Raw genomic sequence first — 72,089 nt, 5'->3', positions numbered from 1 at the left:
AGATAGGTATTCTACAAAACCTTGTGTTTCAATGGAGTTGATTTTCAGTTCTGGAAGGCGAAGATGGAGGCCTACATCCAAGCACAGAGCTTTGTAATTTGGGAGAAAGTCTACAAGCCTCATGTGGTTCTGAAGAACAATGAAGTGACGACGCAGAATATGCCTGTCGTCGAGGCAAATAGCAAGGCAAGGAATTTGATCATCCAAGGCTTGGGAAGGAGCTACTTCAATCGTGTGATACATCTTAAATCAGCGTACGAGGTATGGAAAGCACTCTGTGATTACCATGAAGGTTTATCTACCATTAAACAGGTACATAAAGATTTATATTAAAAAGAATACATGAAATTTGAGATGAAACCTGGTGAGTCTCTTGATGATTTCTTTGCTCTCTTTAATAAGATTCTTAGCAATCTACGTGTTGTTAGTATCGTATATACTGATGCTAAAAATGCACGATAATTGTAGGAGCTTTAGACATGTTGGTATGGGAGATGAAGGTGACATCTATTAGAGAATCTACTGTCATGAGTACACTTACATTAGATGTTCTTTATTCTAAATTGAAAAATCATGAGCTAGATGTCTTTGCTAGGAAAAACGCTAAGAAATCAATTACTTTGGTCTCTCAACCTAGCATATCTCATATTGAATCTTTGTCACACCCGGTTTTAACGGACAAACCAGATGCGGCTTATGTGTGCCTAGGATGTTCAACACACATAAGGACGTCACAGGTGAAGTAACAAACGCAATACTTTTATTAAATAAATGTTAAGCTCTTACAACAATTGACATATATTGTCTTCTATGAAGATATCTGCAGCGGAACAGAAGCACTGGTGCCCAATAATACCGCAGGCAACCGACCAGGAGACACGTGCCTAGAACATCACAACCTCGTCTTGATAGTCTTCAATATCTTCACTCACTGAGCAGCAGCACACATGTCGCATGGTATAGGGAAAATAGCAAGTGTGAGCACATGACGCGCTCAGCAAGTGTGTGAAAGATAATGATATGCAGGCTTATATCAAGAATAGGCTAACACATGGTATATTTGCGTAAATGCGAGTAATGAAAACATATTTGGACTCAAAAAGCATTAAACAATTATTAAGTGAATGTAACCCATACAGTACAACACCCAGCATACAAGGCTCCCTACCTTGCATACCATAACCATCTAGTACTCCCTGTACTATAACCAAAACCATGACCAAACCCATAACCACAACCATCTAGTACTCCCTGTACCAGAACCACAACAACAACCATCTAGCACTCCCTGTACCACAACCATAACCACAACCATCTAATTATGTGAGGATCCAAATCTCTCGTAACCATGAGCGTGGTCATTATAACAGTTTTTACACTCTGCAGAGGTTGTCCAGCTTTCCCCACGAGTCAGTGAATTCCATGTTGTCGTGTTTGCAAGACACTTAACACATGCCAGTGGTGTGCCGCCAAGAAATCACCGAAATGACATTTTCCACTAACTAGAGACTAATCCAGTATGCGCCTGCCCACTAGGTTTCACCGCCAGGATTTACGCGAGTTCAACTCCTACCCAGAAGCACCCTTTTGTGCTAACACAACACACACAAGATAGACTCTAAATAGTATATCACACATTACCCATATCAGCCTCATGGTTGGTACGTTACTTCTTGGGGTATCGGTCCACGAACAGGTCCTTACTTAGGTTACTTGAGCAAACACTAAACCAACATCATAACCATGACAACCATCAAAACCACTTTGCTCAAGGCTTAAGGTTCCATATTACTAGTCCATTAACAAATTAACCACCATTGTTGCATATGTTCATTAGTCAAGATTTTGACACTTTCCCAGTATCTCAAAAGCATGGCTAAGCAATCTACCCATAAAAGACACCTAACCTAAACCATCTAGGCTACAAGGGATGATAAGGGAAAATCTAGGGAAAACCCTAACATAGGTGACTACCCATCAAATTGACAGACATTACATGCAATTTTGTAAAACAAAACATTTAAAAACATTGGTTCAAGATGATCAAGGACACTTGCCTTTTACCCAATACTGCTCAGTGTTGTCGAAATCTTAGTCTTGAAGTCCCTCGAACTGCTCCGGAATGTAATCAACTAATCGTGTATTCTACTGACAATCAAAAGCAACATCGAATAAACACCAAATAAACTCCAAATAGCACACATAAAAGGAATAGAACGATGGACTGGGATCTTGGTTGAGCTAGGTAAAGAGAACATAATTGACTGGACTTCTTTCGAGGAAAGATGAAACGATAAAGTTTAGGGTTTCACATGGAATGATAGAAAAGATTGATTGAAGCATTAACATATGTGACCTACAAATTAATATATTATTTTAACATCATAAACTTATGTTTGTGACACAATGACATGTAGATCTGGCCATGACCTATATGCTATTGTAACAACCATAAATTTACTAATCAAAATAATATCTTCATGTTGTAGGGATCTAGATGTTAATAGGATATAACTACTATAAATATATGAGGATGGTTATTTGAAGCTAGTATGGTTTGATAGATCATGAATTTAGGAAAATTTGAGTGCAAGAATCAGTCAATTCAGAGCTAAAATGAAGAAGTTGTGGCTATCTAAAGATCCAGGGATTTTTCTGTGAAATGGATATTTTTGGAATCGATTTTGCACTGGAAATTGAGAAATTGTTGACTGGACGGATGATTGGGCAGATTGGTTGATGTGGCATGGTGACATGGCGGCTGCTTCAGATTCATTTGCTGACTGGGATCACATAGACACGTGGCAGCCTTTGATTGGTAGATGAAAGGGTAAGAAAAGATCTAATATGGGGCGTTGTCTGAAGATCCGATGGTTGGAGCTTGCTCCCGATGGGTTTGGCCGGCGGCGAAAGACTGGGCTACGGGGGAAGCTAGGGATGGCGACGGATTTCACCGGAGTTGGCTGGATCAGTGCTCCGGTGGATGGATTATGATGGTGAGCGGCGGAATAGAACTAGGGAGGCATGGCCAACTTACCTAGGGCACAAGATGGCTCGGAGAAGCGGCAAGGCGGTCCGAAGATGGGAGAAGGCGGCAGCGGCTTCGTGTTGTCGACAAGATAGGGTCTCCGGCGCACAGAAAGCGAAGTCGAGGGCTCAGTTGGGTTCAACAGGTGTTGGCAGAGCTCGAGGGCGGCTTGGATGGGTCAAAGCGGCGCAGAAATGGCGATTCAGTGTGTTCAACCGAGAAGCTTCAATGGCGGTGGTGGCGGGCTAGGTTTTTGCGATGACTCGGCGAGATAGGGTTTGGGGAGGCGGCGGTTTGTGGTGGTATGGGATCGGCGGGGGCACTCGGCTGATATTTAAAGGGCTAGGGAAGCGTGCGATGCTAAGACTCGGAGGCGGCGGCCGGCGGACTTGGCTCAGAGTCGGAGTCCGGAAGGGAGACAACGATGGCGCGGGCTCACGTGGTAGCAACACACAGTAAAGGCGGCTCGGCGCTAGGTAGCAAAGCAGCTGAGTGGCCGGCGAGTGCACGGGCGAGCTGGGCTGCTCAGTGACACGACCCAGGCGGGAGAAGGCGGGAGGAGCAGCGGGCTGGCTCAGGCTGGCAGCCCAGGTGGAGAAAGGGAAAGAGAGGGAGAGGGAAAGAGGAGTGTTGGCTTGGGCCGGTAGGGGAGCTGGGTCGGGCCCGACAGGATGGGGGACCGAATTGGCTATGGAGAAAGAGAGAGAAGATGGGGTTGGGCTGGGTTTGGATAGGATTAGGTCTAGGGTTTTTATTTGGTTTTGGAATTTCTAGAAGAGAGGGAAAACGAATAAAAACCCAAATAAAACCTAATTACTCTAGGAAAATTTCCATCAGACTTTTGAAAACATTTAAAAGCCAATAATTTTTTTTTGAACTCATGAAATTTGTATGGAATTTTGGAAATTAAATCTAGCTCAAATAAATTTGAATAAACTCCAAAAGGGCTCAAATAAAATCCAAAGAAATCCAATAACTCAAAATAAAAACCTAGATGCCTATTTCCAGCATGAATGGATTCAAACAATTATAACCTTATTAAAATTTTAATTTGAATTTAGAAAATAGGCTTTTTCCTATTCTTATTATTCAGTCTATAATCTATTCTTAGAAAATTTTAGAAATTTGAGAAAATTGAAAATCAGGGTGTGACAATCTTCTTCATCAAGCTTTTCTTTATCTTCTATAACTTCACTAACCAATGATCAGCTTGAGTCAATTCTTAAAGAATATTTAGCACTACTCTCACACGTTTCTCTAAAGCATTGCAGAATGTGTGTATGAGAAAGAAATGAAGTGGAGGTCCTCCATGATGCTATGAATGTGGTGATCTCAACCATATTTGTTCCAATTGTCTTAAGCTTGTAGAGAAGGAATCAAAAGAGGAGAAGAAGAAAAAGAAGTGCTTGTTCAATGACAAGAAGAAGAAGTGCATTGATTTCTTTTGGCGCTCGAACAAGTCAACTTGAGTGACGTTTATTCAGAGAGTAGTGGGGATGACACAACATCCAAGAGCAAGACATTGCGTGATTTGACTGGGTTGTATCTCATAGCAAGCAACAAAGAAAGCTCAACTGAGGATGAACATGATAGCAACGGTAATGAGGTATTACCTACTTATGATGATCTATCCAGTGTTGTTGTTCGTCTTGATACACTCTTAGAGAAACGTAACAAAAAATGAAACATGATATTTTAATTGAAGCACTTAATTATGAAATTGCAAGACTTAAGACTCTAATTCTTGATGATGATGATGCTTGCAAGTCATGTGACTTAATTTATTCTGAGCTCACTTCTCTTAAAAATGTTCATGCTTCTACTCTTGCGAAACTTAGAGAAGAAATTGAGAAAAATGAGAAACTTGTAGTGTTGAATTGCAAACATGTTAAAAATGCTAGTTGTTCTTCGTCTAATTTGCTTGATTCAACTTCCTATTTTAATTGCTCAATTCTTGAATTGAAGTTACATGATGCTAATGCTAGAGTTTCCCAAATAACTAATGACATGATTACTCATGATGTTCTTTCATGCTCTAACTGTCGTAATAAAAGAAATCCATAAATATTGCTTGTGACAAGTGCCCAGCTCTTTCTAAATAGGTTGATTACTTGAACAGAACTTTATAACATTTTTCTAAAGGAAAGAAAAATCTGAACCTGATTTTAGATTTATCTAGGTCAAGCACATGTAAACAAGATTTATGTTTTGATCCCTATGCTCATTCTAAGACAATTGCACCCACTGTTATCAGGGCTCTTGATACTGGTAAATTTAAAACGCTTGCTGAATCTGAACCTAAGAAGGTTGTTTTTAAGTCTACTAGATTTATATCTTCTACAATGAATGCAGATGTTGCTTCTTCTTCTAAAACCACACATCGGGGTAAAGTACACTGGCACTCAGTGTGGTAGAGATGGCCATTTAGTAGATTTTTAATTTAGACTAGCTAAACAATAAAGGAAAGAAAAGTTTAAGGCTAGGTCTAATTTCCGAAAGGCACATGTTATTTCTTGTGATGTTATGACACCTCATTTTTTGTCTCAGGTGAAACAGTCATCACCTTTTGCTACTTGTGTAACTTGTCATGAGCCTACTCGAGCTTCTCGAGTTGAGACTACTTGGGCTACTAGTGCTTCTCGAGTTGAACCTACTCATGTCTCTCGAGTTGAGTCTACTTGGGTTACTCGTATTTTACCTACTCACATTTCTAGTCGGGTTACTCAGTATTGGATCCCTAAATACTTTATTACTAACCCCAGTACTGAGGCCTCGACATCTTCTATTGCTTTGTAGGCTTCTCGAGCGAGGAAGGAGAACATTTGGCTAGTCGATTCTGGATGCTCACACCACATGTCCGGTGATAAGATTAGTTCTTCTCCTTTGTACGTGCATCTTGTGTTGAAAGTGTTACTTTTGGAGATGCATCTTCTACATCAGTTGTTGCAAAAGGTACAGTGCAGGTAAATGACAAGTTTATATTCAAGGATGTTGCTCTAGTCGAGAACTTGACATTTAACTTGCTTTCTGTCTCACAAATGTTTGATGAAGACCTTGAGGTGTGCTTGAAGAAAAATGGATGCAACATGTTAGATGCTTCACGTGATCTGTTTTTTAGAATCTCATGCTTTGGAAAAGATTTTAAAGCGGTTTGATGCATCATCTTCTTCTAAGCTTAGATATCTTGTTGCAAATGGTTCTAAAGATTTATTGGTCTAAATCATCTCACTCGAGTTAGTGGTTTAGATCTTATTTGTGGCTTGCCTAATCTTAAGAGTGATAGCGAGTTAGCTTGCTCTTCTTGTAGACATGGTTAAATGCTTTTAGGTTCACATCCACCTATTACCATTGTTATGACAAATACGTTAGGTCAACTTTTACACCTTGATATTGTTAGACCTTCTAGAGTTCAATCTTTTGGAGGTAAATGGTACGCTTGTTAATGTCGATGACTACTCTAGATATTCTTCGGTTTACTTTATGGCATCTAAGGATGAAGCTTTTGATTACTTTAGAAGTTTAGTTTTTGGATTGTCTATTGATCTCTCAGGATCCTTGAGAGCAATTAGATGTGATAATGGAATTGAATTTAAGAATACTTCTTTTGATCACTTTTGTGCTGAAAAAGGGATTGAATGTCAATTTTCATCACCTAGAGTACCTCAACAAAAAGGTGTAGTTGAAAGGAAGAATAGAACTATGGTTGAGATGGCTAGGACCATGTTAGATGAATTTTCTGCTCTTAGAAATTTTGGGTTGAAGCTATATATACTGCTTGTTATGTTTTAAACCGTGTTTTCTTGTGATCTGAATTAGGTAAAACTTCATATGACCTGCGTTTTGGACATAGGCCTAGTGTTCTCAGTTTAGAGCTTTTGGTTGTAAAGGCTTTGTGCTGAAATATAGAAATTTAGATAAGTTTGAGTCCATATCAACTAATGGTAGTTTCCTTGATATCCTGCTCATACTCATGGCTATCGTGTGCTTATTTTGGAGACTAACAAAATTGTTGAAACCTGTGATGTTACTTTCGATGAGGCTAGTCTTGGAACTAGATCAAGTGATGCAGATACAGGTACACATGTTTAGGGAAAGTCTGAGAGCATATTTATGGATGATGATGAGGAGGAGGAGGAGGATGAGATGTTAATTCCTATAATGCAATCAATTGTAGACCCCTTGGCATCTTCGACTACTTTAGCTACAGTTGACATCCTCAAGCTACTATATCATATGTGCATGTTGAAGGAGAAGAAGAGATTGCTTCTGGAGTTAATGCTCCTTTGCACATTCAACGAAGTCATCCACTTGATCAAATAGTTGGAGATTTATATGAACGAGTCACACGGTTCAGGTTTATTGATTCTAATTCTCATGCTCTTTTAGCTTTTGTTGCTTCTTTTGAACCCAAAGATGTTTCACATGCATTAACTGATGAATCTTGGATCAATGACATGCATGAGGAACTTAAAAATTTTGAATGCAATAAAGTCTAGAAGCTAGTCATACCTCCTCTGGTTCATACTCCTATCGGCACTAGATGGATTTCAAAAATAAACAAAGTGAAGATGGTGTTATTGTTAGAAACAAAGCTAGACTTGTAGCTCAGGGTTTTACATAGGTAGAAGGGTTAGATTTGAGGAAACTTTTGCTCTGGTTGCTAGACTAGAAGCCATTAGAATTCTTTTAGCTTTTGCTACATCTAAAGGCTTTAAATTATATCAAGTGGATGTCAAAAGCGCTTTTCTAAATGGCTACATTAATGAAGAGATTTATGTTAAGCAACCACCTGGTTTTGAAAATCCTAAATATCAAAATCATGTATACAACCTGTCTAAAGCTTTGTATGATTTAAAATAAGCCCCTAGAGCATGGTTTTTGTAATGGGAAAATTGGATAAGATGTTGTTTGTGCATGATAATGATCAACTATTTGTTCAGATTTATGTAGATGATATCATCTTTGGTCATTCTTCACATGCTTTGGTCTCCCAATTTCCTGAAACGATGACCAGGGAATTCGAGATATGTACGATGGATGAACTAACATACTTTTTGGGTCTTCAAGTCAAACATACCAAAGAATGTACTTTTGTTCATCAAGGTAAGTATACATGAGGCCTGCTACGATGTTTTGAGATGGAAAATAACAAGTCGATTATGACACCCATCTGATCAACAACGATGCTTGATCCTGATGAAGATGGTGAGCCAGTTAATAAAAAGGAGTATAGAAGTACGATTGGATCACTTTTGTATCTCACCGCTTCAAGGCCAGACATATAATTTGCTATATGCTTGTGTGCACAACCTTCCCCACATGCTTCATATCGACAGGCTATCAAACATATTCTTAGGTTTCTTCATGGCACTCAAGACTTTGGCATATAGCTTTTTTCTTCTGCTTGTATTAGCTTAAGAGCTTTTTCTGATGCTCATTTTACAGGTTGTAGAATTGATAGAAAAAGTACATATGATACATGTCATTTCTTGGGTAATTCTCTTGTTGCATGGTCATCTAGGAAACTGTCCTCTGTTGCATAATCTACTGATGAATATGAATATGTAGCTGCTGCTTGTTATTGTTCACAAACTCTTTGGGTAGTTGCTACACTGAAAGATTATGAGGTTAATTTAGAGAGTGTTCCACTTTTCTGTGATAACACTAGTGCTATAAGTATTACTAAAAACCCTGTGCAACATTCTCAGGCTAAACACATTGACATCAGATTTTATATTCTTGGAGACAATGTGGAAAAAGTGAACATTGAACTTCTCCATGTGTTTAGTGAACACCAATTGGCAGACATTTTCACAAAACATTTGGATTCTTCTTGTTTTTTCTTTTCTTCAGAGAGAACTTGGTGTTATTCATCCTATGGGATTGTTTTGAGGTGGAGTTCTTATATCTTAGAGTTTGTCGGAGTTTAAAAAATGAGAAAGCAATGAAACATGATGAGCATAATATCTTATACATATGTGACTTTTAAAGCCAATGCTTATGCTACATGAGAGTTTTTGCACCTTCATTTCTATATATGTAGGATTTAGTTTTTGTCATGACTTTCTAAATCGAATGACAACTTGAATTAAATCTTTTCATGGTTAAACTCTCTTGATTGCTTTGATCTTTGATAAAAAAAAATGCTATATGTGAAAAACACAAAGAAATGAAGAAGTGCTGAATAATAGTTGATAGGAAAAGATCAAGGAAGTATGCACCGTCGCACTTCTTCTTTACGAGACTGCTTATCATTGCACTTTGACATGAACTTGGAAGAAGTCGTGTATGACCTTAATCATTGTCTTAAGCTTCTGATTGTCTTTTTGTCATAGGCTTGGCATGGTTGGATAGAATATGGCTGATAAGTGCATATAATTCCTTGCAAAAATATATAAGAAGTTCTTGACAGCACAATTGGCATCTTGCTATATGTCTTTTTAATCAAAACAATAACATACTTTTAGTATCCATGTTTTTGATAGCATATAAATTGAGGATTCAATTAATTGAGATTGCAAGACCATGCCTTGCAAATAAATCATTAATTATACTTAATAAGTTGTGCTCACACTATATTTTTATATCCACTATATTTTTATATGTGTAGATGAGTTGGTGTAGATATTCTTGATAGTGTGGCTTGGTCGAGTATCTATTATATATGTGGCTGATCTATGATGCTCATTATGATACAAACAACAAAAAGATTTGATTCTCTCTTTTGAAGTTTTGACGAAACCATTGCCAAAAGGGAAGAGAGTTAAGAGAGTTGCTCATTGCGGGGGAGATTTTCTGTGTCGGAAATATCTCATTTTTTCTCTAGGGGGAGAGATTTTTTGTATCGGAATTTTTTTCAAAATCTTATGATTTCACTTTGCATTTGATTTTAAAATCAAATCATGTCTATTAAGAGGTTGCCAATGCTTTCATCAAGGAGGAGATCATGAGATCATGTGATGAAAAATTGGTTTGAATAATGAAATTGGTAGGGCAAAGTGATATAGCATAATGATATTAGGATAATGTTCATGAGTTGCCAAGATGCTGCTTGAATATGCCTAAATAGGCATAAATGGTTTGATGTGCTATCAGAAGTTTGGTATTCTGATGTTAGCGTGTTTGATTTGCTTGGAGTTTGTGTGGTGTGGTGTGAACTAATTCACGAAGGACTTGTGCTCATACTCGTTTGTTGTTTGATCCATGTGCAGGTGTTGCTCGAAGGTAAACATGGTCGATGACGGATCGACGAACTAAGTTCAGGGAGAAACTGAGATTTGGTGACTATGGTCAGGAGGAACTGAGTTCATGGTGATCGAGGATGTTATGCGGGACATTCAAGCTGAGAGAACAATGCATATGGAGACAAGATTTCGCGATGGATGTAGGAGGCGATGTGATCGTGAGAGGACGTGAAGACTAATTCGTGTTCGAGTCAGAGCAGACACAAGGCAGTCATGTGGTGGATAGGCTTGAGATAAGAGTTAGTGTCAAAGATGGACTCTGAGTGGGTTACGTACATGCATGTATGCATGTGAGATGTTGCATGCATGATGACTGAGAGTTGTTGGCTAGTTAGCTTAATTAGCGGAAGTTGTTTGTCTTCTTGTGATTAAAATAGGATAGAGACTAGGTTAAATACAACTTGGAGTTGTAGTTTGATTCGATCACGTTTGTGTGTGTGGCTATCCAATAAATAGAGAAGTCTATTGTATTGGGTAGACAACGCAGCGAGAGAAAAATAGAGAAACCCTAGAGAGCATTGTTTAGGGATTTTGTGAAAAATTATGTTGGATGCTTTGGATAGGAATCTTGTAAACTCATCTATATAATAAGAATCAAGTTTTGTATGTTGATGAGTTGCTGATTCAGAATTTCCTCTATATTCTATATTCTGCGTGCTTGGTTTTGGTTTTCGATTAATTTCATGTTTTGGGCAAGTTTTATTAGGTTTAATCCATCCCAAACTTTGCTAGAATATCTTGTGTTTGATCTGAGAAAATTTCGAGTGGCTTTGGTTTGATCTTGAGTAGCTTTTTGGTCAACTCGACTAGGTTTTAACCGACTTGATTCTAGTTGATATAGTCTGCTTTGACTTGGCATAATTCTTGATCCACATATCCAATTGACCTATTCTTGTTGGATTAGTTTTATATTTGAATTTTGTTTCTACTATCAAAAATTGAGGGAAATCAGACTTATGGGTCTTACTCTACATCATTTTTACTAAAGTGTGTACAATCTGTTTCAAGTGGAATATCAGGTTTAAATTGTTTTTTGATTTGGGTGAGTTAATTCTTGAATTTGGTTTCCACAATCATTCACCCCCCCCCCCTCTGATTTCCTCATTAGAGTGTAATCGATCCCACCCTCGATGAGGAGACGAAGAAAAGCCTCGAAGAGATTGGCGGCCTCAAGGCCACCCTCGAAGAGGAGAAGAGGGTAGGAGGTATCCGCTATCGGAGGTGACACTAAAGTGGCTTTTGCAGAGATGACCACCCTCCTTCGTGAGCTAGTGCTGGGTGGCGGACCCTACCCCTTGGCATCCGAAGAACTTCACGGGACCCTCATTGGGTCCAAGGTGCCGTGAAAGCCCTCAAGGCCAGGACACTGGCCTTCAGGGACTTCTATGCCTGGGGTGCTACGAAGGGCACCCTCAGTTCCCTAAAGGCCAATGGGTACTCTCACTTCAAGGCACTCTCGTCCCTCAGCTACGAGTTCCCTCTGGAGCTCCCTTAGAAGGTCACCGACCGTGGAGTGAAAAAGGTGATCCACACCTTCTTCAAGAAGTACTACTCACCTGCGACCACAATGATGTCGTCTCCTCAGCCTGGAGTGCATGCACAGGTGGTGATGCTTTGGGATCAGCCGCCCTGAGGGGATTACGTGGGGGCGATGGAGGATCTGAAGGAGATAACATTGGCAAAGTCCAGGTGTGAACTCCTTGGGCCCTTGCTCTGCCATATCTTAGTAGGTCATAGGTTTGAACTATAGCTTCATTGTTAGGTCGTAAGTCCAAAGCATAGCTTCACTTTTTTAAAGACCCTCATGTCTCAAGTTTACAACTATGTAAAGATCTTCTTATTAATGAAAAAGCTTCATTCACACTTTTTCTTGTTGTTTATGAAATTTCATCATGTTTTAGCATTTCAAACGTGCGGTGGGGCAAGGTCCTCATCCTCCCTTCTAGCAGGAGAAGACTTTATCTTTGGGGCCCGAGCTGAAGAGTTCTTCGATAGATGTGCTCCCATTAAATGCGACGACATATACATGCTTGGTGCAACCTAGCAAAGGTTCTTGCTTTGACATCCCAACAGAGATTTCCAAGATTACTAGATGGAGCATAGAGCCCTTCAATCCGTTGTGAATATTGATACCCGAGAATTCTGGGAGAACTTTGACAGCTCGGTGCTAGCGAATTGAAGGGAACAAATAGTCGCGCAACGTCCAATCATGGAAGAGCTCTTGACACCCAAAGAAGAACCTTTAACTTCTGGTGCCTTTGTGTTGTCCTTGTCTTCACACTCACCCTACTCTGAGGACTGGTCTAACGAAGATATCAACCTAGAGATGATGTTCTACAGTAATCAAGGGTTCGCTTTTCAATTAGCGTGAAGTCATAGGTATAGGCGGTGGCTTACGCAGGACCCTTCGAGTTATATTAATAAGTCTTCACCTAAATTGTAAATTGTAATTTGTAACTCTTAGCTACAAAATAAAGTTCACGTGATTAGTTATTTTTTGATTTATCGAATTATACCTTCGTAATGAAAATATGGGTTTGTAAGCATTTCACCTCACGAATCATGAAGTTAATCCTATGATATGAGTAGTGAGTCCATAGACTTCAGCCATGGGGGAGTCCTTAGACTATGATTCTTTGTCATCGTAGGTGAGCCCTTATGTTTCCCTAGTCTTCAAAGTGGCGAGTTCTTAGACTGTGACCCTTCATAGCCATAGGCAAGCCCTCAGCTTCCCTTAGTCTTCGAAGTGGAGAGTCCTCAAACTTCGGCCATGCGGGAGTCCTTAGACTGTGACCCCTCATTGTCGTAGGTCAGCCCTTAGTGATGGAGCTGGAGTGCCCGATCTTTCGGTGAGAGGGATAACTTCGATTTGTGGAGGAGGTGACTCTCGCGATCCGACTACGAACGAACAGGTCGTGGCGCCTTAGCAATCGCTGAACCAACTCCAAATGGTTATTGACCTTGCTGGTGGCAAGATCAACCTGAACACGAGGTTCTATTCCTGCAAGCAATCGAAGAACAAGCAAGAACAAGATGAAGGCAAAACTGAATATCAATCGCTCACGAATTGGGGTTCACAATGGCTGTCCACAGGTGGCCGCTGAGCACAACTGCAGCACAGGACGTTTGCACAATGGCTAAACTTATCAAAGAAAACCCAAGCAAAAGAGGGGGCGCAGCCCCTGGCTAAATAGGGGGAGGAGGCGTGAGGAAGGTAGGCGCCCAGCCTGCCCACAAGGCAGGGAATAGGCGCCCAAACAGCCACACGCCATCTCCTTGATCCCCTTTCCTGATTTAGGTGGCGCAGCACCTTCCTGGTTATTTCTTGACAAAACTAAAAACACATAGGTGGCCAGCACCTAGACATTATTCTGGGCAGGTTCATCATGAGCATAGATGGCGCATGCACTTAGGAAACTTCTGGTCCTTCATTCTTCAAAATCATCACGAAGTTTAATTCACGTGCACGAGCTCGAGTGAGTGGTCCTGGTGGCGCCTGTGCTGGTTCAGTTGGAGTAGCCATTCCCGTGTCGGGGTTGATGTCCTCATCATCCTCCCCTTCTTGAATCGAAGTCGTCCTCGACGGCAGCTCCTCATCCTCGCCCGCATATGGTTTCAAATCTGCAACATTAAAACTAGAGGAAACACCATATTCTGCAGGCAGGTCAAGTATATAAGCATTATCATTAATTTTCTTTAACACCTTGAAGGGACCAGCAGCACGTGGCATCAGCTTAGACCTGCGCAAAGTAGGAAAGCGATCCTTGCGCAAATGCAACCAAACCAAGTCACCAGGTTCAAAAGTAACAAGTTTACGTCCTTTACTACCAACAGCCTGATTTTTAGCATTAGTGTGCGCAATGTTCTGTTGCGTTTGCGCATGGATGTCCAACATTTGTTTAACACGTGCAACAGCATCTACATGTTGGGCGTCCAAAGGATCAAAGGACAGCAAGTCAATTGGCGCCCGTGGAATGTAACCATAGACAACCTGAAAAGGGCACATTTTCGTGGAGCAATGTGTAGCACGATTGTAAGCAAACTCGACATGGGGCAAGCAATCCTCCCAAAGTTTCAGATTCTTGTCTAACACAGCCCTAAGCATGGTAGATAAGGTTCTGTTCACAACCTCAGTTTGCCCATCTGTTTGTGGGTGACAAGTGGTGCTGAAAAGCAATTTAGTTCCTAGTTTATTCCAAAGAGATCTCCAAAAATGACTTAGGAACTTAGCATCGCGATCTGAGACTATTGTATTTGGAACACCATGTAAACGAATAATCTCACGAAAGAACAATTCAGCAACGCTGCTAGCATCATCAGTTTTATGACATGGTATGAAGTGAGCCATTTTAGAGAATCGATCAACAACCACAAAGATACTATCCCTCCCCTTCTTAGTTCGAGGTAAGCCCAAAACAAAATCCATAGAAATATCGAGCCAAGGAGAAGTAGGGACAGGTAACGGCATATACAAACCGTGGTTGTTCAGGTGTGACTTAGCTTTCTGGCACGTGGTGCAGCGTGCAACAAAGCGCTCCACGTCGCGGCGCATCTGGGGCCAAAAGAAGTGTGCGGCCAGAATCTCCTGTGTCTTGTAAACGCCAAAGTGTCCCATGAGGCCGCCACCATGCGCTTCCTGCAACAGCAAAAGACGAACCGAGCTTGCTGGAATACATAGCTTGTTAGCGCGGAACAAGAACCCATCGTTTACATGGAATTTACCCCATGGTTTACCATCCTTGCAATGCATCATGATGGCCTTAAAATCAGGATCATCGGCGTATTGTTCTTTCACAGTTTGTAAGCCAAAAATTTTAAAGTCTAACTGGGACAGCATGGTGTATCTACGTGACAAAGCATCAGCAATAATGTTGTCTTTCCCGTTCTTGTGTTTGATGATGTAAGGAAAAGACTCTATGAATTCTACCCACTTAGCATGCCGACGGTTCAGATTGGTTTGGCTACGAATATGTTTTAAAGCCTCATGATCAGAATGAATAATAAACTCGCGAGGCTATAAATAATGCTGCCAAGTTTGTAGAGTGCGAACCAAAGCGAAAAGTTCTTTGTCATAAGTTGAATAATTCAGACTAGCACCGCTTAATTTTTCGCTAAAGTAAGCCACTGGTTTTCCCTCTTGAAGCAAAACACCGCCCAACCCAATACCACTAGCATCGCATTCAAGTTCAAACATCTTATTGAAATCAGGAAGCTGTAGTAAGGGGGCATGTGTCAACTTATCTTTTAGGATGGTGAATGCCTCTTCTTGTGCCGTACCCCAGGAGAAAGGAATGCCCTTTTTGGTGAGCTCATGCAACGGGGCGGCAATGGAGCTGAAATCACGCACAAACCGTCGGTAGAATCCTGCAAGCCCAAGAAAACTCCGAATCTGTGTAACTGTCGTCGGCGTGGGCCAGCTCTGGATGGCGTCAATCTTGCTGCTGTCCACCTCAATGCCCTGTGGAGTAACAACATAGCCAAGAAACGACACACGTTGTGTGCAGAAGTTGCACTTTTCCAAGTTACCAAATAAACGGGCAGCGCGCAAAGCATCAAAAATAGCACGCAAATGTTCCAAATGCTCTTCCATAGACTTGCTGTAAATCAGAATATCGTCGAAATAAACAACCACAAACAGTCCTATGAACGGCCTCAAAACTTCATTCATTAAGCGTATAAATGTGCTGGGAGCATTAGTCAATCCAAACGGCATAACTAACCATTCATATAAGCCAAATTTTGTTTTAAATGCCGTTTTCCATTCATCCCCAAGTTTCATTCTAATCTGGTGGTACCCGCTACGCAAATCGACCTTGGAGAATATAACAGCACCGCTAAGCTCATCAAGCATATCATCAAGGCGAGGTATAGGATAGCGATAACGAATCGTGATATTGTTAATCGCGCGACAATCTACGCACATGCGCCAGGTACCATCCTTCTTTGGAACAAGTAAAACAGGAACAGAGCAAGGGCTAAGAGACTCACGAATGTAGCCCTTATCAAGTAACGCTTGGACTTGGCGCTGAATCTCCTTTGTTTCAGCGGGATTGGTACGGTACGGGGCGCGGTTGGGAAGCTGGGCGCCTGGGATAAGGTCGATCTGGTGCTCAATGCCGCGAATGGGAGGAAGACCTGGTGGTAACTCCTTCGGAAACACATCGGCATAGTCCTGCAAAAGCTTAGTAACAGCAGGGGGTATGTCCAAAGATGGCGCATCATCTAGTGAAAACAGCACATGAGAGCATACAAGCGCATAGCATGGCAGATTATCATCACGTACTTCATCGAAATCAGATTTAGTGGCTAGCAAAACAGGAGCTTTCAGTTTAATCTCGTTTTGTATGTGCGGTTGCTGCTGGTGTTGTTTAGCTCTAGCGATGTCATCTTTTACAATCTGTTCAGGGGTCATTGGATGAAGAATTATTTTCTTGCCCTTAAACATCAAAGAGTAATGGTTTGTGCGACCATGATGTAAGCTATCCGTATCATATTGCCAAGGCCTACCGAGCAGCAACGAACAGGCTTCCATGGGAACAACATCGCAATCGGCATAATCATGATAGGACCCCATAGAGAAATGAACACGTACCGAGCGTGTTACCTTGAGTTTGCCGCCCTGGTTTAGCCATTGAATATGGTAGGGGTGTGGGTGTGGGCGCGTTGAGAGAAACAACTTCTCCACCAGATCCGTGCTTGCCAAGTTGTTGCAGCTGCCGCCGTCAATAATGATGCGAACAGATCGTTCTTGCACAACGCCTTTGGTGTGGAACAAGGTGTGGCGCTGGTTCTGCTCTGGTTGTGCAACCTGCGTGCTGAGAACGCGCTGCACAACAAGACTCTCATACTTGTCGGCGTCAGTGGCAGCCACATGTTCTTCTTCGGTTCCTGCAACGTCAGTGGCAAGCATAGCATATATGGTTTCTTCGGAATCACTAGCTGAAGAATACTCACCATTGTCACGTATAATCAGCGTGCGCTTGTTGGGGCAGTCCCGTATCACGTGACCAAAACCTTTGCAGCGATGGCATTGAATGTCCTTGGTGCGTCGAGAGGAAGAGGCGCCCTTTGTTGCGTGATGTGGCGCTGGAGTTTTTGCTGCTGCCTTGTCACTCGGAGTGCCGCTAGGTGGAGATGGCACTGCTGGGTGTGACACGGCCACAGGCTTAGGGGCTGAGTGGAACGACGTGGTGCGACCTGCAAAAGAGTTAGCATGTGTCCTCGCGTGTCGTCCCTGCACTTCACGTTCAGCTTTGCAAGCAAGATGGAACAAACAAGTAATATTATTGTACTCCTTATAATCAAGCACATCCTGAATTTCACGGTTTAAACCACCCAAAAAATGTGCCATAGCAGCATCATTGTTCTCAACTAAACCACAACGAAGCATACCAGTTTGCAGCTCCTGATAGTACTCTTCAACAGAGTTTGTACCTTGCCTTAAACGCTGTAGTTTATTAAGCATATCGCGAGCATAATATGAGGGAACAAATCTGTGGCGCATGAGAACTTTTAAAGCATCCCAAGTGGTAGGAATTTCAGTGGGATGTTTGCTGCCATGTTCGCGCCACCAAATAGAAGCAAAATGGGTAAACTCACTAGTAGCAGCTCTAACTTGATGTTGTGCAGGAAAAGCATGACATGCAAATTTTTGATCAACAGCAAGTTCCCACTCAAGATAAGCATCAGGATCATATTTACCATTGAATTCAGGTATAGTGAGTTTAATTTTAGAGAAAGAATCATCCTGGTTACGTACCACACGATGAGGTCCTCGCCGGCGACGACGGTCTTGAGCGTCATGCTCGGTGTCACCCCCATAATCAGTGTCGCCCTGTACCTCACCAAGCTGCTGGGACAACTCCTCAAGCCGTGTCATGATGGTGTCGAGGCTGGTGTTGGTGGTGGCTTGGGCGGTTTTTAATTCCTGGAGCGCCGAACCGGCTTCAATTTGTGCTGTTTCAAGCTGACCAAGGCGCTCGTTGGTGACGTGAATGTCTTCAGCGAGGCCATCAACTTGGAGGCGCATTTGTCGCTCAAAATGCTGTATGATGCGCTTGGTACGAGGGGACTGTGGCATGGCGATCGCATCAGCTTGATCCCCCGAGGATCCTGCCATTGTTAGTGCAAAGAACAAGAGAACAAGGAACAAAATAGTATGTCCTACAGCTAGTGGAATGGGTTGCTGAACAGGGCGCTCAAACTAAAACCGTTATCAAGTTCTTACCCGTTCTTACCAAGCCAGCAGGGGTGACCTGCAACCAGCGGTGCAACCGATGAAGCTTGGATAGAGCGATTGCCAGAGGACACAACCTGCACGCTGTAGGGATTTGTGGAGCTATAGGAAAGTTTTACGTGGGAGCAAGGATTAGCACAATCAATCAGCAAATGCAAAGTTGAATAAGAGTGCAAACACGTAGCAAATGCTGCTGGAACCAAGTGAAAAACCGAACAGAATAGAGGCAAAGGAGGCGCGCAAAGGTGGAGAGGGCGCACCAAATCCCTGAACTAGGAAGGGGGCGCACAAGCTAGGATGTTGCTGCCTTCCAAAATCGAAGAGCCTGAATTAGAAAGCTGGGGCGCACCAAATATGGAGGTTCTGCTTGCCAAAAACAAAGATGCTGGATGAAGATATGGGGCGCACCAAATCGATTGCACTTCTTACACTTTCCCTTTTTTTTTTTGATTCTGCACCGTGCCTTTTCTTCTGTTCTTTTTTTTTTTTTGATAACCAGATCAGGCGCCCCAAAATTTCCAAGCAGAAATGATCAAAACTTGCCAAAACGAAACCAGCAGGGGGGCGCACAAGATATGCTTTCCAAAACGAACCAAGCACAAATGGCAAGAAACCAACAGCAGCAATTAACTTCCAAAACAAGGAGGGGGGGGGGGGGGAAACGCACCAGATTTGGTGGGATGGTTCTGATCTGGGCGGAACAGGGGGAGGGAAGAACGTGGTATGGATGAACGAAAGAAGAACGGCGGTGAACAGTGGAGACACGGAGCGACCAGCAACAAGTGACGCAAATGCACGCAAATTCAACAACACAAGATTACTGAATGAAAGTGCAAGGCCAAATGGTTCGGGGACAAGGTTCTAACCTGAATTTTTTTTTGTAGCTTTTCTGGTGGACGATAGGACGATGAACAACTCTCAAACTAAAGGGATAAAACTCGATAAAACTCACCGATCAACCTGTAATCTGATACCACTTGATGGAGCTGGAGTGCCCGATCTTTCGGTGAGAGGGATAACTTCGATTTGTGGAGGAGGTGACTCTCGCGATCCGACTACGAACGAACAGGTCGTGGCGCCTTAGCAATCGCTGAACCAACTCCAAATGGTTATTGACCTTGCTGGTGGCAAGATCAACCTGAACACGAGGTTCTATTCCTGCAAGCAATCGAAGAACAAGCAAGAACAAGATGAAGGCAAAACTGAATATCAATCGCTCACGAATTGGGGTTCACAATGGCTGTCCACAGGTGGCCGCTGAGCACAACTGCAGCACAGGACGTTTGCACAATGGCTAAACTTATCAAAGAAAACCCAAGCAAAAGAGGGGGCGCAGCCCCTGGCTAAATAGGGGGAGGAGGCGTGAGGAAGGTAGGCGCCCAGCCTGCCCACAAGGCAGGGAATAGGCGCCCAAACAGCCACACGCCATCTCCTTGATCCCCTTTCCTGATTTAGGTGGCGCAGCACCTTCCTGGTTATTTCTTGACAAAACTAAAAACACATAGGTGGCCAGCACCTAGACATTATTCTGGGCAGGTTCATCATGAGCATAGATGGCGCATGCACTTAGGAAACTTCTGGTCCTTCATTCTTCAAAATCATCACGAAGTTTAATTCACGTGCACGAGCTCGAGTGAGTGGTCCTGGTGGTGCCTGTGCTGGTTCAGTTGGAGTAGCCATTCCCGTGTCGGGGTTGATGTCCTCATCACTTAGGCTTTAGCCTTTGGGGCCCCTTAGGTTTCCCTGGTCTACGAAGTGGCAAGTCCTTAGACTTCAGCCATGGGGGACTCCTTAGACTATGGTCCTTCATCGTTGTAGGTGAGACCTTAGGCTTCATCCTTCGTGGCCCCTTAGGTTTGATGAGCCTATGGCTTCTTCGGATACGATCAATACCGCTAATAATCCTCAAATCATACAAGGTCTAATTACAATAACACGTGCACGACAATTAGACCACTAGGTGAACTCGTTTCTCACTGTTCATGTTTCCTGGGATTGATTACTACTAAATTCTTGTGATATTTTATTGCTTAGGAACATGGGAGAAGAACTACAACCTTACCCATACATCACCCTTCGAAGGCCAAGTCTACTTGGACTCAAGGCTAAGCTCTATTCGATGTCGTGGTCGTTGTCGAGTCTCAAGACAACATGTCAGTAAAATAAGCATAACTCTCTCATACAAAGTCCGTTTTAGGAGTTCTTGGACTTGCTAGAAACCTTATGTTGAGTCCTTTCCAATGGATCTATGCTCGACCAAATATGCCTTATAGTTTAGTCAGAGTGAAAGGAATATGGTGTTGTGTCACCATTCTGGACCCTGTCGGGTTTTGTAATCGTGTCGAGATCGGAGTCCAGGTTGTGCACACATCTTTCCATGGCTGCACAACCCTAGGTTGACCCCCTCATGTGCCCCTATAAATATATGATAGCCGTCATAGTTTAGGCTCGGTTTAGCTTTGATTATTCGGTTTTAGACAGTTTCACCATTTATCGGTTTGTTGAACCCCAAACTCCAATAGTTCATTGGTAATTAGCAATATTAAGACATCTACCTATTCTTGCTTATGTTCTTGATTTGCTTGCAGGAAAAGCTTTCTTGGCGAGGTCAACCACATCTTGACACAGTTGATAACCACGGAGTAGTGATGTTCGGAGCCTTTGGATCATCAACGTCGAAACTCCACCAATCGACTTATCATATTACCTTCAGAATATTGGGCAAATGCGCATCAAGTGGTATCAAAGCCTCAGTTGCCCATTAGGTAATCTCAGTTATCCCCTTTATTTAGTTTGTTCAATTACCTAGAGTCCAGAAAAATTAGCCCACAAAAATATTTAGATCATAGTTTTTCCGCTATCCAAACCACTTTGAGCTTTTCACAATTTTGTTTTCAGTATTCGCGTTGTTGAGTTTGAGTCCATCGTCGGTGTCTTTTTTGTTGGTCGACTCATCGTGTTATAGTTTCTAGTATCAAGTATTTGCTGTCTTAGTCGTCGTGTATCTCGATTTGCCCTTGTCTACTTTAGTCGAGATTGTGTCACAGGCTGTGTCGACCACTAGTCAAGTTCGACCATCAACTCGGGTTCAACTGCTAGTCGTATTCGACCACCTACACCGCTTAGACCACTAGTCGGGTTCAACCACTAGTCGAGTCAACCATCTACTTGAGTTCAACCACCAGTCACTCTGACCACCCACTCGGGGTTCCGACCAGTCACTCCGACCACCCCTCCGGGTCCGACCAGGTACTCCGACCACCCACTTGGGTCCGACCACCTAGTCGGATTCGCCCACCTTCTCGGATCCGACCACATAGTTAGAGTCGCCCAACTTCTCGGATCTGACCCCCATAGCTGAAACAGAGGTAGCCAAAGTTCAGAGAGAGAGAGAGAGTTTGTGACCCATATATCTCTTTTGACTTAGAAACATCAGTAGAAGAGTTTTGACTTTGTGTCACATTCGCAAAAAAAAGAGCAAGCAAGAAGCAAAGAGTACCAAAAAACAAAAGAAAGGAAAGAGTGCAAAAAGAGAGGAAAAAAAAGAGAATTAAAAAAAAAGAGAGAATCAGTTTGCATTACGAATTTTGTTTCATTATGCTTGCGTCTGATATAGTTTTCAGCTTGCTTGAGCTAGTTCTAGGAACGTGATTGGGCCAATAACTGTGACGAGTATTGTGAACTTTTATTCAGCTTTGCTAATCTAATTTCATTAATTGATATTCCTTGCTACTAAATATTGCATGTCCAAGCTACACCTTCTCTCGATCAGAACGATATCTTCCCTTGCAACTACCTCACTCACACCCGATAAGGTATTACGAACCAGCCACCAGTTGTGCCAACTGCGGAGATTGGTAAGAACACTTGCAAGAGCGTGGTAAGGTGCTTGAGAGTGTGTGACTCCACCTCCACCACCTAGTAGTCAATAGGGATAATTTATCTTTCATTATTTTCTATCTTCGACTAACCATTGCAGGAGAAGCATCGAATGCACAGGAATGTGTTTTGAGGGAAGAACTCACAATGTTGTTGGATAATCATTGACAAACTATTAATGACGACATTGACAAGAAGCTTGCGGGAACCAATACCACATTGCAGTGACTCAATGAAAGCATTGCAATGCTCAATACACACTTTGATTGATTGGTTAATCCGCCACTGAACAATAGTTGAGTGGATTCTCATGGTGCAGCCTATGAACAAGAGGAGTCCGTCGCAGATGATGAAATTTTGAGACAAGGACATGACGCCTTTGATGAACGATAAATGAACCGATTGAACTTCAACCGTCAAGGTATGAGAGGTAATAATTTTCAGCAACATAACCCATGTATTAATGATGATCCATTTACTAAGGTTAAGTTTACTATACCATCTTTTGAGAGTGCTTATGATGCTGAAAGGTATTTAGATTGGGAAACATTGATAGAACAGAAGTTTAATGCTCATTTAGTTCCTGAAGTGTATAGAGTTAGGCAAGCCACTAGTGAATTTAAAATTTTTGCAATCATCTGGTGGAATCGGGTATGCATCGATGGATTAGCTCCTACTACTTGGAGTGCTTTAAAGGTTGCTATGCATAATAGATTTGTTCCACCCTGTTTTTAACGTGATTTGCGTAAGAAATTGCAGCGCTTAAACCAAGGTGATAAATCCGTATAAGAATATTACCAGGAGCTACAAATTAGTATGTTGTGTTGTGATATTATAGAGGATGAAGAGGTTGTAATGGCATGCTTTTATGGAGGGTTAAGGCGTGAAATGCTGGACATAGTTGATTGCAAAGAATACAATAGTGTTCCTAGATTGTTCCAATTTGCATGTCTGCAGAAAAAGAATTGCAGGGACAACAACAGAGGCCAATGAGCAATTTTACAAGCATGACCACTTCAAAATCAACACCGGGACAAGTCAAAATAGCCCCACATTCAGCTACACGGTCTGCTACCCCCTTCTCGAGTAGGGCGCATTCAGCAGTACCTTCGACACTATCACATGCTCCCGAGGTAAGCAAATCTGTAATTGTGCAAGGGCCAGCCAAGAGCTCTTCTTCGGTTGCTTCTACAGGCCTATCGACAAGGATTGTATGCCACTGATGCCAGGGAATGGGCCACGTCATGAAGGATTGCCTAAGTCAGCGAGCGTACATTGTAACAGAAGACGGTGGATATGTAAGTGCTAGTGATGTTGAGGATGAATATGCACTTGCAATTAACCATGCAGGCGATGAGGACAAACATGAGATGAATATCGACAATGAGGAAGAATTGAGTGCAGCTGCTACGAAGAATTATCAGACCCTCATTGTGCAGCGAGTGTTAAGCACTCAAATGGAGCAAGAGGAACAACTACAAATCTACAATTTGTTTTAGATGTTCCTCATAGTCAAGGATTATCGTGTTCGAGTCATTATTGATGAAGGAGGCTACAACAACTTGGTAAGTTCAGATATGATCAAGAAGCTTGCCTTGCCGACAATAAACCATCCTCACCCTTATCATATTCAATGGTTCAATAGTGGTAAGGTAAAGGTAATGCAAACAGCTAGGATGTATTTTTCTATTGGTTCATACCATGATTATGCGGATTTCAATGTAGTGCCCATGCAAGCATGTTCACTTTTGTTAGGACGACCATGGGAGTTTGATACTAATGCAACACATCACGGTAGAAGTAATAAGTACTCCCTTATGCATAAAGGAAAGAAAATAATTTTTCTTTCTTTAACCCTTGCTAAAATTGTGAAATATGAACAAGAGATAGTTGAAAATAAGAGAAGAGAGTTTGAGAATGAATCTGAAAATCAGCAAGTAGTGGAAAAGTTTTTCCACCCAAAAAGGAGAAAGCAACAACAACTTCTAAGCCCGATGGAGTTAGACTGAAAGGGTGTGTTATGCTTGCTACTAAACCTGATCTTGCTGAAATTTATGCTAATAAGCTGCCATGCTATGTTTTGATATGCAAAAAGGTCTTAGTTTCACTCGAGAATATATCTAGCTCCTTGCCTCCTGCTATTGATTACCTTTTGCATGAGTTTTTGGATATATTTCGAGCTAAAGTTCCCCTAGGATTACCACCAATTCGAGGGATAGAGCATCAAATTGATTTGATTCTAGGAGCAACTTTACCAAACTGTGTTGCGTATAGGACCAACCCGGAAGAGACTAAGGAAATTCAGCGACAAGTCCAGGACCTTTTTGATCGCGGGTACGTACAAGAAAATCTTAGTCTTTATGTTGTTCCTGTTCTTTGGGTTCCTAAGAAAGACGGTAGTTTGCGTATGTGTGTTGATTGTAGAGCCATTAATAATATTACTATAAGATATCATCATCATATCCCTAGGTTAGATGATATGCTTGATGAATTTAGTGGTTCTATAATTTTCACTACAATTGACTTGCAAAGTGGATACCACCGAATTAGGATGAAACTTGAAGATGAATGGAAAACTGCGTTTAAAACTAAGTTTGACTTGTATGAGTGGTTAGTAATGCCTTTGGGTTTAACTAATGCACCTAGAACTTTCATGCGATTGATGAACGAAGTTTTACGTGCTTTCCTTGGAAGATTTGTGGTGGTATACTTTGATAATATCTTGATTTATAGCCAGTCACATGAGTCACACTTTGATCATCTATGTGTTGTTTTTAATGCTTCGAGAGATGCACGTTTGTTTGGTAACCTAAATAGTGCATCTTTTGCACGAATTGAGTCTCTTTTCTTGGCTATGTTGTTACTCCATAAGGAATAGAAGTGTATGAAGCAAAAATTGAAGCTATAAAGAGCTAGCCAACCCCTAAGACTGTTACTCAAGTGAGAAGTTTTCATGGTCTTGCGGTTTCTATCGGCGATTTGTGCGAGATTTCAGCACCATTGCTGCTCCACTAAACGAGTTGACAAAGAAATGAGTAGTTTTTAAATGGGGACCTGCACAAGAACAAGCATTCAAGTTGTTGAAAGAGAAACTTACCTACGCTCCTTTACTCCAACTCCCTGATTTTGGTAAGACCTTTGAGCTAGAGTGTGATGCTAGTGGGATTAGAATTGGAGGTGTGTTAATTCAAGAAGGTAAACTGGTTGCTTATTTCAGCGAGAAATTAAGTGGGTCAAGTGTGAATTATTATACCTACGATAAAGAATTGTATGCTTTAGTTTGTGTGCTTGAAACTTGGCAACATTATCTATGGTCTAAAGAATTTGTTATACATTCTGATCATGAATCGCTGAACATATTAGGAGTCAAGCTAAATTGAATAAATGACATGCTAAATGGGTAGAATTTATTAAGTCTTTTCCGTATGTCATAAAACATAAGAAAGGAAAGGACAATATGATTGCTGATGCACTTTCTAGGCATTAATCATGTTATCTCAACTTGATCATAAGATTTTTGGTATAGAAACCACAAGGACTTATATGCTGCTGATTTGGACTTTAAAGAAGTGCTTGAACATTGTAAAGAAGGGAAGACATGGAATAAATATGTACTTAATAAAGGATTGCTCTATCGTGCTAACAAGCTATGCATTCCAGCTAGCTCCGTTCGTCTTTTGTTGTTACAGGAGGCGCATGGATGAGGATTGATGGCACATTTTGGAAAAAAAAAGACTGAAGATGTGCTGGCCGTCCATTTCTTTTGGCCAAAGATGAGATGAGATTTCGAACGCTACGTGTCCCGATGCACCACCTGCAATAAAGCTAAGTCTCGCTTGAATCCACATGGTCTTTACATGCCTCTTCGTTTTCCTAGTGCACTATGGGAGGATATTTCTATGGATTTTGTTTTAGGACTACCTAGGACATTGAGGGGGAGGGATAGCATATTTGTAGTTGTGGATAGATTTTCTAAAATGGCGCATTTTATACCTTGTCACAAGAGCGATGATGCTACAAACATAGCTGATTTGCTGTTCAGGGAAATCGTTCGCCTACTTGGAGTGCCTAATACTATCATCTCGGATCATGGCACAAAGTTTTTGAGTCACTCTTGGAGATCACTTTGGAATAAATTGGGGACGAAGTTGCTGTTTTCTACTACGTGTCATCTCCAAACTCATAGTCAAACATAGGTCCGCAACTGCACATTATCGACCATGTTACGGGTAGTTCTAAAGAAGAATTTGAGGATGTAGGAAGAGTGTTTACCATATATAGAATTTACTTACAACAGGTCGGTACACTCCACCACCAAGGTAAGTCCGTTCCAGGTAGTGCATGGATTTAATCCCCGTGCTCCTATTGATTTACTACCTTTGCCTACTTTTGAATGACTTAATTTAGATGCTAAGAAATGTGCTGAATTTATTCTTAAGTTGCATCTAACAACTAAAAAGAATATAGAGAGCATGACTGAAAAGTATAGGATTGCTGGAAGTAAAGGTAGGAAGGAAATAAAATTTGAACCGGGTGATTTAGTTTTGGTTGCATTTGAGGAAGGATAGGTTTTCAGAACTAAGAAAATCAAAGTTGATGTCTAGAGCTGATGGACCATTTAAGATAATTGAGATAATCAATGATAATGCATACAAATTGGACCTACCTGCAGATTTTGGGGTTAGTTCTACGTTTAACATTTCAGATTTGAAGCCATATTTGGGAGAAGAAGATGAGCTTGAGTCGAGGAAGACTCCAATTTAAGAAGGGGAGGATGATGAGCCCATGGCTCCTTCGGATACGATCAATACTGTTAATAATCCTCAAATCATACAAGGTCTAATTACAAGAGCACGTGCACAACAATTAGACCACCAGGTGAACTCATTTCTCACTGTTCATGTTTCCTTGGATGGATTACTACTAAATTCTTGTGATATTTTATTGCTTAGTAACGTGGGAGAAGCACTACAACTTTACCCAGACATCACCCCTCAAAGGCCAAGCCTACTCGGACTCAAGGCTAAGCTCTAATCAAAGTCGTGGTCGTGGTCAAGTCTCAAGATAGCACAACAGTAAAACGAGCATAACTCTCTCATACGAAGTCCGTTTTAGGTGTTCTTAGACTTGCTGGAAAGGTTATGTTGAGCCCTTTCCAATGGATCTATGCTCGACCAAATATTCCTTATAGTTTAGTTAGAGTCAAAGGAATAAGGTGCTGCATCACCATTCTGGACCCTGTCGGGTTTTGTTATCGTGTCGAGGTTGGAGTCTAGGTTGTGCATGCCTCTTTCCACATATGCACAACCCTAGGTTGAACCCCTCATGTCCCCCTATAAATATACGGTAGCTATCATAGTTTAGGCTCAGGTTTAGCTTAGATTATTCTGTTTTAGATAGTTTCATCGTTCATTAGTTTGTTGAATCCCAAACCCGAGTACTTTATTGGTAATTAGTAATATTCAGATTGCATCTACCTGTTCTTGATTGTGTTCTCGATTCGCTTGCAGGAAAAGCCTTCTTGGCGAGGTCAACCACATCTTGGTATGGTTGATAACCATGGAGTAGTGGTGTAGTGGTTGTGAGGGTTCTCTGATGAGTAATGTTGGCCTGATCTTCCGATAGGTAGCGATAAGTTGGTAGGTGGAGAACTCGACGTCGATGATCCAAAGACTTCGACCCGAACAGATCATCTCCCTTGCAATCACTACACCACAGCTCCGTTGGTTATCAACCGTGTCGCGCGGTTGACCTCGCCAAGAAAGCTCAATCCCTGCAAGCGTACCGAGAACACAAGCAAGAACGTAGAATATGCAATCTGAAATATTGCGATTCAAATTCAAGCACTCGAAGTCGGAGTTCCACAAACACTTGCGGCGGCCTAGTCGGTCCGGAACAAGAGCAAAAATCTCACAATCTGTGTGTAGATCAATATCTAAGCAAAACTCAACCCTAATTAGGGCGGTGGCTACTGTATATAAAAGACTAGGGTCAGCTAAGGACCCCTGAACGCGTCCCTAATGGACTCCAACACGTTACACGGCCCAACGGCCCAAAAGATGGTAGCGCAGCACCCTGATAGATTCTGGACGTCCAATTGTTTTGACGATTTCTGTTGACTCAGAAAGAATTTGGATATGGGACCAGTCCCGTTGGAAAGCTTATCTCCTTATCTTTCCAACCATGTGTAGAACGTTAAAAACAGAGTTCGTATGCGTCCTGAGCGACAATTTTAGTGTAGGCTGGTCCTGGACTCCGAAACGGACTCGAACTTGATTGGACCTCCACCTTGGCTTGGGCACCCTTGCTGTTCTTCTCCCGTGTTCCTAAGTAACAATACATCACAATTATTCAGTAGCATCCCATCCTTATCAAAATATAAAGGAACACTAAGGAACGAGCTCACCTCATGATTTAGTTGACGTGCACGAGCTCGTGTCAATGGACCTATTGTTGGAGGAATACTCGGTGTGTGTGTGTATCCGAAAGAGTGATATCCTCATCATCCTCCCCCTCTTGAATTGGAGTCGTCCTCGACGCAATGTCATCTTCTTCTCCCAAGTAAGGCTTTAAATCTGAAATGTTAAATGTGGGACTAACCCCATAATCTGCAGGCAACTCAAGCTTATATGCATTATCATTGATCTTTTCCACATTTTTAAAAGGATCATCAGCTTGAGGCAACAATTTAGACTTTCTCAAATCAGGAAACATATCTTTGCGCAAATGTAACCACACAAGGTCACCAATTTCAAAAGTAATGTATTTCCGACCTTGGCTACCATAAGTTCTATACTTCTCATTCATCTTTTCAATATTTTCCTTAGTCAACTTATGCATTTTCATAATCAAATCAGCATGTGTCTTAGCATCAAAATTCAATTTCTCGGATGTTGGTAAAGGAAGTAAATCAATAGGGGCACGGGGGTTAAAACCATACACTACCTGAAACGGACTAACCTTGGTGGTGGAGTGAACTGATCTGTTGTAAGCGAACTCAATATGGGGTAGACACTCTTCCCATATCCTCAAATTTTTCTTCAAAACAGCCCGCAACATGGTGGATAATGTGCGGTTCACAACCTCCGTTTGTCCGTCAGTTTGAGGGTGACATGTCGTCGAAAACAGCAGCTTTGTCCCAAGTTTATTCCAAAGTGTCCTCCAAAAGTGACTCAAAATTTTTGCATCACGATCTGAAACAATGGTGTTAGGCACTCCATGCAAGCGAATGATTTCCCTGAAAAACAAATCAGCTATTTTTGTAGCATCATCGCTCTTGTGACAAGGTATAAAATGTGCCATTTTTGAAAAACGATCCACAACGACAAATATACTATCCCTCCCCCTCTTGGTCCTAGGCAATCCTAAAATAAAATCCATAGAAATATCCTCCCAAGACACACTAGGAACAGGAAGAGGCATATAAAGTCCATGTGGGTTCAAGCGAGACTTAGCTTTATTGCAAGTAGTGCAGCGTGCCACGTAGCGCTCGACATCGCGCCTCATCTTAGGCCAAAAGAAGTGAGCAGCCAGTACATTCTCGGTCTTCTTCACTCCAAAATGTCCCATCAAACCACCTCCATGCGCTTCCTGCAAGAACAATAGGCGAATAGAGCTAGCTGGGATCCATAGACTGTTAGCACGGTATAGCAATCCATCATTCGGCACATATTTATTCCAAGTTCTTCCTTCTTTACAATGTTCAAAAGCGTCTTTAAAGTCCAAATCAGTAGCATATAATCCTTTAATTGTTTCTAAACTAAAAATCTTATGATCGAGTTGGGACAGCATGGTATAACGTCTAGATAACGCATCTGCAATGACATTGTCTTTACCTTTCTTGTGTTTAATGATATAAGGAAATGACTCTATAAATTCAACCCATTTAGCATGACGTTTGTTCAGTTTGGCTTGGCTTATAATATGTTTCAAAGCTTCATGATCAGAATGAATAATAAACTCCTTGGGCCAAAGATAATGTTGTCATGTTTCTAAAACTCGCACTAAAGCATACAACTCCTTATCATAAGTCGAATAATTCAGAGATGGCCCATTCAATTTCTCACTAAAATAAGCAACGGGTTTACCTCCTTGTAGTAGCACTCCTCCAATTCCAATGCCGCTAGCATCACATTCTAACTCAAAAGTCTTATCAAAGTCCGGAAGTTGGAGTAAAGGTGCATGCGTAAGCTTCTCTTTCAGCGTATTAAAAGCTTGTTCTTGTGCTGGCCCCCATTGGAACGGAACACCCTTCTTTGTCAACTCATTGAGTGGGGCAGCAATGGTGCTGAAATCTCTCACAAAACGCCGATAGAACCCTGCAAGGCCATGAAAGCTTCTCACCTGTGTGATAGTCCCAGGGGTCGGCCAGCTCTTGATGGCATCAATTTTAGCTTCATCCACTTCAATTCCCTGTGGAGTAACAACATAGCCAAGAAAAGCAACTCTATTCGTGCAAAAGGTGCACTTGTCAAGGTTAGCAAACAAACGTGCCTCTCTCAAAACAGTAAAAATATCACGTAGATGATCAATGTGTTCTTCATGTGACTTGCTATAGATCAAAATATCATCAAAGTACACCACCACAAATCTTCCTATGAAAGCACGTAAAACCTCATTCATCAAACTCATGAAAGTGCTAGGTGCATTAGTTAAACCAAAAGGCATCACTAACCACTCATATAAACCGAACTTAGTTTTGAAAGCAGTTTTCCATTCATCTCCCAATTTCATTCTTATTTGGTGGTAACCACTACGCAAGTCAATCTTCATGAAAATAACAGAACCACTCAACTCATCAAGCATGTCATCTAGCCTAGGAATAGGGTGACGATACCTTATTGTGATATTATTAATGGCTCTACAATCAACACACATGCGCCATGTACCATCTTTCTTAGGAACCAAAAAAACAGGAACAACACAAGGACTAAGGCTCTCTCGTACGTACCCACGGTCCAAAAGGTCTTGGAATTGTCGCTGAATTTCCTTAGTCTCCTCCGGATTGGTCCTATATGCAGCGCGGTTTGGCAAAGTCGCTCCCGGGATCAAATCTATTTGGTGCTCTATCCCTCTCAATGGTGGCAGCCCTAGAGGTATCTCAGCTGGAAAGACATCCTTATACTCCTGCAATTTCTTTTTCAATTCACGTGTATAATCAGGAGGAATAAATCTATTGTGCATGGCACACTTTAGTCTAGGACATGATTTAGGTTCTAAGCCACTAGAAACTAAACCATTCCACCAAATAATAGCATAATTCGTGAACTCACAAGTGGCTAGTCTAACTCTATGCATTTCAGGAATCATATGAGAACGATACTTTTGATCAACCGTCATTTCCCAATTCAAATAAGCATCAGCATCATATGCACCATCAAAAGGAGGCATTGAAAACTTAATCTTAGAATAAGGATCATCGCGACCGTTGCGATTAACATTATTACCTCCATTACCTTGACGACATTGTTGTTGGTCACGACGTAATTGTTCAGCACGAGGACGTTGCTCAGCACGTGCATCTTGCCCAACAAAAACCTCACCATCTTCTTGGTCACCATTATTAGTATCATCATCCTGTGAATGTTCATCATCCTGTGGTGGCTGTCGCAACTCTAGGTCGTTGACTCACATGACGAGGTTAGCAATGCTTGTTCTAATGTCTGTCAATAGTCTAGTATGATCCTGCAAGGCTTTGTTGAGTTCTTCCTTGGACACACAATCCTTAAAATCCGACGGAGAGCCATCACCTGACATAGTTAGTAGAAAAAATAAAGGACAACACAATATTATCTCTATCAACTACTAGGTGGTGGAAGGTGGAATCACACACACTCAAGCGTCTTACCACGCTCTTACAAATGTTCTTACCAACGCAGCAAGGAGGAACAACCGGTGACAAGTCTGGAAGCGTGGGATGATTGCAAGAGTGAACCTGTTCGGATCAAAGGAGGTGGAGCTTGGAAGGCACAATATGGTAGCAAGGATTAGCAATAACTGTAATCAGATGAGCAAAGATAAATAAGTGTCCAAAGTATGAATCACAGTTGCTAGTCTATCACGTGTCCCTAGTCCTAGCACAACAGCTGAAACAAAAGCTAAACAGGATGATCAGAGAAAGACACAGGAAACAGCACAATTATCTGGGTGTTCTCTATGTGCTCCTCTTTTTTGTCTTTTAGCACTAGTAGGAATCACGAATTTTTTTTCGTATTTTTCTGATATTTTTTTCTGAACTAGGAGCACACAAGAAACAACCACAGAAATTTTCAGCTCAAACGGATGCAAGATGTGGCCTATAGAAAATCAAGCACGTTTTTGAAAAGCGTGCGGAAACTTTGCGGCTCGAATACTCAATCTTCCGAGCCGAATTTGGGAAAAAAAATTCGGCGGAACCCGAAAAGGTAGGGAGTAACGGATGTAACTTTTTCTGTAGATATCCGTGAAAATTTTTTTTGCCTGATTCCGAGTCTGTATGAGAAAGTTATGGCCGTTTTACTGAACCCCTGTCGAGTTAGGGTTTTTTTTCAAAGCACCTCTTGCAGAAATTGACCTCTTTAAGGTATTGCAAGCAATAGGATCGCGAGATGAACAAGGAGAGCAGCGGTGGCAGGGCAATTGATACAAGGCGGCTTGCGACCTATCTAGGGTTGGCGTGGCGGAAAGTAACACAAGGCGGCTCGCGGTGGCAAATCGAGTAATGTGGTGGCTCGACTTGTTGGTGGGGATGGTGGCGATGGGATAGCGGCATGATCAAAACAGCACGGAGCATTGACTAAAGACCAAGAACACGACTCTAAAACCAGCAACAAGACTCGACCACGGACACAAACTCAATAACGCGCAACTGAAAACAAAAATTGCAAAGGCACAAAGGGTTCTAGGGCAGCGGAAATTGACAGAATTTTTTTTGGCTTTTTCTGGACTCTAGGTAATGAAAAACAGACTAATCTAAAGGGGAAAACGAAATTACTTAACGGGCAACCTGAAAATCTGATACCAGTTGATGAGTAATGTTGGCTTGATCTTCCGATAGACTAATCTAAAGGGGAAAACGAAATTACCTAACGGGCAACCTGAAAATCTGATACCAGTTGATGAGTAATGTTGGCCTGATCTTCCGATAGGTAGCGATAAGTCGGTAGGTGGAGAACTCGATGTCGATGATCCAAGGGCTTCGACCCGAACAGATCGTCTCCCTTGCAATCACTACACCACAGCTCCGTTGGTTATCAACCGTGTCGCGCGGTTGACCTCGCTAAGAAAGCTCAATCCCTGCAAGCGTACCGAGAACACAAGCAAGAACGTAGAAGATGCAATCTGAAATATTGCGAATCGAATTCAAGCACTCGAAGTCGGGGTTCCACAAACTTTTGCGGTGGCCTAGTCGGTCCGGAACAAGAGCGAAAATCTCACAATCTGTGTGTAGATCAATATCTAAGCAAAATCCAACCCTAATTAGAGTGGCGGCTACTGTATATAAAAGACTAGGGTCAGTCAAGGACCCCTGGACGCGTCCCTAATGGACTCCAACACGTTACACGGCCCAACGACCCAAAAGATGGTGGGGCAGCACCCTGATAGATTCTGGACATCCACTTCTTTCGACTATTCCTGTTGACTCAGAAAGAATTTGGACATGGGGCCAGTCCCGTTGGAAAGCTTATCTCCTTAGCTTTCTAACCATGTGTAGAACGTCAAAAATGGAGTCCGTATGCGTCCTGGGTGACGATTTTAGTGCAGGCTGGTCTTGGACTCCGAAACGGACTCGAACTTGATTGGACCTCCACCTTGGCTTGGGCGCCCTTGCTGTTCTTCTCACGTGTTCCTAAGTAACAATACATCACAATTATTCAGTAGCATCCCATCCTTATCAAAATATAAAGGAACACTAAGGAACGAGCTCACCTCATGATTTAGTTGACGTGCACGAGCTCGTGTCAATGGACCTATTATTGGAGGAATACTCGGTGTGTGTGTGTCCGAAAGAGTGATGTCCTCATCATTCTCGATCTGTTCTGTTCGGAGCCTTTGAATCATCAACGTCGAAACTCCACCAATCGACTTATCATATTACCTTTGGAAGATTGGGCAAACGCGCATCAAGGTTTCCCCGGTCTTCAAAGTGATGAGTCCTTAGACTTCGGTCAAGGGGGAGTCTTTAGACTATGACCCGTCATCATCGTAGGTAGGCCCTTAGGCTTCGGCCTTTGGGAGCGAAGTAATGCGAAGTACAGAGAATATATTTTCATCATTCATATGGGATTACACAAGGAGATTGCCTCATTAATAACCTTGCTCCCTGAAGCAGGGTTTCCCCTGCAAGTAAAAGAGTACAACTCCAAAGGAAACTACTTTTACATTTTAGGAGAAAGAAATAAACATCTTAACTACACCTAACTATTCAAGTAGATGTTTTGGTCAGACAAAGATTGACATTAGACTTAAGACCTATGGAGCAAATCTATGTTCCATGTGTGTGAGAGTGCTTCGCATTCCAACATGGCTAAGCAGTAGGATCCTAGCCTTCAGGACTCCGTCACAATGAAGGGACCATTCCACTTGGATTAAAGATTCCTAACTGACTTGTCACATGGTTTTGTATCCGATGAAGGACGAGATATCCAGGCTAATATGTCCTGCCATAAATCTTCCTGTTTACCCATCGGCTGGTTTCTTGTTGGTACTTCACAAATTTAGCCACTACTAGCAGATGAGATTCCTCTATGAGGTCTTTCGATAGAGATTCTTCACCGGAGGTAGTGGAGGGAACTCGTAGAGATTGAGACTTTACTTCTATTGGAGTTATGGCTTCGTCCATGAACAACTAGCAAAAATGAGTGAATCTCGTTGGGTGGGTGGCTATTGTGCAGAGAGACCACATGACTTTCAGCAACTCCTCCACCATTTTCCCTTCAACAGCCCAACCAACCGTTTGGCCAAAGTAGTGCAAATGATTCTTTGGTCATCTCGACTACTCCGTTATCCCCATATCTTCATAGAATTTTCTAAGTAATGAGGAGTCAAATTGTATTCCATTGTCCAAGGTTAGTTCTCATGGCACTTTGAACTGGCACACTATTGGCTGCCAAAAGAAATGTAGGATATTCTTTGCTATGATACAAGCATGGGGTGCGGCTTTGATTCACTTGGAGAAATAGTCCATTGCTACCACTGCATATCAGAGATATCCATGAGTGCATGAAAGAATGGACCGACAATATCAATTCCCCATCATGCTAAGGGCCACACTAGAGAGATTGGTTATAGAAGATGTTGGCGAATGTGCAACTGTCTCCACATCCCCTGGCACCCCAAGCATGTTCGAACCATGGTCTCCACGTCTGAAGCTGCAGTGGGCCAATAGAAGCCCTACCAAAATGCCTTCAACATGAGGAACCTAGGGCCTGTGTGAGATCCACAAAGTCCTTGATGTATATTCCAAATCAGCTTCTGGCCTTCAATCTTTGACATTCATAGCATCGGTGTGTATACTCCCCCATATACAATTCACCATGAAGATCTAGTAGTTCCTTGCTCTGCATGATATTCTCCTTGCTTCAGCCTCAGCTTCGGGGAATGTTTGATCTTGTAGATAAGCTTACAACATGGTACACTAACCTGCCTCTATTACCACTGCGACATATGCCAACGGTTCAACTTACCCTACCACTGTAGCCTCGAGGACCTCGAATAATGACCTCGGGTAGAGGGGTTCCTTGGGTCACAGCCTTTGATAGGGCATCATATTCTTTATTTTCTCCCCTTGGAATGGCTCTCAGTGTGAAGCCTAAGAAGTGTGATGGGAGTATGCCCGATCTTCCGAAAGGTAATGTGACAAGTCAATTTTGTGGAGCTTCATCATTGATAATCCAAAGGCTCTGACAAGAATAAATCGAGAACCCTCGCAAGTACTACACCACTACTTCATGGTTATCAATTGTGCCAAGATGCAGTTTACCTCGCCAAGAAGGCTTTTCTTGCAAGCGACAATAGGTAGATGCAATCTGAATATTGCGAAGTACCAATGAAGTACTGAAGTTGGGGTTTCACAAACCGATATACGATGAAACTATCTAAAACAGAATAATCTAAGCAAAACCCAAGACTAAACTATAATGGCTATTGTATATTAATAGGGGGAACATGAGAAGGTCGACTTAGGGTTATGTAGCAGTGGAAAGAGTTGTACACAACCTGGACTCCAACCCTGACACACTTACAAGACCCGATAAGGCCCACAACAGTGATACATCACCTTATTTTAGTGACTCTAATTAATTCCTAACAAATCTAAGTGCGTGACTAGATCCATTGGAAAGGTCATGTCATAAGGTTTCTAGAAAGTTCAAGAACACCTCAATTGGACTCCGTATGAGAGAGTTATGGCCGTTTTATTGACGTGCTGTCTTGAAACTCGAGTAGACTTTGGAGTCCTACTAAAGCTCAACTCGAGAAGATTATAGAGTCTGACTAGACCTCGACTTGAGTAGATTTTGGAATCCAACTAGAGCTTAACTCGGGTAGACTTTGACTTCAAGGGACGACATCTAGATAAGGTTGTGGTGCTTCTCCCATGTTCCTAAGCAACAAAACAACACAAAAACTTAGTAGTATCTTATTCTTTACCAAGAAAGTATGAATAGTGAGGAACAAGTTCACCTTTTGTGTATCTGAAGGAGCAATGTCCTCATCAAAGTGTTTTTGCATCTGCACCACCGTCTAAAAATATTTGGTGAGCTCCAGATCTTTGGTCTGTAAGGACTTGTCAACTTGACCCGCAACAAGCTATGACTCTGTTTTCACCAAAGCACGTTCGGCCCCTAAGGCCTTCACCTTCCAAAGATGCAACAACACTGCTCTGTACTCTGCTATTTTGTTTTTCATGTGAAAGCACAATATGGCTGCATAATATAGCTTTGACCCTTCGAGCAATATTACGATGGCCACCGCACCTACGCCTGAAAGCCCCAAAGCTCCTTCAGTGTTTATGGTCCATGTCGGATCTAGCTCCAACTCATGTAGTGCTCCAACGCCCAGTGTCCAATCATAAACAAAGTCTACCAGGACTTGGGACTTGATGGCTATGCGTGTGATGAAGGTAATGCACAATGGGAAGATTTTGGTAGTTGACTTCCCTATGCACCCGAGGGCTTCACAATTTGTGAAGATATCCTTCAAAGGGTACAAGGTCGGGATCATGACTTGATGAGTAGTGAAGTAGTGTTTCAACTTTTATGATGCCATGAATACGACATATGTGATCTTTTCAAGTTCAGAATATCATTCCTTTGCACTACTCAAGGCCTCTAAAACATAGTAGACCGGAAGTTGTTGAAGACCCTCTATTTTCTTTTCTTGCAGCAAGACTGTGCTGACTGCCGAAGGTGATGCCGCAACATACAACAATAATCTAGCGCCAGGTTCTGGACTAGCTAGGGGTGGTGAGTTCTTTTACAGCATAAAAAGCTACTTGCTACTTATTTGTCCATCTGAATGGGTCTAAGCCTTGAAGGACTCGGAGGAAAGGTAATCTCTTCTCCGCTGATCAAACAATCAAATGATTCAAGAAGGTCATTTTTTTCAATGAGACATTGCATGTCCCTGATTGACCTAGGGGGTGATGTGTCCCCAATAACTCATATTTATTCTGAGTTAGCTTTGATTCCCCTTCAGGATACCAAAAATCCCAATAACCAACTCGAATAGACGTTGAAGACACATTTCTCTAAGCTCAATCATAGCCCTACTGCCCAAAGTTTTTCGAAGATCTCCTCTAGGGGCATAAGATGGTCTCCTTTGCACCAGCTATGAACAACGATATCATTGACGTAAGCTATGACATAGCAATCCGACTGCAGCTTGAGAACTTTGCTGACCAATAGTGTGATGATCGCTCTGGCATTGCGAAGGTTGAACGGCATTCAGACATAACAATATGTTCCGGAGGGTGGGATAAAGCTCGATTTTGCTTTGTCTTCTTCAGCCATCCAAACTTGATGGTACCCAGAGTATGCATCAAGGAAGCTCATCATCCCAGATCCTATAGTTGCGTTGACTAACTGATCTATTTTGTCTAGAGAGAAGTCATCCTTTAGACATGCCTTGTTGAGATCGATGAAATCCACACACATGAGCTATTTTCCATTGCTCTTCTTCACCAGCACAGGGTTCACCAATCATTCTGGATGTATGAATTTGCATATTACTCTGGCTTCGAGGATGTTCTTCACTTCGATCTTAGTGGCTTGATGACATTCAAGGGACATTTTGTGGAGCTTATGCTTCTGCTTCCTAGGATTCACTCACAGTGCCATGTTGAGGTGATGCTTGATCAATCCCTAGCTAACTCCTAGTAAATATTGAGGTGACCAAGCAAAGATGTCTTCGTTGGCATGAAGGGTGGCCAGCAGGTTAGCTTCTTGTTCTGGCGCCAGCTCTCCACACTATTGTGTACACATTGGCCTTGGTTTTCTAGACACAGTGGGACTTTCTTGATCTTACCCTCCGACTTGGCCTTCAAGGCCTGGAGCCCTTGTTCCTTCTTCTCAGCTTTGGACAATATGTGCACCTTTCGCTACCCTGGAATTTGGCCATGTTTGATCCTTTGAGCCACAACTTGGTCCCCCAAATAGTGATAATTTATTCTGGGCTCGGCAACTTCATGCATAAGTAACCATGGTGGATGACTAGACCGAAGCCGGCAAAGGTTCCCCGTCCGAAGATTGCATTGTAATGATATGGGTCATCCACTAAGTCAAACATTATGTCCTCCGTTTGTACCTTTTCCCGCCTTCGAAGTTAACTAGGAGTGAAATTTGCTTGAGCGCCTCGACTGGCTGTCCATCAAAGCCCAGAAGTGGTGTCCCCGTGGGTCGAAGGTGGCACCTAGCTATCATGTCAAATGTGACAAACCAAGTGGAGATGTACCTTGGTTTATATGTGATGAGTTATTGATATAGTTTAAGTTGAGTTGAATTTGGTTTGCATGAGCATGTCTATGTATTACAATGCATGATTATCATTATGACTAACTAGAGATGGAGAGAAATGGAGTTGGAGAAACTTATGTGCTTGTCTTATGATGTGTAGGTGATATATGCAACTTGGCTGTCAATGGTGAGATGATCAAGGCTAAGTAGAGTTCTTGGTACTGGACGATCAAGGAGGCCGGACAGAGTCAAACGTGATCCTAGCTGTACACATGGAGAGCAAGTAAAGCTTGAGAAGGTGGATGAAGATGGCGTGTTGAATTTCAATTTGCTTACATAGTTGAGTGGCCTTGGCTTGATCTGAGGATTTCCCAAGGTTAAGTTTGAGAAGAACCTTGTTTGCGCTCCTTGTCGATATGGCAAGATGGTTGCTGCCTCTCACCCTAGTTAATCTGGTGATGACTGAACAACCAGGAGAACTCCTTCATATGGACATTGTTGGTCCATCCTAAGTTTGTTCGGCGGGTGAGAAGTGGTATGTACTTGTCATTATTGATGACTACTATCGCTATTCTTGGGTGTTCTTTCTTGCAAGCAACAATGAGGTGTATTCGCACTTTTAGAGCATAGCTTGAGATTATTCAAGGAACTCCCTAGTGCACTAATAGCAATTAGCAGTAATAATGGCATCGAGTTTAAGAACTCTCTTTTTGATTCTTTATATCTTGAACATGGCATTGAGCATCAATTTTCTGCTCCACGTGTTCCTCAATAGAATGGCGTGGCTGAAAGGAAAAATAGAACCTTAGTTGAGAAGGATAGGATGATGCTTGATGAGCATGGGACTCCTAGGAGCTTCTGGGCAGAAACAATTAACACAACTTGTTATATCTAAAATCGGATTTTCTTGCGCTCGATTTTGAATGTGACTTCTTATGAGTTGAGCTTTTGGAGGAAGTTGAAGGTTTCACACTTGAGGGTATTTGGCTATCATTGCTTCATCCTAAAGCATGGCAATCTTGATAAGGTCGAGTCATGTTCTTCCAATGGAATTTTCTTAGATTATTCGGTTCATGGTCATGCTTACAGGGTTTATAATCTTGACACTAACATTGTCATGGAGTCATGTGATGTGACTTTTTATGAATCAACCCCTTGTGCTAGCTATTTTATTGAGTGCGTAGGTGATGAAGAGATGAGCGAAAGTATCTTTGTAGATGGCAACCTTCCAGCTCTCGATGATGATGAGGATGATTCACTACTTCCTGCTATCACACCTGCTCCTAAGCTGGCTCCTACCTCTTCAACACTAGCAAAGGGTCCTGCAGTCTCTACTTCTGATTCAGCTGCTTTCGAGTATGCACCAGCAATGTTTGAGGGAAGACCTTCTCACAACGCGAGGACCCTAAACACATTCAACAGAAACATCCCCCACAAATGATGATCAGTGATCTCAATGAAAGGGTAACAAGGTATAAATCCGCTCAACATGTTCATTTCACAGATTCTGCATTTGTTACTTCGTTTGAGCCCCATGATGTTGGGCACGCGCTTTCTGATTCAAATTAGGTCAATGTCATGCATGAAGAGCTTGAGAATTTTGAGAGAAACAAAGTTTGGATCCTTGTAGTGCCACCCCAAATACCATACCATAGGCACCAATGGGTTTTCAAGAACAAGCAGGGAGAGGATGGTATGAAATAAAGCTTGACTTGTGGCCCAGGTTTTAGCCAGATAGAGGGGATAGACTTGGAGAGATCTTTGCACTTATAGCTAGATTAGAAACTATTAGGATCCTCCTTACATTTTCGACATCTAAGGATTTCAAGTTGTATCAAATGGATATCAAGAGTTCCTTCCTAAATAGATTTATAGAAGAAGAGATCTATGTCAAGCAACCCCCTAGTTTTGAGCACCCCAAATACCTATATAGAATATACAAGCTTCAGAAGGCTTTGTATGGGCTTAAGCAGATGCCTAGGACTTGGTATGATAGACTTAAGACCTTTTTGTTAAAGCATCATGGGTATGCGATGGGGTTGGTGGATAAAACCTTGTTTACCATCAAGCATAACAATGACTTCCTACTTTTTCAGATATACGTAGATGATATCATTTTTGGTGTCTCTTCTCATGCACTAATGGTCAAGTTTGCAGAAACTATGAGCAGGGAATTTGAGATCTCGAGGATGGGTGAGCTAAACTTCTTCCTTGGGCTTCAAATCAATCAATGCAAGCAATGTACATTCATCCACTAGACAAATTACACAAAGGATCTACTGAAGAAGTTTGACATAAGCAATGTGAAGCCTTTAGCAACACCAATTGTCACCTTGACTGCACTTGTTCCACATGAAGATCGTGAGGCAGTAGACCAGCGAGAGTACAGGGGCATGATTTTCTCTCTCCTATACCTAACGGTAACAAGACCTGACATTCACTTTATTGTCTGCCTATGTGCTCGCTTCCAAGCATCACCAAGGACATCTCATCGCCAAGCAGTGAAGCGCATCTTAAGGTAGCTCAAGTACACCCTTGAATATGGTCTTTGGTTTTCTGTATCTTCTTTTCTTTCTCTTCGAGGCTTTTTTGGATGTAGACTTTGCTAGATGTAGGATTGATAGAAACAGCACCTCAGGTACCTGTCATTTCTTAGGTGCCTCTCTTGTTTGTTGATCTTCTCGCAAGAAGTCTAGTGTTGTCCAGTCCACAACTGAAGCTAAATATGTTGCTACCGCTAGCTATTGTTCTCAGATCTTATGGATGGTTGCTATTTTGAGAGATTTTGGTTTAGATTTTAAGAGTGTGCTACTTTTGTGTGATAACACCAGTGTCATAAGCTTAGCCAATGACCCAGTCCAGCATTTTAGAGCCAAACACATAAATGTGAGATTCTATTTTTTGCGAGAGCACAATGAGAAGGGAGACATTGACCTACGCAACATAGATGTTCATCACTAGCTTACAGATATCTTTATCAAACCTCTAGATGCAACCATATTTGTTTTTCAGAGGGGAGAGCTTGAAGTGTGTCATCCCTATGGCATTGTGTGAGGAGTAGCATTTTTTGAAAATTCTTTTCTTTTGCTTAGAGGGAAGAATTCCCTTTCAATCATCTTTCTGAAAAATGATTTTTTTAATGATTGGTTTGAGGGGGAGTTCTTTAACATTAAAAAAACAAACAAACAATGAAAATGTAATGACCATTGTACTTTATACATGTACGACATTTGAAGCCATGTTTATGCTACAAGGTTGTTGCATGTTTATATCTATACATGTAATTGTGTAGTTTTAGTCATAACTATTTAATCAAATTGAAACTTGAATTAAATCTTGTCATGGTCAAACTTTCTTGACTACTTTGATCTTTTCTAAAAGTGCTAAATGTGAATTATCAAAGTTATGTGCTAAATGCTGAAAAATAGTTGATAGGCAAAAGATCAAGGAAATATGCATTGTTGCACTTCTTCTTTACAAGACTGCTTATTATTACACTTTAATATGAAATCGGAAGAAGTTATGTATGACCAAAACCATTGATCTTAAGCTTCTAATTGTCTTTTTGACATAGACTTGGCATGGTTGAAAAGTAAGGCTCATGGTGCATATAATTTCTTGCAAATGAATTATATCTTATATGCTTTCAAGCAATGAATCAGTTTTTTCAACCACAATGAAGTTATAAAGTTTCAATGTTTACTAAGATTAAAGTAGTTGAGTTTAGGAGACCATGTCTTGCAAATAAATTATTAAGTATACTTGATGAGTTGTGCTTACACCATATTTTTACATTGTGGATGGGTTGGTGCAATTATTTTTGATAGCATGGCTTGGTCGAGTTTTTGCTTCATTTGTGGATGATTTATGATGCTCGTCATAAAAAAATGAAAATGACAATAACAAAAGTGAGATAAAAAAAAGTGTGTTTTGAATTCTTGATGAATCCATTGTCAACAGGGGGGTGAATTGTTGAGCTTTTGTTTCGGGCTTTGGCAAATCCATCTTATGCTAAGTGATCTTGTTCTTGCTTTTCTATGGCTTTTGATCACTTAGATACGACAATTGTTTTTTTTATTTCAACTCATTCTTTGTTCGTCATGTATGTTGTCAATGGACTGATCAAGGGGGAGATTGAGAAACCAAGTGGATATGTATCTTGGTTTATATATGATGAGTTATTGACATAGTTTAAGTTGAGTTGAATTTTGTTTGCATGAGCATGTCTATATATTACAATACAGGATTATGATTATGACTAATTGGAGATGGAGAGAAATGGAGTTGGAGAAATTTATGTGCTTGTATTATGATGTGTAGGTGATAGATATAACTTGGTGTTTGATGGCGGGATGATGATGTATAAGCAGGGTGCTTAGTGTTGAACGATCAAGGAGACCGGATAGAGTGAAAAGTGATCCTAGTTGTACACGTAGAGAGCAAGCAAAGCTTGAGAAGGTGGATGAAGATGGTATGTTGACAAAGTCAAGTGACAAGGTGGCCTGAAGGATCGGGAGTGGTAGACACTTGCTGGCGGTCGAGATCACAAGACATAGTACGCACATCATCATCATGAAGGTTATTTGTGATGCAAGCAATGTAGGAAACTTGTGATGCAAGAAATGCAAGAAATGTTGGTTACTTAGGATGCAAGAAATCTGGGTTACTTGGGATGCAAGAAATCACTCAAGGCCTATAAATATGAGTGAAGGGATGTGAGAGCCTCTTTGAGCCATCCATTTGAGGGTTGCGTTCTACGGTTTTAAAAGAGAAAGAGATGAATGCTTAGCCTATGATTTAGATGAGAGTTGTGTATCCAAAATCACTTTTTAATCAATAAAAAATATGGTGTTCATTTGCAAGTAATGAATATTGTGCTTCCTTTTACCCATGTGTTCATCTCGTTCTAGTTTCCCTCTCTTGGCTCCCTTGCATAATTGCAAGTTTTTCGGTTTTGTTGTGTTTTTCGTTTTTGTTGGAGAGCTGAATTTTTGCATTGTGTTGAAGTTATTTTTCTTGTTGTTAGAGGGATAAGAATTATCTATAAGTTGTTCGTGAACCATCCCTTACATCTGATTCATCAACTTGGAGAGTTTCTTCACCCAGTGCCTAGTTCTTTGGATTTGAGTGTTTCCTCATCGAGTCGCAAGTTTTTGTGAGCTATGACACTTGGAATGGTTTTCTACAGAACCTAGGGTTTAAATCCATTCATTGGAGCTATGATCAAAATAATCTTTTCGAAGATGCCTGGTGTGATTTATTCTTGTTTCTCTCAATTTCTTGCTTCCATTTTTATTTGAGGTGCATTGGGTGAAAGATTATGATAAACCATCTAAGAATTTGGTGAGGCCCCTTTCACCCCCTCTAGTAGCCTTTCTTGGTCCTACAAAATTCTTCAGTGAATAGCTAATCTGCGGAGCTGCCTCCATCTATCAGCACTAGGTGCACTTCGGATCCCGACACGTTTGATGTGATGAAGAAGGCTTCAGTATGTGGGTAGTCCCTGGCTCGCATGTCTTCCTAGGAGAAGGTGCTTGGGATATGAAACCATCAAAACCTAACAAATGGGAGTCTGGTGCCCACATGATTGACCCTTCACACATATTCTCTTCATTGTCTCTTGGATTCAAAATTGTGGTTCAATCCACCTGAGATGGCCAACACCACATTTCGTGCTCCCTTGATGCTTTGCACCAACTTGGTTCCCTCCGAAGGAGCTTGATAGCCATTCGAGGTGGTGGGGGTGACAACTCCACTGACGAAGGGTATTTTGGCTAATAGGCTCCAACCCATGCTGAAGAGAGTGGGGGGTATACCTGTTGCGGGGTCATCGGCGATGATCTGAAGGCCTGCCAGTTTCACAGCTCCATGTGATACACTGCTCGAGGGTCGTGCGATGGGCCAAACATTGACGATCCCAAAGTCTACTTGTGCACTCCTTCCTTTAAAGCCACAACATGTGGGCTCATCTTGGTAGTGTGACCAGCATATTTGTTGTTCATTGTGCAATCGAGCGGCCTATGGAGTCTGGCTCTATGCCCGCGACCACTCGTTGAACCCCTGTCCTTTTGTCTGTTCCTATCTTGGCCTTTGTCAATGTCAAACACACTTTGCTTCTAGCCCCTTGGATGATGGAATTGCTGATATGACTAATGCTTCCCAGGGGACTAATGAGGCCACCTCAATCGCTCTTCTCTTTCCTTCCATCGAGGCTTGCTCTCGTCATTCACCTTATGGCTTTGGGGCTTCAAAGATGAATGATATGTGTGCTTCTGCTAGTCATCCTCTGCTGCCCTCGAATACTCCTCCATCTTTGTGAAGAGCTCATCGACATTTTGACCTGTTTTCGTGCCAGTCGTGATGCCAGTGCTCTAGCCCGAAGCCCCTGTTAGGCCGTATCGATCATCATGTCATCGCTTAGACCATTAGCTTGACAATTCACTCACACGAAACGATGGATATATTCTTTCTAGATTTTTCCCTCCTTTTGCTTCGTTGCGAATAAATCCCCTATGGTGACAGGAGCCACATAGTTGCCTTGGATGTATGAGAACAGTGCTTCCAAAAGCTGCTCCCAGGAATATAACTTCCTCGGAGGGAGCGAAGTATACCAAGAGAGAGCTATCCTCTTGATGGCGAGGACGAAGGCTTTAACCATGGTTGTGTTGTCTCCTCCCACGGATTCAACTCCTACTTCGAAACTCATCACAAACTCCCTTTGATCTGTTTCACCTTTGTATAAATGGCGTCATGGTATCTTGAACCCCAGAGGCCATGGTTGTGCCTGAAGGCCTGAAGACATCAGGGAATTTTGGTCAACTGCTCGTGGTTGGCTAGGCTCCTCCGATGCCTGCCGAACCTCTACTAGGTCCCTACTTCCATTGAGCCCCTCCCCCTCCCCCGAACGCCCTTATTAAGAAGTCACAGATCGGCGAAGGGAATTTGAGTTCTTTGAGTACTTCCTGTACCTCTTCGGCCTACCACTTGTATGGGACTTTGCTGCCATCAGATGTCTCAACCCCATGAGCTTCTCAGACTTCAGCTTGGAGCGCTTCACCAGTTCCAGCTTTCATGAGCTCCATGTACTTTGGCTTTGTGAACCTTGCCGAAGCATCCGTCCCTTCAGCCTCCTCAGACCGTACTTACTGCTCAGGGCTGGCTGGACAACCTTTGACTTAGCTTCCTTCAACTTTCCTTTCCTAGTCTTTGAAGGCATGCTTGATCACCACGTGGTTGTGGGTTCGATCCCATGATCAGCGCCAAATGTTGGGACCTCAATCACAAAATAATGAACTAGTATTTTGTTTCATATTAACTATTCATACCATCACATCAATATGGTGGGGGTATTTATAGCCATACCCGCAATCACCTCGATTCACATTACATTAGTGCTCCTGCTCTCTAGAATGTTCTCATGATATTCTAGGGGTATTATAGGATAGGGAAACAGATATGTCATTTTAGGATGTGACATGTGTCTACTGGTACACATGTCACCCAGCCCTTCGGCAGCCTGGTTGGCCACCCTCAGGCTTCCTTTCAGCCTTGTTCCCTTCAGGCCCTTCATCCCACATCAAGTGGTCATTCACTCCTTGTTTACATCTTCAATGACCCTCGTCCTTATGCCTAAGACACGGGGTCCCTCAGGACCTTCACTCCTCGCCAAGTAGCTCTTCGGGCCTCATCAATGCCTCCGACGACTCTCACCCTTCAAGATCTTTGGTCCTCTTACTTGCCGTTGGCTATCCCTTCAGCTCCACCTCTGCAAGACAACTTCAGAGAAACTTCTACTATTATGTTATCACTACCAGTTCTTATCTAAGATTGGTTGAAGTCGAATGGGGGGCTAACATGGTACCATTCCCCCAATAATATCTATGTACTACACTAGATGCAAACCCTGCTACTAGCTACAATACTATTTACTGTAGCTTCCTCCTCTTTGAGGCCAGGGTATCATTATCGTTGTCAGTCTACAGTAGCTGGGACCAATGTTGGCAGTCGGTCTCCTCCTCCTCATCAGCATTGTCACCGTTGTAGTCGTGGACATCCTCATCCTCATCGTTATCATCACCATCACCCTTAGGCTCCTTTCTCCTCGAGCTCCTCATTGCCCTCGTTGTCGTTGTCCTCATCCTCGCCATCCTCCTCGGGCTCCTCATCCTCCTCGTTGTCAGAGCCCTCCTCTTTGGGCTCTTCATTGTTGGAGCCCTCCTCTTCGATGATCTTACTGTCACCCAAGTCCTCCTCCTGAGTCTCAGAATCCTCCTTGGGCTTAGAGTCCGACCACCACTCCTTAGGAATGGGTAGGGCATAATCGGACTAGATACAGATGGATATCTCTGATCCTATATCTATCTCAAAAAAATTAGTTGGAATTAGAGCTAGACATGGATGGTGTCAGATGCGGATAGTCTCGGTCACAAATGCGGATCGATATAGATCGAATATGTGATAAGTCAGATGCAGACAATGTCGATTATGAATATTTATTCAGATATTAAGTAAAAGCAATGACCATATATATCGCATATGTTATAACTGTTCAACCATTCCATGTATCCAAAACTCAACTACACTAGAGATCCAACAAGAAAATCAGCAATATACTCCCATGGAAGGAGTTATGTTAGAGCGAAATCAGAGAAGTTACGAGTGCCCAATATGTTGGCTAAATGTTCTATTAATTATTTGAACATATTAATTACTTCAAATAAAAATTATCAACTACAAACTTGTAGATCCCATCGAGTGCTACGATTTTTATATAAAGATCGTCTACATCCGACTCCGTATGAAAAAGTTACAAGTTCCGGAAGATAGACTCGTATAGTTGTCGGATAGTCTTTGGATATATCTAATTTATTCTTGGATATCCGATGTCTGACAAATACTTGACTCTATACGTATGAATAAAATATCCGATACAACTATCTGAGATCTGATATGATATTCCAGATTTTTTTGGATATTCGATATCTGAGATCCGATTAGCATCTAAAATGGTTCGGGCGATCAAGCAGGCAGGAAAATCAAGCCCATTGTCACCCCTAGGAACCGGCACCTCAGGCTCCTCCTTGGAATACGAGTCCTCCTTGACATCGTCCTCCTCATTGTCAACCATGTTCTTGCCGCCGTAGCCAACCTTGGTGAAAAGAGTCGGCACCCAATTGGCATTGGCCTTTTCATCACGATTGGATAACAAGGCAGTTGATGACACACTATGAGGCGACGACAGTGGCAATGAGGAGAATGGGAAGGGCAACAACAAGGACAAGGAGGCGGCTATGGCATGAATTGAACGAATCATTGGAGAGCAAAGTGAGAGAGATAGAGTTTGAGAGTGAGAAAACCCTAATTGACTCCTTCACGAATATAAAGCATGAAGCGTCAGCCTACTTGGCTTCCTAATTTGTGATATTCCAGATGGTTCCATAGGGTTACCGACAGTGGTCACAACAATATCACAGATGGTTAAAACTGAAAGCCCATTTGTAATTATATCACAAATTGTTCATTTATAGAGTTGACTACGATGTGATCACTTATCATAGACGGTTTGTAAATGTAGCCATCTGAGATATGATAAGCAAACGATTGTCGTAAGGAGCCGAATGGGATGTGCGGTTATCCGAGCCGGTTTTTCCCCCGGCTTCCCTAAGCTAACAGCAGACGGTTCACTTTAAGAACCGTCTACCTAACTCTGTAGCTAACGGTTTTTTCAAACCAACTTGAATACCTTGTTAAATATGTGGCCTTCTCTAGTAACAATCACAACCCATTGTTGGTCCTCTGCCATCGGCCTGCCTGCCATTGCTGCTGGGCCGTATGACCACCTCAGTTATCCCTCTAAAGCTAGAGAGACGCCAAATCCTGAACCCTAACTCTAATCTTTAATTCTTACTTCACGGGACAAGATGACCTCGTTAGAGAAGATGAAGTGCCCGCCGGTAAGCACAAATCTTTTTTGGATCTCGTGGCTAGAATTTTTGCTGATTTGGGGCTAACCGTTCCGTAAAATTCTTGAATGGCATTCAGGGGCACACACCAAGCAACTGCCATTTAATTTTTAACTAGAAAAATCTGATAAATCCCAGCAAAAACTGTGAAAAAAAACCGCATCAGCGGATGGTTCACGTGTCATGTGTGTGAATAGTGAAAACTGAAAACAATCGAGACGGTACCGAAGTTACGCCTCCGTTCCAGCGTTCCTCCAGCCATTACCATCTTCATTCCCCCGTCTCGGAATCGCGACAGCCGCGGCGATCGGTTTCCCCGCCTGTCGCCTCCGGGCCTCCTTCCACCTTAAGTGTACCCACTATCCTCTCCTAATCCTCTTCCGCTCCCGCTCTACTGATCTGCGGATTTCTTTCTGTGCCTGGATTGATTTTGATTCCTTTCTTTCTTCGTGTTGCGCCCAACATTTCTTGCATTGTTGTGGAGCCAATTGATTTCTTTTCCATCGTCAACAAGTGGCTTCGGGTATTTGCCACTCTAGTCCATATTTATTGACATAAACGATTTCACGTTTCATTAACCTAAGTAGCATTAAAAGGTCAATCTTTCCCGTGGCAAATCATCAATTTATTCGATTGTTGTGAGAGTTCTTGTTCTGGTCTCGTTTCTCCTCTGGGCGATCTGACCCAATCTGGGACTCCAATCCATCCAGTTCGTTCTGCCATGGATCGGACCTGTTGGCCGCGTGGTGGAGCACGTACTAACAATGGTTCATCCTGGAAGAATTTGGTGAGCCACGTTAGGTCCGCCCCTGCGTGCGTCTAGGTGGGTTGATGCGTTTCTTGGTCGCTTCGGAGGCACTCAAAGGCGAATCAACAACTTGCCTTCGGTTAGTTGTAACCGAATCGGGTAGGGACGGGAGATGGTACTAGGGCACGTTCCGTTCCTTTGCTTCTCTTCCCTCCAATGTCGGTGGATTTCTGGCGAAATTATTGTTAGCGACGAGGAGGGGGAGCTGGGGGAGTGATGACTTTGAGACGCAGATCTGGTGTTTTGTTCAGTTGTGATTGTTGCTGCTGGTGGTGGTGGTAGCGGCGGCGGCGGTGGTTTTTAAATAGTGATCTGTTTGATTTGTTGTTTTATGCTTTTTTAAATGGCGTCTTAGGTCTCCGAGAAAGTGATGTGTGTTATGTATCTTTTTGCTAAAGAGTAACCGGTCTCTAGATTTTTTTTATGTAGGCTGCTGAATGTGTGTTTATTTTGTATGATGTGTGTATCGAACTTGTACTACATATAATTCATTTAAGAAAAAACCCTAGGGTTTTGTTGACTTGTCAAATGGAAGTATGGAACACGTGACAATCCATGGCTTAGGACCGTCTAAAGAAGTCTCTTAGTGGTAGCTTTTCTCAAATGATGACTTGTGGAAGGAAGAAAGAAAGATGGTGTCATTCTTATTTTTTAGTTTCCTTAATCAAATGACAGTGACTAAGGACTGACAATTCTTTCTTTTCCTACTTACGCTCCTTTTGTGTTTAAAGAAGGTCTCGCCAGTATTCCTTTTTTTTCTTTTTACAGTTCATATCTTATATTCCCTATAGAAGATTCATCTTTTGTATCTTAATCAGTAAATGGTTCACGTGTTATGGTTGGTGAGTGTATCATCGGGACATGCATCAGCATCATCGTCCTACCTTTGTCCCTGCCTAGGCTTTGGAGGTTTCTACTGCCTATCTGCTCCACTCGGTTGATACAGCTCATTTCTCACATCTCATTCTAGCGCTGTAACTTTTGCATTCTGGGTTATATTATATGGTTCAAACCTCAATTATTTGGCTGCTCTTAGTTGACTATGGATTAAAATACTGCATTTGATTATCCCCAGTTATTGTATAGATCGTTTTCCTGTTCATGGGCTACATGTACTCCGCCATCTCGGCTCCCATGTTGTGTACATTGAACGAAACATAGAGGCAGAGAGAAAGGGAGAAGGAATATGTACATCCGATCAGAGTATCAAACTACTCAGTTACACCACAACCGCTTAGCAGCTTTCGTTCATGCATCTGGCATTATTTTTCCTTTGGGTGTTAAAGAGGTTTGGTGGTGTCATGGACTCATGTGAGCCTTTATGATTAATGGATGTTTGGTGGGCTCATGTGTAACATGATCACATTGTGTTGTTAGACCAACTCACACTTCCACAATTATTCTGATTACTAATCAGCCTTGGCACGATTATTTTTGAATGCGAGAGAGAGGGGTGGGTAGATCTAATTTGGTGGCTTGTGGAAAGGGGTTTATAAGGAGTTGTGCCTCCCTCTGCTTAAGCAGCTTCTCTTTGCATACAAGAGGTTGCCTCCATCTCTTCTCTAGTAGTACTCCCCTCAAGATCTTCCTGAAATTCTTGAGATCTGGTGAGGGTTCTTGCTGATCCCATGTAGTAGTACTTCTTGATTCATTTTAGTTTTACACCTGTTCATGCATGACATGGAAATCTATTTTGTACTTGTGGTTGTTGTTCTTGAAGTTCTCTGCCCATACTGCTTTCAGATCTGAGAGTTCACTTGACATTCATGGTTTGGATCAAATATGATTCGCAGTCATAGTGACTTGAATAAGATTTGCTTCATGATCTTTTTCATTTACCCCTCTTGTGGGTTAGATTTTCTATTTTTTTAACTGCTTGATGCTAACATGGGTAAATTAGATGCATAGTATTGCTGTTTATGTTGTTTTCGTTAAGTAATATCATGTTGATGTTGCTGTAGTCATGGACTATATTTCTGTCTTTCTATTTAGATGCAGTCTAAACTGCTAGCGTACCTTTTTACCCCCAGACTTGCAGATCTTTCCAAATTGATAATATCTGATTATTCTGTAACTCCTGTTCGTTTCTCAGTTCAATTGAGCAGCCTTCTTCGTACCTGGTTCCGTATGCCTCCGTTCACATGTTTCTTCCAAAACCTTGTTGCTTATGCTTAAAATTTGGTTGTTATGTCTGATCTATGTTGTAGATTTAAGTGTCCTGTTTTGCAATTAACTAAAGATCACATTTTTCAATCACAGATTAGACAGTAAGCTGACGAGATGGTGAAGATCTGTTGCATTGGAGCTGGCTATGTTGGTGGCCCAACAATGGCCGTCATTGCCCTCAAGTGCCCGGATATTGAGGTTGTTGTTGTTGACATATCCAAGCCTCGCATTGAAGCATGGAACAGTGACCAACTCCCGATCTACGAGCCTGGCCTCGATGACGTCGTGAAACAGTGCAGGGGAAGGAACCTCTTCTTCAGCACTGATGTTGAGAAACATGTTGCTGAGGCAGACATTATCTTCGTCTCGGTGAACACTCCCACCAAGACCCGTGGGCTTGGAGCAGGCAAGGCTGCCGACCTCACGTACTGGGAGAGTGCTGCTCGTATGATTGCTGATGTCTCCAAGTCCGACAAGATTGTCGTTGAGAAGTCTACGGTCCCTGTCAAGACAGCAGAGGCTATTGAAAAGATTTTGACTCACAACAGCAAGGGCATCAACTACCAGATTCTCTCAAACCCAGAGTTCCTTGCAGAGGGCACTGCGATTGAGGACCTGTTCAAGCCTGACAGAGTGCTCATCGGTGGCCGGGAGAACCCTGAGGGCAGGAAGGCTGTTCAGGCTCTCAAGGATGTGTATGCTCACTGGGTTCCTGAGGACAGGATCCTCACCACCAACCTGTGGTCTGCTGAGCTCTCCAAGCTCGCCGCGAATGCATTCTTGGCGCAGAGGATCTCCTCTGTGAATGCCATCTCTGCACTCTGCGAGGCCACTGGTGCCAATGTATCTGAGGTTGCCTATGCCGTTGGGAAGGACTCAAGGATTGGCCCCAAGTTCTTGAACGCCAGTGTTGGCTTTGGTGGGTCCTGCTTCCAGAAGGACATCTTGAACCTGGTGTACATCTGTGAGTGCAATGGCCTCCCCGAGGTGGCCAACTACTGGAAGCAGGTCATCAAGATCAACGACTACCAGAAGAGCCGGTTTGTCAACCGTGTTGTGTCCTCCATGTTCAACACTGTTGCTGGCAAGAAGATCGCCGTTCTTGGTTTTGCCTTCAAGAAAGACACCGGTGACACCAGGGAGACCCCGGCGATTGATGTATGCAAGGGCCTGCTGGGTGACAAGGCTCAGATCAGCATCTATGATCCCCAGGTCACTGAGGATCAAATCCAGCGGGACCTCGCCATGAACAAGTTCGACTGGGACCACCCGATGCACCTGCAGCCGACAAGCCCCACTGCTGTGAAGCAGGTGAGAGTGGTCTGGGATGCATACGAGGCCACCAAGGGTGCCCATGGCCTCTGCATCCTCACCGAGTGGGACGAGTTCAAGACCTTGGACTACCATAAGATCTTCGACCAAATGCAGAAGCCAGCCTTTGTCTTCGACGGGCGCAACATCATTGACGCCGAGAAGCTCAGGGAGATTGGCTTCATCGTCTACTCCATTGGCAAGCCGCTTGATGCATGGCTCAAGGACATGCCCGCGGTTGCTTAATCCTCCATATTCTCATCAGACTAATGCCACTGGAGCCGCAGGAATTCTATCAGGAAGAGGAATTGGTTGACCATTCTTTATAGTCTGTTTTAGCTCCAGGCACTATGATTTTCTCTTAGGCATAAGAAATGTACGATGTTAGTATCTCTGTTTCGCAGTATCTGTTTTCATGTTCACAATATCTGTAGCCCAGTGGCTTGATGTATTTATCTTCATCCATCCTTGTTTTTCCCATTTACTTTTTTGGCTTATGCTGAGAAGTTTGCCTTCAAATTTTTCGATAAAGGAATTTTTATTAGTTTTTATCGTTATATTAAGGTGATACAAATATATAAGAGTTTACTTCTGGTCTATGTCGTGGCCTCAATTTGGAGTCTAGAGAGCCAACCAACATTAGGTAAAAATCTTTTTGACCATCGGCTCTATAAGATTATATGTTAACGCTACCCTATTTTGGTGCTCTAGCCACTGTAACATAGTCTATATAAGGAACAGCCGTGTACATATATAAATAACCTATAAAATAGAGTTAATCTTCCTCTAGTTAAAAGCTACGTCATTTCTACAAAACCATAATGATCAGCAGAAGAGCCGCTACCATTATTTTGGATTTCCGTTGCTTATTAATCCTATCCACCCAGTTGCTAAACATATTTTGTACGTTTCTTGGAGGGTAAAGATTAGAGTCTCTTGGATAATAAACCATGCAAATCGGCGGTCAAAAAAGAGGTGATTAATTGTCTCATTCTTGTAACAAAAGCGACACTTTTGCCAACCTTGCCATTAGCTTTTGATTAGATTATCTTTTGTTAGAGAACTCATTTACGGAGGTACCAAAGAATTTATTTTTATTTTTAACGGTATCCTTAGTTTCCATAGTTTCTTGTTTATTCTTGGTTTATCATGATTCATAAGAGTCTCGTAAAGCAAATTAACTGTGAATTTTTTGGATTTATTCAAATTCCATCGAAATCCGTCTGGCTCTTGAATAAGATTAATGTTGATAAGACGAGGAAGCAAATCGTTCCAAGCTATCAATTTTGGTCCGTTTAGATCCTGATGAAAAGTTATATTTTATAGGTAGGATTGTAAAACATTTCTTGTTAGTTTCGAACTATGTTATATAAGCTAGAATATTGGTTGCTTAAAGAGAATTTTCTAGCTATATATAATCTAAAATCTGATTTATGAACTATCTTTAACATTGAAGGAACAAAAGCGAAGAAAATGTCTCTTCACCTTCATCAATCATACCCAAATATGAAAATCCTTAGCCTTCCAGCTGACTTGCAATATGGGTTTTGATCCGTTCAAATTATTAGGCTAACTATCTTTGCTCTTTCCACACACGCCAACAATTACAACTAGTACTAGCAGGCTTGGCATGCCCATCTCCTCGTAATTGAACTCAGCATTTAGCTGGTCTTGTTCTTGCGGTTGGCCTTTTGAACATGAATTGTAGGAGCTCCAACTTATATAGAAACCATTCCCCTTTTGTGATCTTTCGCTCAGCTAGATATCAATATATATGTCAATCCTTTCACAGGCATAGGCGAATGCTAAATATCCATATGTTCTCCCACTCTGTCTGAGTTTTGCTTGACTTATCACACATGCATACTTGAAATACTTTACTTAGCTTTCTAAAGTGGTAATAAAGTTTTTCCAAAGACCCTCTTCGGTCACCAATTTACATAACCTTTGAAATGTAGAGAATTATATTGGACATCAAGGTCTTGTACCTAAACCTCCCTGATCTTTAGGTTGACACATGACACTCCATTTCTCTAAACCACCCTGATCTTTAGGTTGATACAAGACACTTCATTTCAGTAGTAATCTAGTCTTTTGAGTACGTGATGCGCCCGTAGCTCCCTTGGATACACACATGGTTAATTCGCTCCGTATTGTTCATATTTTCTTTGTAAAGAATAAAATATTGCTAAGTTTTGTGTTGTTTTTTTGCTTAGGAACATAGGAGAAGCACCACCACCTTACCCGGATACAACCTTTTAAAGGCCAAGTCTACTCAGACTCGAGGCTGAGTACTAGTCGTGGTTGTGGTCGAGTCGCAGAACAACACATCAGTAAAACGGGTATAACTCTCTCATACGAAGTCCGTTTTAGACAATCTTTGACATTCTGGAAAGTTTACGACGAGCCTTTTCCAATGGATATGAGCTCGACCCAATATTCCTTATAGTTTAGTCAGAATCAAAGAAATAAGATGTTGCACCACTATTTTAGACCTAGTTGGGTCTTGTAATCGTGTCGTAGTCGGAATCCAAGTTGTGTACGCCTCTTTCCACGGCTGCACAACCCTTGGTCGATCTCCTCACGTCCCCCCTATATATACACAATAGCTGACGTAGTTTAGGCTCAGGTTTAGCTTAGATTATTTTGTTTTAGACAGTTTCACCGTTTATCGGTTTGTTGAACCCCAACTCGAGTAATTCATTAGCAATTAGCAATATTCAGATTGCATCTATCTGTTCTTGCTTGTGTTCTCGATTCGTTTGTAGGAAAAGCCTTCTTGGCGAAGGTCAATCACGTCTTGGCACGGTTGATAACCACAGAGTAGTGGTGTAGTGGTTGCGAGGGTTCTTGATCTATTCTGTTCGGAGCCTTTGGATCATCAACGTCCAAGCTCCACCAATCAACTTATCATATTACCTTTCGGAAGATCGGGTAAACGCGCATCAAGTGGTATTAGAGACTCATTTGCCCGTTGGTAATCTCAGTTATTCCCTTTGTTTCGTTGTTTTCTATTATCTAAAGTCTAGAAAATTGCCCCACAAAATATTTAGTTCTTAGTTTTTCCGCTGTCCAAACCACTTTGAGCCTTCGCAATTTTGTTTTTACTATTCACGTTGTTGAGTTTGAGTCCATCGTCGGTGTCCTTGTTGCTGGTCGAATCATCGTGATCTTGTTTCTAGTGTTGAGTCTTGTTGTTTAGTCGTCGTGTATCTCAGTCTTGCCTTATTTGCTATAGCCGAGATTGTGTATCTATTCGAGTTCAACCACTAGTCGAGTCGACCATCAAGTTGTGTTCGACCACTTATTGCTTTAACCATCTACTCGAGTTTGACCACTGGTCAAGTCGACCATCAACTTGTGTTCGACCACTAGTCGCTTTGACCATCTACTCGGGTTCAACCACTAGTTGAGTCGACCATCTACTCGGGTTCGACTACTAGCCAGGTTTGAGCATCTCTTGCTTCGACCTCTAGTAGGATTAGAACATTTACTCAGATTCGACCTCCCACTCGGATTCGCCTCCACAATCTAGTCAGAGTTTACTTGTTTCTGGCCACTCTCGAACATCCCCACGAGCTCATCATATCGAGTATTGTCCGACAAAGATCGAGTAGCAACTCGAGAGCCGAAATAGAGGAAGCCAAAGTTCAGAGAGAGGGAGAGAGATAGTATCATTTTATTACCTTTATACCTCTACTCTCCGGAAAAAGTTTGTGACCCACATACCAAGAAGAGTTTTGAGTTTTGTGTCACATTTGCAAAAAAAAAAGGTGCAAAAAAAGAGAGTACAAAAAACAATAATTCAAAGAGAGAGAGAAATTCATATTGCATTGCGAATTTTGTTCCATTCTGCTTGTGTCTATCCTATTTTTTCGGCTTGCTTGAGCTAGTTCTAGAAACACGTTCGGACCAGCCACTGTGACGAGTACTGTGGACTTTTATCAGTTTTGCTAATCTGATTTCAATTATTGCCATTCCTTACTACTAAATATTGCCTGTCCAAGCTACACCTTCTCTCGATCAGAATGGTTTCTCCCCTTGCAACTACCTCACTCGCACCCGATGAGGTATCATGAACCAGCCACTAGTTGTGCCAACTGCGGTGATAGGAAAAAACACTTGCAAGAGCGTGGTAAGACACTTGAGAGTGTGTGACTCCACCTTCACCACCTAGTAGTCGATAGGGATAATTTATCTTTCGTTATTTTCTATCTTCAAGTAACCATGGCAGGATAAGTATCGGATGCGAAAGAAGGTGTTTTGAGGGAAGAACTCACAATGTTGTTGGATGATCATCGACAAACTATTAATGACAACATTGACAAGAAGCTTGTGGGAACCAATACCGCATTGCAACAACTCAATGAAAGCATTGCAATGCTCAATACACGCTTTGATCGATTAGTTTTCGCATTTGAGAGGGTTAAACGAGGGAGAAACGGTCGAGGTTGAGCGATTGCAGGGCGGGGATCACGATAGAGGTGCTTAATTGGCGACAAACAGACCGGGGCAGCTCGGATTTGAAAGGGTGGTGGGGAAAATTGGGGGCGAAACCCCCGATGTGAAGAAGGAGAAGCGGAGCCGGCTCGAGCAGCTTAGCAACTAGGGCGCATGGCTCAGCTCGAGTCGAGGCCCACACGGTAGTGGAATAGAGAAGGGAGGGGGTGCCTTAGGCGTGCCAGTAGGCCAGCTCAGGCGCGGCCCAGCGCGAGAGAGTGAGTGGGTGGCCAACGCGGGGAAAGGAAGGGAGAGGGGGAGGGAGGAGGAAATGGGCCGGGGAGGGATTTAGCCCGAGAAGGGTTTAATAAATAGAAATTGCTTTTGTTTTTATATTTTGAACCAAATTCAAAAGAGGTTTAAACGAGCGCCTTCTAGCGAACTTTTGCAAATAATTTTCATGCATAAAACCCTATTGCAACTACTGCAGCATGAATGCAACAAACTTAAATATAACCTATGGCAAATTTACATATAAAAATTAATTTCCTTCTAAAATGAACAAACCTATAACTCCTATTTAAATTCTAGCAAATTTTAAACTAGTACAAAAATTGAAAATTTAGGGTGTTATAACTACACATCCCATACCACTAACCAAAAGGTTCTGGCCTTAGCCGTCCCCACACATCCACTCTTACAATTTTGCATACACAACACTGGAATCCACTAATTAATAGGCCAATAATGTCCCATACCAGATCTTGTGATTGGTACGATATTTCTTTGGTTGTCGCTCTATTAACCGATCCTTACTTAGGCCACTTGAGCAATTGCCAAACCAACAACATAACTGTAACCACCATCACTAACACCTCTTTACTCAAGACCTAAGGTTCTATGTTGCTATACCATTACCAAAATTCTCAACTCATAGTTGCATAGTTCATTAGTCATGTTTAACTGACTACCCATCCATACCCTTGTGCAATGCTAGGCAAAAGCTACCTAACATAACCACTACAAACAACTAGGCGACAAGGAATATAAGAAACAGGGTACTATAAGTAAATAGGATTCAAAATTAATAGCATTCATGTTTGGAATAAAGAACGTGTTTAAAAAATTAGGATCAGAATGTTCAAGGACACTTGGCTCTTCCAACTTACTGCTCAAACTATTCAAAGACTTAGTCCCAGAGATTCTCTAACTACTCGCCTACTCTCGAAACACAGCAAAAAAGCACACAACAGAACTAACTAAGAATAGTGCATGAAACAATAGCTATCATCCATTGAAAAAAGTAGTAAAAGATAGTACACGCTGCTACGAACACGAGAGCGCAAAAATTGTCTAAATCGGAGCTAAAACGAAAAAGTTACGCTAAAAACAAGTTTAGGGTTAAATCTGTAAAGGAAAAGGACTTGTTTTGAATAAAACAGAGAGGACATGGGCCTTTTGTAAAAATAGAGGAACCTATTTGTACATAAAGAAAAGTTTAGTGACCAAACTATAAAAAGATAGTGGTTTTTTGGTAAATACAAAGAAGTTAATGGGCTAAAGTGAAAATTTGCCAATTTTGCTGAATTAAAAACAATTAGAATTGACTTGATAAAGGCTCTGCTGATGTGGCTTGACATGTCGGCTCTAAGGCTGAGGTGGCTATTGACGTGGCAGACTAAGGTGGCATAAGTGCTGACTAGACTTATGCAGCCACGTGTCATCGCGTGATTGGGTTGACGAAGGGGGTATTCTAGATCTAATCTAGACCGTGGCTTTTAGATTAGACGGTGGATGAGAGAGGAGAGGCAATCGGTGCCAGTGATAGAGATAAGACGGCAACGGAAGGGGAACAACGGCGGCGAACATCTTGGCACGGCGGCACTTCATCGAATTTTCACCACAGCGGCGCTAAGGTGGGCTATGGTTGACAGCGAGCGGTGGAAAACGGCACGGAGGCTAAGGCAATCCTGTTTGAGGGGGAAGGGGTCCTTACCAAGGCTCACACGAGCGCGTCCATGGGACTCGGCGACGATGCAACTCGACGAGAGGCGAAGAAGCTCTTTCGACGGCCAATGGTCGACAAGGAGGAGTCGGCGAACTTTCTTCCAAGCTTGTGATGGCGGGCTAGGGTTTGACAAAATAGATCAAAAGGAGGGGGCCGCGGGCTTATAAAGGCGGGGAAAACATGAGGGAATCGGATAGGCTCGGGGGTTGTTGGGATACGGGCTCGGAAGAGCGGCAGCTTATAAAGGAGTAAGATGGTGCGGGACCTGCACATCAGAGGGAGAAGGGAGGCGGGGTTCGGCTGGGCGCCAACAGAGGGAGGCAGGGAGGAGCAGCTGGGCCAGCGCGCGGTCCAGGCGAGATGGGCCAGCGCGTGGTCCACGCGAGAGGGGAGGCTGTGAGATGGAGAGATTAGAGTGGGCTCGGCTTGGGAGAAGAAAGAACAGTGGGCTGGCGGGAAAAGGAAGAAAAGAAGAGAAAAGAAAAGGAAATTCGGCCCAGGACATAAAAGAGATTTTCTTTTTATGAGACATTTTGAAAACTATTCAAATTCAAACGGCACGCCTTAAGGTTTTCAAATATTCTTTTTCACACAATAAAATGCTAATACATCTATTCCAGCATGAATTCGTACCACCAAGGTATAACCTACGACAAAATTAAATTTATTTTAAAAAATAGGTTTTTACCTTTCTTAGTTAAACCTCAATTAAATTCTAAAAAATGTTAGAGAATTATGAAAACCAGAGTATTACAGCTTCATATTTGAATTTGTATCCTTTGTAACATGCTCCTTTGAATCCATTAGCTTATGTGTGGCATGCCTCCCAACTGGAGAACACTCCACTTTGCCGATCACGATGGACAACATACCATATCATAGCAGTCCTAAATTTCAGAAAGTATACAAAAATGATTGCAAAAAAAACTAGTAGCATCCAACTGTCAGGTTTTTAAGAAAAATTATATTGATATACTACAAACCACACTAAAGATACAACCAATAGTTGACTGCATCGGCATTCGAACAATTGGCATTCGAACAGTTGGTTGCCAATGAAATTACAAATTTGTGAAATTGAACCATTTCGACTAGAAAGGTGGTTACAACGTACAACAGAAACTCCACAGCCTAAAAGAGCTAAAATTGTGGAGAATCAAATCTGCCAAACTAAATAGCAAACTTGTCAAGGCACTTTTTAGCTGACTACCTCTGTTACTATGGATATGTTTCACCACATACCCACCCAATCTCATTTCACGCCTAGCAACTTATCTACTAAAAACCTATGCCATAGACTCTAGCACATTAGGTTGCCTATTCTAGTAAGTAGTTCATGATCTCTAAATACTTCAAATAACATATGCATAAGGATTATTTCTCATGTTGCAGCTATTTGGTCCCAAAACTGAAACTGGATCTCCCATTAATTCATCAAACAAGTACAAAGATAAGGAGCAAAACAGCTAACAATGTAGACAGACCTTCAAGAATTAACATATCAAATCATTCTTAGCGATTTAGCATACAATGTCCAAATACTCTAGTGTTGGAGCAAGAGTTCGTCTTGCCCCAGCAAGTACGGTGAGAGTTTCTTCTAAGGAGGAGACTCAAGCTTGGAGATGAAGTTTAAGAGGAAGGAACACCACGATTGTATTGATGGTAGAAAAAATGGGTCGACCTGGGAGGAGTATCACAGCGTGACTTGGTGTTTTTTCACCTTTGTGTCTTTTTGCTGTCTAGGTTGTCCATTCTTCCCAGGCGACCATGGCTCCTATTTATAGGGTCGTGCGTAGCTTGGCGTACAAGTTATCATAATGTACAAATATATGGGATCTGACCGATTTACTGAGCCTTATCCCGAATAACTACTTTATACCCTATTTGGGAGATAAATATCCACCGTAGTAATTATCGTAGTGCCTGCCCCTTGAAGGGGGCGAGCTGATCGCCAACTGTGGCTCAGCGCCGCACTGTCAGGGGTGTCAGGATAGCCTCCATTATGCAGGGATGTCAGAGTGGCGTTCACCAGTCTAGGCATTTAATGCCAGTCACCTCCTTGCAGGCAAAGTATTACCAGTGCTCCCCTTCTGCAGATCTTTCCTGAGGCTTGATGACTCACCCTGTAGCCTCCGGAAAGCCGGCCCGAGCAGCTGGAGATGAGGCCTCGAGAGACATGCTCCGGGGGGTGAAACCTTCGGGAGGCAGGGCTCCGAAAGACCAGGGCTTCGGGAGGCCGAGGCTTCGGGAGACCGAGCCTTTGGGAGGCTGAGCCTTCGGGAGGTAGGACTCCGGAAGCCCGGGGCTTCGGGAGACCAAGGCTTCGGGAGACTGAGCCTTTGGGAGGTTGAGCCTTCGGGAGGCAGGACTCCGGAAGGCCGGGGCTTCGGGAGGCCGAGGCTTCGGGAGGCCGTGCTGGTTAAGCTAAGGGGCCGCAACATCTAGTATGCAGAACCTTGACAAATCTCTAGGTGAATCACTAAATTATTAACAAATATGTAAATCATTGCATAGGGAAAGCATCCACTCTCACTAGATATTTTGTTTCCTACGGAATTCCTATGAGAGTCCTACATTCTAGGAGGCCCTAAATAATGAAATGGATTGATTCCTACAAGTCGCACTAGTATCTGCAAGCAATATGATTCCTGAAGCATACATTTTTGTTTCTATTACTATTTTTAATATATGTATCTACCAAGTTTTGACATATCCAGATCATGCAAAGTTGATGAAAACCATCATATTTGGAGCAGAAATTCACTTTACTTTCTTCCTCTTATACAAAAGTATTTATATATTCTCTAGCCAAGTAAATTCAAACCTTCCATATTGCTAAAATCAGTTAGAGATCAACAAATAGTTTCGGCACATGCGATTCTGCTAGGTAAATTCGATAGCATGGTCAAATTTATAAAGCAATAATTTATTACTAACAATATGCCCTAATTTATATTGAGCACATCCAAACCAAACTCGGTGTCGATTATCGAAGGCCTTGAGCTCTTCCTCAGAGGCCTTCTCGATTGTCCAAGCCAAAACATAAACATTAAAGATAGTTCTCAGATCATGATCATGATGAATTCAACTAGAACTATGTTGATTGCACCAAGAACTGAACCACCATGATTCATTTTCAAGAGAAAAACAGTGTATATCAGCTCCTAGTGGCTGTACCAAGAATGGACTAAACAATGACTCAGGAGCCTAAATAGTAAACTGAAACATATTTTCCTATTGAGAAATTAAAACATCATATTCATGTTCATGGAAAAGTTGATAAGAACAACGCTAATTGACCAACATAACTAACACTTTTCTCACAATCTCAGTGAAATCGGCCTCGGTGAGCTTTGAGGAATTTGGGGAAATTCATTCTAGCTTCCTAAAATTAGAATTTTTTAAAGACCAGCTTGTGAAAAATTCGATGAAAGAACTCGTCATTCATAGGGATGTACTATCAACTCATCATTCATACAGATGTACTACCAATCTAACATGAACAGGAGAAGATAGAGAGGAGATGGAGGTGGCGACGTACTTGGGCGAGGGAAGAGGGAGATGGTGAGGGCGGGCTCCGGCTTGACAGCATGGATGGTGGGCTCGACGGAGATGAGGATGTCCGGCAGTCCCTCAGTGGCGGAGGGGGCGAGGAGGCGGCGAGGGGGTGAGGAGGAGATGGTGTGGGGAATGTGCGCGATGGATCTGCGGGGTCAACGGCATTGTGGTCCTCAGCATCGTGGTGCTCGGCGTCACAGTGATGGAAGACGACATCGTGGTCCTCGGCGGTGGCAACAACGTAGACAGGTGAGAGGAGGCGGCAGCAGGAATGAAAGATCAAAAAATTTCTAAGTGTTGGAAGGAGGTGTAGGGCTTTTATAGGGGGACGGATTCACTGCCGGCTCATGAAGTCCACCGGCAGTGAAAATACTACTGCCAGCTCATGAGGTCCACCGGCTGTGAAAATACTTTCAGTGCTGGCTCATGAGGTCCACCAACAGTGAAAATCGTTTCACAGTGGTTTGTTCATCAACCACAATGTAAAAGATTTCATGGAGAAATTTGCTAATTAAATAAAATTTTCATGGATGAAAATTAATTAAAAAATTAATAATTGAAGCTTGCTATATACCTAACTTGCATGGATAAGTTTTTTAATTCATTAAAATGGAAAATAAATATGCTCATATCTTAATTTCTATATTGGAGCCTTCAAATTAAATAAAAAATATAATTGGATCTTGTTATATACCTAAATTTCATAGCTAAATTTTCTAATTCATAAAAAATAAAAATAAATATGCTCATACCTATTGCTAATGTAAATCAATAATAAATTCACCTTCATCAATACATATTAATTCATGTCCTTCATTAATACATAGTAATTCATGTCATTAATTAATATGCAAATAAACCTACTTAATCTGGCTTAATGATTCTCTCTTCATTATGATCACAGCGTACATAGGGAGGTTCGTTAGTGTCATCCATGAGACCCTGGTCGACGTCCTCTCCAAAAGGCAGTAGCGCGTTGAATTGATTGTAGTCTTCCTCGTCAACGACATTCTCCACTTCAACTATCCTTCATTTTCCTTGAAGAATCACGTGGCACTCTGCCTTATTAGCCGGGTTCAAGTCTGTTACATAGAAGACTTACATAACATCTTTCGCAAGTATGAATTGTTCTTCTCTATATCTAACGAGTTTTTCGTCTACTGTAGTTATATCGTACTTGTCGATTTTCACACCCCCTGGAGCCTGCCCATTGGCACCGAAAAGGGGAACTTTTAACATTCCATAGTTGAGCTCCCAGATTTCCTATATGAATCCACAGTAGGTCTCTCTATTAACATTGCAGTCATATGGATCTATACAGACACCCCTGTTTTGGTTAGCGCTCTTATTATCTTGTGCTCTCATATAAAATGTAAAGTTATTTATGTCATATCCTTGGAATGTGAGAATTGTAGTTGACGGTCCGTGAGCTAACACATTCAACTAAGAACACTCTATCAACTTATCCATCACATGTCTATGTAACCAGGTACCAAACTGATCTCGGTCCTCTCGCGCGATTCAAACATCGAACTTTCCTAGGTTTTTGGTGCATAGCATCTTTGTGAGAAACCGTCCAAACAGTATTCTGATTAATCATCAGGAGGGTCATTAAACATAATCACAACCTCGACGATCAACTACAATACCATCCCGGTAGTCCCGACACGTGTTTTGTGCCCAAGATCAGAACACATGTCTTTACAACATATAGCATCACAACACAGCTTAAGAAAGAGCAAGTAATTAGAGTTATATTATAAGTTCATAAGCATGAAATAAGTTATTACAATTTACAGCAAAAGAGTACTAGGAGGAGAGTGAAACCTGCTCAACTCCTAACCAACAAAAGAAACTAAGCAGCGCAAAACTAAAAGCTATACAACAAAAAGATGATGGGGCCACATGCCCTTAGAATTCACCCCAAAAGCACGACCTCCGAGAGTAGAATGAACTACTCTTGCCCGCCACCCTGATTGGCAGGCACGAAGTAGCCAAACACCGACCCTTCCTCATCTACAAAACCTGTAGGTCAGCTGAGTACGAAAGTACTCACAAGACTTAAACCATATAGAGCACATATACATAGCTCGACTCCAAGGATTATGCATTGAGCTATTAGCAAGGAAAAGCCACATGGTTAAGTTAAACATACGCGGTAAACAACCTATTTACATAGATGTGAGCAACTAACTTAACCAACGACAATATAATTCTACCCAGCCATAACCAACTGAACATAAATAACTGGCACCGTTGAACATATATGAAACAAAGATCAACTCAACCATCTCCCACATATCCAACCATCAACCACAAGCGAAAACTCTACGACCAATGTAGATAGACAAAAGCATGCTTACGATCGATAGCGTGGCATTTTAAAATGTTTTTACACCCTGCAGGGGATACTCTTGGACCCACACGACTTGACAACTATATGACATGCATGACCACATAGGCAGTGGCGGACCCAGTGATAGAGCGTTGGGTAGGCACTCGATTAGGCTTTTCCTTTTTTTTCTTTTTTCTTTAGATGAACCGTAGGTTATATCACATACTGAATCAAACTTGAATCAGATCCCAGGGTAGTCCCTGACCCACCTGGACTACCCTCTGGGTCCGCCACTGCACACAGGTCCATACAAGGGGTACTCATGTCAACCTTTCCTAATAAGTCCCAACCATTTGGATCATGCATCGTTCGACGCAGAGTACTAGAACTACTCCCGGAGCAAACTAGCACCTCTTACAAGCTCGCCTGCTCATACCATCAATGTTCACGCCCAAATGATCACAGCTACAGAGATATTCGGCTCGCCTTACCATTAGATCGGCATGTGGTGAATAAGGTAAGTGCTAAAGCCGACTACACCGACGATCGATGTTTAAACGATGCAAACGATCTACGGTGTCTGGGTTACTCTCTCGGCCTGCCACTAGGACACCCCTAGCACCGCCCACATCTCGTCTCATACTCACCACTCATACAACCATCATCAACCCATATCCAACATTGTGATCATGATGAAAGTAAATATCACCTATGCTCACGAATGATGAAACCATTCACCGCTCAACTTCTACCGAATGACCTATGCATTGCTAAGCATTCCGATTTGACTTGTAATTTAACAACATTATATGAAGCCAAGGTTACAAGGATATAGATTCATCAATAAGCCAAGATAGAGATCATGCATCAACATAGGTTCTACCTACATTGACCCGACATTGACTCACTAAACATGCAAACATACATGAAGCATAATTTATCAATTTTAGACTTCATTCAATTAAACAAAGGTGCAAAATGCTTAGTTGCTTGCCTTGCTGCTCTGGCGGTTGTCTGATATTCCCCGCACAACACTCACAGAACTCTGGGAGGTTGGCATCACCCTCAACCACGGATAGGGCACGCACTGGTTCTTCGCTCACTAAACAAGAACGCATGCAATGATAAGCATGAATAAAGTGCAATAATATATGCTACAATATGCATAACGACAAGCTACATGGATAAGACATAAGGAAGAACACAAAATTCGCGAACTAACAATGCCGGAGAAATACAGAAGGCCGGAGACTCCGGAAATTTCTCCAGACTCTCCGGACTTTTGCGAAGTCTCCAAAGATTTCTCCAGACCCTCCGGAAATTTCTCTGTACTCTCTGGAGAAATGCGGAGTATCTGGAGATTTCTCCGGACACTTCGGACCTTGCGCAGAAAGAAATTTCAAAGGGAAACTTTGGTTGATTCGATTCCAAATCGAAGAGCAAGATTTTGCAATGGCTCATGGGGGTCTAGAACTCACTCACTAATCTATCAACTCGATTCCTAACTCAATTTCATCCACAATCCTCTAATTTGCTCCAAAACTCAAGAACTCATGAACTTCACAACCCTAACTCCAAATTCGAAATCTATCCAACCAATACACAGATTTCTTGCTACGGATGCCTAGGGGACTCACCCAAGATCCTTTGCCGAGCTTGGGGACTATCGGTTGAAGGAAGAAAGCTCGGGAAGAGGAAGAACACCAGCGCTTCTTATGCTTCAACCATGAACACCAAAAGATATTAAAATCGGCTTGAATCCTTTGGGAAAATGAAAATGAATTGGAGGGATGGATATCTTACGAGCTAGTGATCGCGTAGACACCACATGCGCAAATCGATTCCTTCTCTTGAGGTGGGATTTTGAGGGAGAAGGAGAGAGTGCTTGAGAGAGAGGGAGAGGGAGCTGCTCCTTGCTTCTTTGGCCAGTTGAGAGCACGATGGGAGTGAGGGTGGGAGAGTGAGGGAGAGAGAGCGAGAGCAGGTGGGGGCTGCTGCCTCTTTGAGTGAGTGAGGTGTTGGACCGGGTGGTGGGTCCCACATGTTAGAGAAAAAGTCTGTTTCAACTGCGAATCACATTCTTTTCTCTCCCGTATTTCTTTCTCTCATCCAAATGACTCGAAACAAAGTGCACTAGTGTGCCAAAATAATTTACTTCAAAACTAATTATGGCGCTAATGATGCATGATTAAGATTAATCACGCGATTACGGAATTTGGAATGTGACAATCTTCCAATTTTCTTTGACATACGAGGTCAGTACAACTGATTGTTGCAGAACTGCGAAGCTTGCGTGAATGTAACAGGGTCGTTAGTGCGGAATGAGTTTGCACCTATCACATTTCCCGTGTAGCCTCCCCTCATGGCTACATACATGCACACAATCAATTTGAGATTCATGTAGTTGACGCAGAAACCAATGACCTCCTCGGTTCCCCAACCCTCTGCCATGCAGCCTTCCGACCAATTTCGGTTACGAATATATTTTTTCATAACTCCCATGAACCTCTCGAAAGGGTATATCTGATGCAGAAACATGGGGCCAAGAATTCATATCTCTTTCACAATGTGAACAATGAGATGCACCATGATATCAAAAAATAATGGAGGGAAACATGCCTCAAGCTGGGATAGAGTCTCGACCATGTCTTCCTGCAGCTTATCTAGCTTGGTCGGATCGATGGCCTTCTTGATATCACGTTGAAGAATGAACACAGCTTTATGATTGGGTTTCTAATCTTTGGTGGTAGAATACCTCTAATTGCAATTGGAAGGATCTGTGTCATTATCACATAACAATCATGAGATTTCATGCCAGTTAATTTCAAATCTTTCAAGTTTACTACTCTCTTTATGTTGGCAGAGTAACCGGATTGAACTTTAATTCCATGCAAGCACTTGCACATTACAATTTTCTCTGCCTTGATCAGACTGTAGCTAGCGGGACCAAGATATTTGTCACCTTTTTCAATATCTTTGGGATGTAGATCCTGTCTGAGTTTCAAACGTTTCAGGTCATTCCGTACTTAGAGTGTATTCTTTGTTTTGCCAAGTATATCTAGTAACGTACCAATCAAGCTATCACACACGTTCTTCTCAATGTGCATAATATTGATTGCGTGTCGAACCACCAAATCCGGCCAATAAGCTAAGTCATAAAAATATATTTCTTTTTGAACATAGGAGCTCTAAGATTAGATTTTGGAACCGGTGTACTCTTGTGTCCCTTTCTAAGGATAACCCTAAGTCCTTTTACCATCTCATATACTTTTCTCCCAGTGCTATACTTACGAGGTGATCGAGTCTCAACTTTTTCACCAAAATCTCTCCTGTTGCTGCGGTACGGGTGATCCTTGCGAAGAAATTTACGAAGACCTAGGTACACCATTTTTTGGCAGTTATTCAGCCACAAGCTCTCTATTTCATCCAAGCAATGCATGCATACACAGTAGCCTTTGATAATCTGCCCCAATAGGTTACCAAGGGATGATCGATCTTAGATTATTACGAAATGCATTGTGCGTAGGGTGAAGTTCTCTCGTTTGTATTCATCCCATACTCTCAAACCATCGTTCCACAGTGTTACAAGATCTTTTATTAATGGTTTTAGGTAGACATCGATATCGTTGCCAGGTTGCCTCGGCCCTTGCATCAGCACCAAGATCATAATATACTTCTGTTTCATACAGAACCAAGGAGGAAGGTTGTAGATACATAGAGTCACTGGCCAAGTGCTATGACTATTGCTCATGTTGCCTAATGGATTCATCTCATTCGTACTCAATCCAAATCTTATATTCCTCACATCTTCTATAAAAGGCTTCTTGTATTTCCTATCGATGTTTCTCCACTGCGTAGAATCAGCGGGGTGTCTCAGCATTTCATCATCCTTGCGCTCCTCGGTGTGCCATCGCATCAATTCGGTTTGCCTTTTATTCGCGAATAAACTCTTCAAATGGGGGACTATAGGAAAATACCACATCACCTTGACGGGAGATCTTTTCTTCTTTCCTTCACCATCGATATCGTCACTGTCATGCTTGTACCATGCTACACCATAGACGAGACATGCGTCCAAGTCTGCATGCTCTTCAAGATACAACATGCAATCGTTTGGGCATACATATATTTTATGTAGTTCTAACCTGTCACACCCGGTTTTAACGGTCAAAATCAAGTACGGCTTATGTGTATCCAGGAAGTTTAACACACATAAGGACGTCATAGGTGAAGTAATAAAAGCAATACTTTAACTTACAATCGTCAAACTCTTACACAAAGTCTTCACCTAAACAACTCTACTAACCAATCTATAACTATTAAACGACGGCAGCGGAACGAAAGCATCGGTGATCAAGCACTCCACAGGCACTGACTGGAAGACACGCTCCTAGAACACCAGGTCGTCATCTTGAAAGTCTTGAAAGTCTTCCACTGAGCAGCATATGTATTGTGGGAGATAGCAAGGGTGAGCACATAGAGTACTCAGCAAGTGTGGGAAAATAATGATATGCAGGCTTATATCAAGGATAGGCTGACACAATGTATTATTTGCGTAAATGCGGGTAAAAGGAAAACACATTTGGACTCAAAAGCATTAGACAAGTATTAAATGAATGTAAACCAACAATCCATCATCTAGCATACAAGGTTCCCCACCCTGCATACCACAATCGTCTAGTACTCCCTGTACTAAAACCAAGACCCCACCATCTAGTACTCCCTGTACCAGAACCAAAACCAAACCACCATCTAATCATGTGAGGATCCAAGTCTCTCATATCCGTGAGCACGGCTGTTATAACAGTTTTACACTCTACAGAGGTTGTACAACTTTCCCACGAGTCATGATTTCATCACCTGCAAGCAGATGACTAAAGTCTCCATGTTGCAGTGCCGGCCAAGCACTAAACACATGCCAGTGGTGTGTTGCCAGGAGATCACTACGAAGCCTTTACAAAGAATCCTCCCAGTATGTGTCACCAACACTCCGGGTTTCACCGCTAGGTACTACCACCTAGAAGCCCCCTCTTGTGCCATGTGGTTTCTGAGAATTACCTTCTCTCATCCACGCCTCCCCTCTGGCCCACACAACACTGAAAGAACCCTAATTAATCGGCTAAGCCTTCCCATATCAGTCTCGTGTTTGTACGGAGCTTCTCGGGTTGTCACTCCACGAACCGGTCCTTACTTAGGTTACTTGAGCAAATACTAAACCAACGTCATAACCATGACAACCATCAGAACTACCTTGCTCAAGGCCTAAGGTTCCATGTTGCTAGACCTAAGGGTTTATTTTAATTAAGAAAAGGACTAAATTGTAATTATGGAAAAGTATAGGGACCTTTTTGTGAAAATAGAGGGACCTATTTGTAATTATGAAAAAGTTCAGGGACTAAACTGTAAAAAGACAGGGCTTTTAGGTAATTACAGAAAAGTTCAAGGGTCTTTTTGCAAAATTACCATTTAAAGGAATTATCTGGAATTTTTGGAATTATCTTGTACTGGAAAAAACTTGAATTGCTGACTGGGTAGATGACTGGGCATAATGGCTGATGTGGCGTACATGTGGCACTGATGTGGCAGGGTGACGTGGCTAAGGTGCTGACTGTGTTTAAAGAGGCGACACGTGGCAACCTGCTACTGGCTACTGAAGAGGTATATGTACGATCTAATCTCAGCCGTTCGGACTAGATCAGACGGCTTAGGATGGATCGGGCGGCTGAGAGGATGAACACGGCTGAGCCAAGGGGTTCACGGCGGCGATCTCGCCGGAGATCGGCGCAGACCTCGTCGCTGGCGTCGGTCCTCGACGGCGAGTGGCGGCAGAGAGAGAAGGGAGCACGGGGATTCTGTTTTAGTCATGTACCGACTACGGCGCGGCTCGAGTGGTGTGCGGCGGCGAGGTAGACGTCGGCGACGCTCGGCTCTTCGTCGGGGACAGGGCTCCGGCGGCGGAAAGGCGACGACGAGCGGCGGGGGAGACTCTACGCAAGCACGCGGTCACAACGGCGCTCTCAAAAGCGGCGGAGAGGCGGTGGCAACGGCGGACGGCAAGCTCGGCCGAGAGCAATGGCGGGCGGCGGCGCAGCTTGGCGATTCGGTGAAAAAGGGCACGGGAGGCAACAGCTTTTGGCGAGATGGGACGGAGGGGCGTCAGGCGCTATTTATAGGCGGAGATCC

General features: G+C 42.4%; 2 protein-coding genes across 2 annotated transcripts; one reads left to right on the top strand and one right to left on the bottom strand.

Moving 5' to 3' along the window:
* Positions 1–47,403: 47,403 nt before the first annotated feature.
* Positions 47,404–48,631, bottom strand: LOC133895079 (uncharacterized). Its single transcript, XM_062335278.1, has 2 exons — positions 48,386–48,631; positions 47,404–47,616 (listed from the first exon to the last, which is right to left on the bottom strand). The coding sequence occupies exons 1-2, from the start codon at positions 48,629–48,631 to the stop codon at positions 47,404–47,406; spliced, it is 459 nt and encodes a 152-aa protein (XP_062191262.1).
* Positions 48,632–51,187: 2,556 nt separating this feature from the next.
* Positions 51,188–54,049, top strand: LOC133896008 (UDP-glucose 6-dehydrogenase 4-like). Its single transcript, XM_062336525.1, has 2 exons — positions 51,188–51,695; positions 52,348–54,049. Exon 2 carries the CDS (start codon positions 52,369–52,371, stop codon positions 53,809–53,811), a length of 1,443 nt encoding a protein of 480 aa, XP_062192509.1. The 5' UTR covers positions 51,188–51,695; positions 52,348–52,368; the 3' UTR covers positions 53,812–54,049.
* Positions 54,050–72,089: the final 18,040 nt, after the last annotated feature.

Source organism: Phragmites australis, chromosome 16 (genome assembly GCF_958298935.1).
Source record: "Phragmites australis chromosome 16, lpPhrAust1.1, whole genome shotgun sequence".
Classification (NCBI taxonomy): Eukaryota; Viridiplantae; Streptophyta; class Magnoliopsida; order Poales; family Poaceae; genus Phragmites; species Phragmites australis.
Note: the sequence above shows the minus strand (reverse complement) of the source record. Positions and strands in the feature narration are given on the sequence as shown.

Excerpts from the sequence above, each read along its gene's own strand:
- LOC133895079 (XM_062335278.1), bottom strand. The coding sequence starts at position 48,631 with ATGATTCGTTCAATTCATGCCATAGCCGCCTCCTTGTCCTTGTTGTTG. Across the intron at positions 47,617-48,385 it reads ATTCCAAGGAGGAGCCTGAG|GAGTGGTGGTCGGACTCTAA; the intron begins GTGCCGGTTCCT and ends CCCATTCCTAAG.
- LOC133896008 (XM_062336525.1), top strand. The coding sequence starts at position 52,369 with ATGGTGAAGATCTGTTGCATTGGAGCTGGCTATGTTGGTGGCCCAACA.